The sequence below is a fragment of the Podarcis pityusensis genome, assembly GCF_964106645.2.
Source record: "Podarcis pityusensis genome assembly, chromosome: 6".
NCBI lineage: Eukaryota > Metazoa > Chordata > Lepidosauria > Squamata > Lacertidae > Podarcis > Podarcis pityusensis.
Window position 1 is genome coordinate 6,567,584 of NC_138030.1, and position 72,089 is coordinate 6,639,672.

General features: G+C 44.9%; 1 protein-coding gene across 2 annotated transcripts; it reads left to right on the plus strand.

Moving 5' to 3' along the window:
* Positions 1 to 5,526: 5,526 nt before the first annotated feature.
* On the plus strand, positions 5,527 to 36,133 carry OPRL1 (opioid related nociceptin receptor 1). 2 transcript variants are annotated; one of them, XM_081011483.1, is made up of 4 exons: positions 5,527 to 6,021; positions 6,550 to 6,802; positions 22,179 to 22,534; positions 31,075 to 36,133. In XM_081011483.1, the coding sequence occupies exons 2-4, from the start codon at positions 6,582 to 6,584 to the stop codon at positions 31,596 to 31,598; spliced, it is 1,101 nt and encodes a 366-aa protein (XP_080867609.1). In that variant the 5' UTR covers positions 5,527 to 6,021; positions 6,550 to 6,581; the 3' UTR covers positions 31,599 to 36,133. The 2 variants fall into 2 exon arrangements, with proteins under 2 accessions (XP_080867609.1, XP_080867610.1); XM_081011484.1 differs by having other exon boundaries at positions 6,550 to 6,787.
* The last annotated feature ends 35,956 nt before the right edge of the window (positions 36,134 to 72,089 follow it).

The window sequence follows — 72,089 nt, forward strand, 5'->3', positions numbered from 1 at the left end:
ACGTGCTTTTGAACTGCTAGGCGGGCAGGAGCAGGGACCGAGCAACGGGAGCTCACCCCGTCGCGGGGATTCGAACCGCCGACCTTCTGATTGGCACATCCTAGGCTCTGTGGTTTAACCCACAGCGCCACCCGCGTCCCGTGCAGTAGGTAGTTTTGCATTAAAATGAAGCAAATTTTCATCCATCGTCCCTCTCCTTTGGGTCAGGAAGCTCTTCGAATCTGGGGGAACTTATTGCAGATCCCAGCTAGTTGTACCTTGCACCCAGCCCCTTCTTTTCCACGACCCATTTGCAACCTCGTGTATCAGCGCAAGTCAGAACAGACAAGTGCCACAAAACAAATAGCCTCTGCAGCAGCGACTCTGCTGCATAAATTTGCATGCAATGAATATCCAAAAAGCTGGTGGTGTATGTCAGATCAGGAAGTGGCCAAGAAGTACAGAAATAACTATCAGTTAGCATTTTTCATCTTCTCCACTCAGCCTGTCACCATTATTGGTTCCCCCACCCTGCAATGCTCCTTTCTTTGCCCTGCCAATTGCTGTCCACATCCTTCTTGGAGATGCAGCCTGCCGATAACGGAAGTCTTAGCCAGCCTGCTTGTTACTTGACACATCGGCTTATGCAGAGCTTTGTGACACAACTCCAAGCTGAGAGCATTCAAAATAGGGCAGGGTGTGTGTGCTTTAGCATCATGAAACATTTCTTGGCTTTGCATGGTTATTTTTTTTGGGGGGGGGGATTTCAAGACCGCTTACTGTAAACCACACATTGGCACTGGGATGTGTGTGTGTGTGGACATACTAAATGGGTCCCCTCTGCTGATCTTAACACCTGACAGAGGGCTCATCCAGACTTAATTTTGAGCTGTGTTTCTAGGCCCAGGAATGCATTTTAAAGCTCCATTTCCAAGAACTGTTTCCCTCGCCCCAGTGCTTTCCCCATGAAAACCTGCTCTTTAGTTCCAAATCGGAGCAGACAGCAATCCACAGAAAACCCGAAGTGCCATTTGTTCCGATTCAGCATGAAAGAGCGAGTTTTCCAAGGGAAAGCAATGGAGAAAAAGGTAAGTGTGGATGAGCCCAGAATCTCTCTCTCTCTGTGTAACCTTCAAGTGTTTGCTCCTTTTTGCAGGGAGCTTCTCCTGAAGTATGATGTCATTCATGCATCATGGATGATGGGGGGAATTCACCCCTGAAAGCACATTCTTCAATTGACTCCCAAAACCGAGGGATGCCAACCAGATAAGAAAGGAAAAGGAACTTGAGATAGTAGCAGTCTCTCCCCACCCTAAATATAGGGTGTCTACCCCTTATGGGTGCATCTAAGGTCTAGGGAAAAAGCAGAGACATAACCTTGCCAACAAAGGTCCATATAGTTAAAGCCATGGTTTTCCCAGTAGTGACGTATGGAAGTGAGAGCTGGACCATAAAGAAGGCTGATTGCCGAAGAATTGATGCTTTTGAATTATGGTGCTGGAAGAGACTCTCAAGAGTCCCATGGACTGCAAGAAGATCAAACCTCTCCATTCTGAAGGAAATCAGCCCTGAGTGCTCACTGGAAGGACAGATCCTGAAGCTGAGGCTCCAATACTTTGGCCACCTCATGAGAAGAGAAGACTCCCTGGAAAAGACCCTGATGTTGGGAAAGATTGAGGGCACAAGGAGAAGGGGACGACAGAGGACGAGATGGTTGGACAGTGTTCTTGAAGCTACGAACATGAGTTTGACCAAATTGTGGGAGGCAGTTGAAGACAGGAGTGCCTGGCATGCTCTGGTCCATGGGGTCACGAAGAGTCGGACACGACTAAACGACTAAACAACAACAACAAGGTCTAGGGTCAAAGTGTGTGGGGACACCCCATACTTTGGACATCAAAGACAGTGCTTCATTTGTCTTGAAGGCCACAGAAGGTTTATCAGGCCTTGGAAGTACAGGTGCAGAGTACCCGCATGAGCTGAGAATCATGGAAATCTGATTTCGCTTAACTCGATCCCGCTACTCCTGATTATTTCCATAGCAGATTTCTGTTATGTATGTAGGAAGCACACCTGGTCATCCCTGATCGAAATAACATACACTTAGCCTAGTTAATGAGTTGTAGGGATGCCAAGCAACCAGAAAAACCTATTTCATCTGCTCTTGTCCTTTAATGCCAGTTGATGTACAGCCAAAATCAAGTAGGCATTATCTGCTAATGTCTTTGTCTGAAGGCACTGGAGCAGGGATCAGTAAAAGGGAGAGGGGAGTTCTGGTATTATAAAAAGTTGGACCACTGCCACTGGATATCAGGGGCAGGCCAGGGCATTCTGATGTTATAGCTGGGGAAGGGGGAGAGTGGAGTGGAAACAAACAGTCCAGCAGCAAATGTATCAGGTGGGATACAGAATAATAATAATAATGTATAATACTAATTTATTATTTATACCCCACCCATCTGGCTGGGTTTCCCCAGCCACTCTGGGCGGCTCCCAACAGAATATTAAAAACATGATAAAACATCAAACATTAAAAACTTCCCTAAGCGAGGCTGCCTTCAGATGTCTTCTAAAAGTCAGATCGTTGTTTATTTCCAGGACATCTAATGCGAGGGTGTTCCACAGGGTGGGTGCCACTACTGAGAAGGCCCTTTGCCTGGTTCACTGTAATCTCGCTTCTCGTGCAGTGAGGGAACTGCCAGAAGGCCCTCGGAGCTGGACCTCAGTGTTCGGGCTGAACGATGGGGGTGGAGACCCTCCTTCAGGTATACTGAAGAGGCATGGAATCAAGAAGGCACCTTTGGAAGCGGATGGTGGGATAAGTTGAAGATGAAGTGCTAGTCTCTCAGCAGGTGGTAAAGGTAAAGGTAAAGGTACTCCTGACCATTAAGTCCAGTCACGGATGACTCTGGGGTTGCACGCTCATCTTGTTCTATGGGCCGAGGGAGCCGGCTTTTGTCTGCAGACAGCTTCCGGGTCATGTGGCCACCATGACTAAGCCACTTCTGGCAAAACCAGAGCAGCACATGGAAATGCCGTTTACCTTCCCACTGGAGCGGTACCTCTTTATCTACTTGCACTGTCTGGGAAAGATACCCCAGAGAGCCTGGCAGTGTACAGGCCACACTGAGCTTGACAGATCCATGGCATGACTCAGTAGGAGGCAGCTACTTATGCGCATAGACAGCTCTCCTTCGTATGTGCATTTCCACCTGGTGGACCGAGGCATGCGCGTACACACAGAAGACACCCACGCATGTGCTTTTGAACTGTGCTTTTGAACTGCTAGGTGGGCATGAGCTGGGACCAAACAACGGGAGCTCACCCCATCGCGGGGATTCGAACCGCCGACCTTCTGATCGGCAAGCCCTAGGCTCTGTGGTTTAGACCACAGCGCCACCAGGAAGGGGAGGAGCAAGATGGCAGGGAAGTTGGTACAGTACAAACACATGGGTGGAGCCAGGGTAGGATTATCCAATAGGCAGACTACGGGTGCCAACTTGAATGAAATACGGTGGGTGCCCAGGTAAGCCCTGCCCCTATAAATCAATCACATGACACAGTGCACGCAAACCATTTGAATGGCAATGCCCGTCAACTTTGTGGGGACATGGCCCCCTCAAATATTTTATTGCAGGGGCTGGAGCTTCCATGGCCCCAAAGTAACTGTTAGGTGGATTTGCAGCTGTTTGACTAACCGAGTCTAAAGAGTGCTCACTAATGGTTTCTCATCATCCTGGAGAAATGTAGGGTTGCTGCAGAGTTCTGTCCTGGTTGCTCAATGCCTTTATAAACAACTTGGATGAAGGTACTGAGGGGATGCTCATCAAAATTTGCCGATGGCACCAAGTAGGGAGAGGCAGCCAAGGCCACGTAAGACAGAATTGGAATTTGGGTTGACCTTAACAGATTGGAGAACTGGGTCCAAACTAACAGGGTGAATTTCAATGGGGACAAATGTAAGGTTCTTCACCCCTGGGGTCCCTTCTGTAAAAATCTATGGTTCTATAGAAAGAGCTTACTGAGCCAAGCAGGTAATGTCACTGAAGACAGTGGAGGTTGCCCTCTTGCATCATGGGTTTGAGCCCTGGGAAAAGCCATAGCTCACTGACAGAGCATCTCCAGGTATGTCTGGGAAAGATACCCCAGAGATCCTGGCAGTGTACAGGCCACACTGAGCTTGCCAGATCTATGACATGACTCAGTAGGAGGCAGCTACCTATGCGTATAGACATCTCTCCTTCGTATGTGCATTTCCACCTGGTGGACTGAGGCATGCGCATACACACAGAAGACACCCACACGTAATGATCAGTGTGTAGCTGGTGCATAGCCTTCTGCACGCAGAGTTTTGTTCTGCTTAGAGTGACCCTTGTGATAGGGGATGGGAGAGAGCTCAGTGGGAAGGTGCATGAAGAACATTCCCAGGTTCTCCAGGTAGACCTGAGAAAGATGGACAGCACCCCCCAAAAAAAATCTGCTTCCAGTCATTCTGTGCTAAGTTGGGCAGTGTGGCACCAGGCAGCTGCCTCTTTTATTGCCGGACTGCACTCAGAAGGCTCAAATTCTGCTGTAGTTCTTCCAAAGTGGTGACTTTACTCTGTCTGGTCCAGACAACTGTAGCTTGGAGATCTGTGCCTTCCTGGGACACTCAGCTGAATACTGGATTACACAATGGACAGACATGCTTAAGGCTCCAGAAAAGCAGGGGCACCGCCAAAAGAGAGAGGGGTTTGGGGTTTTTTTTTGGGGGGGGGGGAGAATTTGACATTTGATATTTCAGGGAAAGCATCAAAGTAGTAATCATGGGGGAAATCAGGACTTCGTTAGGCTTCTTACACCCCAGTACATACTCTTCCCTGATTCTCCAGGTAATGTGGAGCAGTGGTTAGAGTGTTGGACTACAACCTGGGAGACCAGGGTTCAAATCCTCACTCAGCCATGATGCTCGTTGGGAGACATTGGACCAGTCACTGCCACTCAACCTAACCTACCTCACAGGGGGAGAACAATGCGAACCAACCTGAGCTCCTGGGATAGAAATGTAATAAAATGGCATATTTCTGTTCTCTTTTTATTACTTAACCCCACCTAAACCAGGGGTTCATCCTGCTGACGCAGATCAAAATAATGCAAGGGAATCAGATCTTGACGTGTGTTGCAATCTATCAATTTTATATTTCTTATTTTAAAAAAACAGTTTGTGGTTTAGTATTGTTCTTTTTTTAAAAAAAAAAAAATCACATCTTTTTTGGGTGTATGTGTGTGTGCTTAGGGCCTCTAAAGGTCTCCATTATCCAGCCCTGCCCTGAGGCACTGCCAAGCAGGTGTGCAGCAGGTTACCTGCACGACTTGGCAAAAGGAGATCACGTCCTCTGCCTCCACCATCGCTGCTCCCCCAACTTTGCTGGGCGAGACTGGTCCAGAGATACGACGGGTGATGCCACAGCAGCCGGGAGAGAAGAGGGGAAGGAGAAAGCAGCAGACAAATGCCCCCCCCCCCGCGCCCCGTTCCCCCTCCCACCCCCCACAGGTGTTTCACGCTTTGATCGAAGCCTCTCTCCTCCGATTCTCCTCTCTCCAACAGCAAGCCAGACAGGTCTGCGTTGGAACGAGTATCTCGCCCGCCCCAGTGGCTGGACCTGCCTTCCCTCCTGATGACTAGCAAAAGCAAGTCTGCTCTCTCTCCCCCGCCAGCTCCCTTCCTCCACTCCCACTTAGGTTAGAAACCTCGGAGTGTGTGTGTGTTGCGCTTCTTGGCATAACCCGCTCCCCTTCCCCACCCCCTCTCCAAGTTGGATTTTTCTTCCGCATCACATCCAGATCGCTGCTGAAGCCTCAGCTCCTCAGAGCCGTGGGGGGAAAGGCAGCCTGCGAGAAAGAGAGGAAGGAGAGAGAGAGGGAGTTCTCTCTTTTAGGTCGGCTTTGTCTCGCTCAACTCCCTTCTCGGGGACGTCATGCCTGGGCCACGGCGCTGCTGAAAAGCAAAGACCACCCATCCCCAAAGACCTGCGTTCCAGGAAAGAAGACGTGTTCCCCAAGGTAAGCGGGAAGGTGTCCTTTGCAGTTAACCTGCTGTTGGGTTCTTTTTTGCTTGGGGTTCGGGGGACCGGAGTTGATGCAGCTTTCGCAACAAAACCGTGCATGATGCTTTCCCCCAGATAATTGCTTTTAAGAAAAGTCTCCCTCCCCCTTTTCAGCCCTACAGCCTTGCATTCTGCGATCATTCACCTGCTAGCGTTGCGAGGTGCACTTCGATGGATTATTCCCTGCATGCACGGAAAAGGGGGGGGGGGTGTCTTGCCCGTCTGCAGCCTCTTTCTTTGTGCAAAGGGGCGTGCGGCGGCGGCTGTCTTAAATCCAGCTGCAAGTCCCTTTCAAAGTCTCCCTGGCAGACCTCCTTCTTCAAGCGGGTTCGAAAGGCGTGATGTGATTAGCACGCATGCAGCGCCTTTGCAGGGCTGCTGCATTCCTTCCTCACGCCAAAATAATCTTGCCCCCTGTGCCAGAAATCTGGGTTATCGCGATTAACCCTGTGTCGTCTCCTCCCTACCCTCTCTGCACCTCCAGAGCTTCGCTGCTCCCACCTTGCTGCATCCAGCATGGACCCCCTCCTCCACATCCAAGCGGAGGATGTCTACTATATGAGGAAGCTGGTCAACGACTCGTCCCTCTGGAACCTCAGCTTGGGCGAGTGGTTCCACAATGGGACAGCAGATGGCTTCCTGCCCATGGGCATCAAGGTCACAATTGTCATCGTCTACTCCATCGTCTGCATCGTGGGGCTGGTGGGGAACTGCTCCGTCATGTATGTGATCATCAGGTAAGCCAAGCAGGCAGGTGGGTTAACCCAGGAATGCGCAGCCTTCTGTGCAGAGAAAGGCTCTCTTTGACAGAGAGATCATCGCCGCTTACCTTTGAGGATCTCTTCTCTGGCCTTCGAGAAACGGCAATAAAGGCAAGGGTTTCTCTGAGCATGTGCTAGATTCCTTTCTCTCGCTGTCTCCTAGCAGAGAATGGAGGTTTTTCGAGGCCATCAACTTGAAGCAGTCGCTTTTATGAGGTGTGTGCAGACTGTCCAGAACCCACCCAGTAGCATCGCCTTATTCTAATCCTTGCAGCAACCCTGCAAAGTAGGCCAGCGTTATTAAATCCATATTGCAAATGGAGACTGACTGCATGAGAGAAGGGTGGCTTGCTGAAGCAAAGCCTCATAAGCAAATGGGTTCTTCATTTATTAGGGTGCTTGCCGTGGATTTGAACTGAGGACTAAGTCACAAGTGGCTTAGATCTGCAAAACAGGGCAGAAGGTCGAGGCAGGTTGGAGTAACTTTCTGGAAGGCCAATTTGTCTGCATTGGAATGGCTTGGAATGATCCAATCTGGGGTCCCCAATGGTGTGATCATTGTGGGGAGATGGGGTGCTTTGTTTGAACATGGGAAACTCGGGTACCAATCCCTGCTTAGGCATGTGCATCATAGGCTGGCCCTGGATATGATAGTGTTGTCTCAGGGCTCAACCACACTTCCACTTGCTCCAGAACCTGCCCCCCAGGAAAACTCCCTGTTTACTGCTGGATCAGAGCAAACACCCACCAGGTTTTCTCTGGATTGATGCTTGCTCTCATTTAATACTAAAGAGTGGGATTTCTAGGGGGTGGGTGGGGAACACAGTGGGGCAAAGGCAAAACCACTTGGACTTATGCCTAGAAAACCCAAGACAAGTGGAAAACTGCTTGGACCCATGTTTTCACATTGCCATCACTGCTACAATCATATACAAGAGAATGAACTTGGATTTGCTTTCTTATTCCATGTACACGGCTGCATTTTCAAATACTCTTGTTGCTATTTTCAATTATGTATTTTTAAGTACTATCAACATATGGTCACCCTCATGTAACAGGTTAGTTTTTTCTCCTTAATAATGATATGTTGCCACAACAGTGCACAGCCCATTACAAAAACCTTTAGGAAGAAAATTCTTAAATTAATTCCAGAACTGGAGTTTGCTGCAGGTGTCCATTCCATCATTTCATTTGCATCAAATTTTCATTACTGATGCAGTCATAAAACACTGCAAAAAAGAAAAGAAAAGGAACTCTTGATGCAACTATTCACACCGTTGCCTCAAAATTCTTGCTGTGGGGTGTTTGATATATATACAATGATGTCCTGTGCATGGGTAAAACACAGAGTGCAAAATGGAACATGATGCAAAGATATATACACAGTCAGTTCAAGACTGGGTTTTCTGTGGGGTGTTGGTGGTTGACAGTGGTTTTTTTTCCCATGTTGAGGACAGGGGAAGCATAAATGTACCGAAGGAACTGAAAATGCATTCTTTATTTGAGTTTTTTAATCACTGTTTATATGCCACCTGATTAAAAAATGGTCTCTGGGCAGCTTGCAAACCATAAAACATTACAATTCTAGATAACCCCAGTACAATAAAATAGTACGCAAATCCAGGGGAAACATTAAACGTAAACATTTTACAGCAAGGCGTAAGACGGTATAGAGAAATGCACAGCATCTTCGAAAGCAGGCACCAGATCTAAACGTCTGTGGATTTACAGGTTCACAATCCAAAAAGGCCACAAAGAAGGTGGCAGGAGAGACTCTTTGGGGAGGGCATCCTATAACCGAGGGGCCACCACTTAGGAGCCCTTTCTCCTGTAGACACCTGTTGTACCTCACTTGGTGGGGAGCCTGGAAAAGGGCCTTTGAAGTTAATCTCAGGATCCAGATAGCTACTTGTGGGAGGAGATGATCCTTCAGGTCACCTGGTCCCAAGTCATTTAGGGCTTTCCTTTGAATTAGGCCCAGAAGTGTGCTGGACGTCAGTGTGTATGTAAGTCATAGAATCAAAGAACTGAAGAGTTGGAAGGGACCACGAGGGTCTTTGAGTTTGACCTCCTGCAATGCAGGGATCTTTTGCCCAACGTGGGGCTCAACCCCACGACCCCACGACCCCACGACCCTGAGATTAAGAGTCTCATGGTCTGCTGACTGAGCTTTCTCAACAGAGTTACGAAGACAAGTTCAAAGTGTTACTGTTAGCAAAGAAAGTGCATAACCACTTCAGACCAGCTTGTTTGAAGGATCTCAACCACTTTTATCTGTGGAAGTGGCACTGTTTCAGGTGTTACTCTAGAACTCCCTGCTTATTGAATCAGGTGCGTGTACTCATTATACACTTTTCAGCACCTGCTGAAAAGGTTTTTGTTTAGGTAAGCCCATGGGTAGGCAAACTAAGGCCCGGGGGCCGGATCTGGCCCAATCACCTTCAAAATCCGGCCTGCAGACGGTCCAGGAATCATCGTGTTTTTACATGAGTAGAATGTGTGCTTTTATTTAAAATGCATCTCTGGGTTATTTGTGGGGCGTAGGAATTTGTTCATTCCCCCCCCCCCAAAAAATATAGTCTGGCCCCCCACAAGGTCTGAGGGACAGTGGACTGGCCCCCTGCAGAAAAAGTTTGATGACCCCTGGGTAAGCCTATATAATCATGTAGAAGTTGAAATTAAAACACTTAAAAAATAAGAATACCTATTGTTGACTTTAATTATCTTTTGGATGATTTAAAAATACCTAATAAAACAAATTCCTTCCAGTAGCACCTTAGAGACCAACTAAGTTTGTTATTGGTATGAGCTTTCATGTGCACACGAAAGCTCATACCAATAACAAACTTAGTTGGTCTCTAAGGTGCTACTGGAAGGAATTTGTTTTATTTTGTTTCGACTACAGCAGACCAACACGGCTACCTTCATGTATTTAAAATACCTGTTTTTAAACTGTGTTTTATTGATCATTTAATTTTTTTTATTTTGGTAAACTGCTTAGGAGTTTCATTACAATCCAGTAGTACATAAATTCTGTAAAATAATAATACGATCATGTCATCCATACCTTATTTACAGTTTTTCCCTTTCTATTTTAGGCTAACTGGATTTTCCAATTCAGTATTCAGTTTTTCTACACCTTGTGGAATTAGAATTTCATGAGTAGGAAAGGAAGCTTCATTTGCCCCACTGCCGCCCAGCTGACAGAGAAGAAGTAGGAAATAGAAGCACAGGCTCTGAGTGGTAGGGATGCCATATATCTAGATTTTTTTTGGCGTTTTGAGGTATTGCTGGGGGGGAAAAAAGCTCAACAATTTTTTGAAATATATATGGCAACTCTACTGAGAGGTCCTGGGTCACCTGCAAATGGACTCAACCCTAACTTAAATTCAGTCCACTAGGGCCACAACCATTGGGCAGTTAAGTTAGATGATTAAAATCATAGAATCATAGAATTTTAGAGTTGGAAGAGAACTCAAATGTCATCTTGAAAGATCTACATTGGCTCCCAGTACGTTTCCGAGCACAATTCAAAGTGTTGGTGCTGACCTTTAAAGCCCTAAATGGCCTTGGCCCAGTATACCTGAAGGAGCGTCTCCAACCCCATCGTTCTGCCCGGACGCTGAGGTCCAGCGCCGAGGGACTTCTGGCGGTTCCCTCATTGCGAGAAGCAAAGCTACAGGGAACCAGGCAGAGGGCCTTCTTGGTAGTGGCGCCCACCCTGTGGAACGCCCCCCCCATCAGATGTCAAAGCGATAAACAACTACATGACATTCAGAAGACATCTTAAGGCAGCCCTGTTCAGGGAAGTTTTTAATGTGTGACTTTTTAGTGTATTTTTGGTCTCTGTGGAAGCCGCCCAGAGTGGCTGGGAAAATCCAGCCAGATGGGCGGGGTACAAATAATAAATAATAATAATAATAATAATAATAATAATAATAATAATCTGGTCTAACCTCCTGCAATGCGAGAATCGCAGCTGAAGAATCCTTAACAGAAGGCCACCCAACCTTCAGTGAAGGAGAGTCCACCAAGGGAGTCTATTCCATTGGTTCTTACCAGAAAAAAAGTTCTTCCTAATATTTAGTTGGAATCCTTTCTTGTAATTTGAATCCATTAGTTTGGGTCCCGCCCTCTGGAGCAGCAGAAAACATACTTGTTCCATCTTCTTCATGGTTTTGAACCAGGTGCAATCAACATGCATGGACTCTCCTTAGCTAGAGCAGATCTTCTCCTCAGTTGTGTGGATGCTGGTGGGGCTGGGGAACAGGAACGTATCAGAGGGGGGCGTGAGCTGACCAGGCCATCCTAGGGACGTGTATGTCTGTCAACACTGGTTTCCTCTCCGGGATGCGGGTGGCGCTATGGTCTAAACCACTGAGCCTCTTGGGCTTGCTGATCAGAAGGTTGGCGGTTCGAATCCCCATGACAGGGTGAGCTCCTATTGCTCTGTCCCAGCTCCTGCTAACCTAGCAGTTCGAAAGCATGTCAAAGTACAAGTATATAAATAGGTACCGCTGTGGTGGGAAGGTAAACGGTGTTTCCATGCGCTCTGGCACTCGTCACAGTCCTCCGTGTGCCAGTAGTGGTTTAGTCCTCCTGGCCACATGACCCGGAAAACTGTCTGTGGACAAACGCCGGCTCCTTTGGCCTGAAAGTGAGATGAGCGCCGCAACCCCAGAGTCGCCTTTGCCTGAACTTAACCATCCAGGGTTCTTTTACCTTTACCTTTACTTCTCTCTGTTTCTCCTTTTTCCAATTAAATGCGGTTCTCCACATTTCTGCATCAGTTGTGATCATTATTTTTCAAACGCTTTTCTTGCAAAGCGGCTGATTAGGTTATTGATAATTTATCATGTATTTACAGTGGTACCTCGGGTTAAGTACTTAATTTGTTCCAGAGGGCTGTTCTTAACCTGAAACTGTTCTTAACCTGAAGCACCACTTTAGCTAATGGGGCCTCCTGCTGCTGCTGCGCCGCTGCTGCATGATTTCTGTTCTCATCCTGAAGCAAAGTTCTTAACCCAAGGTATTATTTCTGGGTTAACCTGAAGCGTATGTAACTCGAGGTACCACTGTATTTACTTGTTGAAATTCTCATTGCTGTTTTATGACGGCCAACGAATGGCAGAGTTGTCCTCTGAAGACCCTTTGCTGGAGAGTGTGGCTGGGGAGAAAGCTCTTGTGTTCAGGTCTTTTTTGTGCATTTCCCACAGATACCTGGTTGGCCACTGTGAGAACAGGGTGCTGGGCCAGGTGGCCCATTGGTCTGATGTAGCTGGAATTGTCTTCTAAGGTGGTGGGGGGGCTGGTTCTATAGGCATTGGAGAGGACAGTTGAGAAGTGATTCATAGAAAGAGGATTAGCACTTAAGACAGTGTTCCACTGTCAAATGTCTCTTACCGTCAGAAAGTTCCTCCAGATGTTTAGTCAGAAACACCTTTCTTGTAACTTGAAACCATTGGTTTGGGTTCTGTCAGGGAACTGACATCGGAGCTAGAGGCGGAGGGAAGGCTCTCAAATGATGCTGGAGAAGGGCCCAGCAGGGAGAGAGGCAGCTCCGCAGATGGGGAAGCAAATCAGCGCTACACCAGGGATAAGGAGGGGCAGATGGGGGAATCGGCGAGAGGGCTCCCAGACTCTTCACCGGACACCAGCGGGGAGAGCACTGGTCCCCCGCTACCCACGCCCACCCTGCGCAGAAGACTTCCACGCAGAGAGAGTAGGAGGAGACTGGGTGTCAAACAACTTTAATGTTGGAAAAGATTTAAGAAACGCCCACTGACGGATTCTGCTAGCGACTGAGGCAGCCACGAAGTGAAGGGCTGCCCAGACTGAAAGGTTTAACAAGGCAACAAAGCCAGGAGAGGCAGCAACTTACGCACGAGCAACCCATACTCATTATAGGTTCTAACCTTTGGAGCAGGAGAAACGAGCTTGCTCCATCTTCCATGTGACAGCCTTCTACATATTGGAAGATGGCTGTCATATCTCTTCTCCATCTCGTCTTTTCGAATGCTATTTTTTAAAAATTAAAGCTTTAAAAAAATGTAACAAAAAGTGATATACAAGAGTTAACATAAAAACTGAAAGAAAGAAAAGAAAGAAAAGAAAATACTTCCAATTGTCTGTCTATCAGCTTTCTGGACTTATGCAAACTCCTTGCTCCTTTTTTCAGTCTTCAAACCCAGATATCACAAGCTCATTATCCTTTTTTTGCACAAAAAGTCCATAAGCGGTTTCCAATCATTAATAAAAGTCAACAATGATTTTTCTCTAATTAAACACATCAATTTTGCTATCTCAGCCAAATCCATTAATTTCAAGAACCATTCTTCCACAGTAGTTATCAGATCTCCTCTCAGTCTCCTCTTTTCCAGCCTAAACAGACCCAGCTCCTTCAACCATTCCTCCTAAGTCTTGGTTTCCAGACCTTTGATCATCTTGGTTGCCCTCCTCCGCACACGTTCCAGCTTTTCAACATCCTTCTTAAATTGTGGTCCCCAGAACTGGACACAGTATTCCAGGTGTGGTCTGACCAAGGCAGAATAGAGTGGTACTGTTACATCCCTTGATCTTGAATACTATACTGCTGTTGATGCAGCCTAGAATAGCATTACAGTGGTACCTCGGGTTACATACGCTTCAGGTTACATACGCTTCAGGTTACAGACTCCGCTAACCCAGAAATAGTGCTTCAGGTTAAGAACTTTGCTTCAGGATGAGAACAGAAATCGTACTCCGGCGGCGCGGCAGCAGCAGGAGGCCCCATTAGCTAAAGTGGTGCTTCAGGTTAAGAACAGTTTCAGGTTAAGTATGGACCTCCAGAATGAATTAAGTACTTAACCCGAGGTACCACTGTAGCTTCTTTTTGCTCCTGCATCACATTGTTGACTCATGTTCAGCTTGTGGTCCACCAAGACCCCATGATCCTTTTCACATGTACTGCTAGTAAGCCTGGTGTCTTATATTTTTGCAGAACCTTACACTCGTCCCTATTGAAATTAATTTTGTTAGCTTGGGCCCAGTTCTCCAATCTGTTAAACTCGTCTTAAATCCCAATTCTATCTTCTGTGGCATTAGCTACCATGCACAGTTTGGTGTCCTGAGGTCACCCAGTGATCTTCATGGCCAAACTGGGTTTTGAACTCTGGTGTCCCATGTTGTCGTCCGATGCTCTAACCACTATCTATGCTAAACCAGTTCACTGCAGCGTTGGGTTCCATCAGTTCATTTGTGTCTTTCCTCCTCTCCTATCTTACCACCGTGCTTGCGTGCACTGACAAAACACTGCAAGAAAGGCAACCTTTGGTGCAATCAGTTGAATGAGTGATTACTAGGTCTGTGCACAGCTCCACTCCATCCATGCCATAGCCTCAATATGGTGCTCCTGAATCCGGCTAACTTTCTCTGGGACCACCCAGGGACCCCCTGACCCACCCTAGATTCAGCCCCAAAGCCATTTGGGAGGGGGTATTTTAGAGTTTTATAAAATAAAATAAAATAAAATAACAAAACAAAACAAAACAAAACAAAACAAAACAAAACAAAACCCAAAACCCATGTGGAACCCTAATCCTGCAGAAAGCCATCTAATTAGATTTTAATTTGATCCTGATTTGTTTTTAGGAGGTAATTTAATTATTGTTTCATTTTATACCAATGTTATATATTTGATGTTAGCCGCCCTGAGCCCGGTTTCAGCTGGGGAGGGCAGGATACAAATAAAAGTTTATTATTATTATTGTTATTATTATTATTTTTATTTATTATTAAAAGAAAATAAACATACAATCAGGACGAGTGAAGGAGACATTGCAAAATGTATTTGAAGGCAAATTGGCTGCAAGAGAAAAGTGCATTCAAATGCCGGCATATTTTTGAGAGTATTTCCCCCCCTTTCCAATCTCAAACTGATGCGGAGATGTAGGGAACTGAATATAAGATGGAGAAAATGCGAAACTGAAACTGACAGTTCTGCCCATTCCTTCATATTACTTCTTCTTCTTCTTTGGCTAAGAAGATGTCTATTTTTAATAGCCCAGTCAATCATCTGCACAATTCATACTTCTGAGAAGTAATTAAATGGAAGCACTCAGGGAGTCTTGATCCCTGCTCACTACCTGTTAATCTTCCTTTGGTAGCAGGCAGTTCTTTCAGTATTCTGTCTTTCCTTCTTCTCATCATTTAGCCTCCTGGGGGGGGGGGGGTTCTTAAAAATAAAAAAATATCCTGAGACTTGTCTGTAGTTATGCACTGTGGGGGGTTACATTCTCCAGGAACCTTACATGCTTTCTTAAACCGAGAGGGTAAATTTCAGATGTGTGTACGTGTGTGTGCATTTTATCTCCAAAACAACCCGTCCATCCATTCGTCTGCATTTCCAAATCTGTTGGCTTCGTTCTCCTCTCCCTGCCTTCCATTTAATATCCTTATTTGAGAGCAGCAATAAAAGCAGCTCGACGGCTGATGAATGCTCCTGCTGAGAAGCATTGCTCAAAATTATTCTGCAATGACGTGCTGGGTAGCTGTGTGATTGTTTGCGTCTCTCTCGCCACTCGCCTTTCTCAGCCCTGCGTGCGTTTAGAATCAAACGGAACACATTTGTGAAAGGTTTTCTCGCTTCGCCCTCCGTGGAGCTACTTAGGCTCATGTACGCCTGTTCCAACTTGAAGCACACCAGACTGAAAAACAATAGGGTAGCTTTAAATATCCAATGAGGGTCTCTCTAAGGTTTCTTCAGAGAACGGCAGTACCCCCAAGGCTTGTTGGACCTCTGTGCTAACCCTCCACACTAATTTCCCTGAATTTGCCAGGGCAAAGAAGAGGGACTGCAGCAGGGAGGATTGAAAAAGAGAGCAATGAGCCCCATCTTTAGAGCCTGGGTGCAATGGGAAGTGCGAGAAATGGAGTTTCCCATGCCTCCCAACCATAACTGTCAACTTTCCCCCTTTTTTAAGGGAAACTCCCTTATTCCAAATAGGATTCCTCGCAAGAAAAGGGAAAAGTTGACAGCTATGCTCCCAACAGAGGCGGATTTAGGGCAGCATGTCTGGATCCGTCGCACTGGGCATCAATTCTTTGGGGGCGCTGCAGGGTGTCGTAACTATGACATAGTGAATTGAATTGAACAGAAGGCGAGAGCCGGGGTGACTGTGATCAGATTCTGGCCAGGGTGCCACTGAAATTTGAAAGGCCAAAATCCTCCCCTGTTCCCAACCCTTTCATTGCAAAGTTCATTTATTTATTTTTTGCCTGCCCTTCACCCTAAGGTCCCAAGGTGGATTACAACATTAGAGCACAATACAGTGGTACCTCGGTTCTCAAACGCCTTGGTGCTCGAACAACTTGGAACCCAAACACTGCAAAACCGGAAGTAAGTGTTCCGGTTTGCGAACTTTTTTCAGAAGCTGAACATGCTCCGTTTTGAGTGTTACGCTTCCGATTTGAGTGCCCCACTTCTGTTTTGAGTGTTACGCTGAGGTCTGTCAGTTTTTGCTATTTACTTTGCTTTTTTTTGAGGCTTTTTTGTTTTGTTTTTGTGACTCTGTGGAACCCAGTTTAGCTACTGATTGATTGATTGTGTGATTGCAGTACGTTGTTTATTGCTTTCATTTCATGGATCAATGTTCTCGTTAGATAGTAAAATTCATGTTAAATTGCTGGAATGGATTAATCCCCTTTGCATTACTTTCTATGGGAAAGCGCGCCTTGGTTTTGGAACGCTTTGGTTTTGGAAAGGATTTCTGGAACAGATTAAGTTTGAGAACCAAAGCACCACTGTATTGAAACAGTTGAAAACAACCTAACAATCACAAAAGCAGGGTGGGTCCTATAAATATGTATCTACCCCACTGGGGTATCTCACTGAAATCTCACCAGAACCACTGTCTCCACTGCTTCATGGGCCCCACCACATGACACAGGCAAGGGAAGCATCCATTGGGATGAGGGTAAAGGTAAAGGTAAAGGTAAAGGTAAAGGGACCCCTGACCATTAGGTCCACTTGTGGCCGACTCTGGGGTTGTGGCGCTCATCTCGCTTTATTGGCTGAGGGAGCCGGCGTACAGCTTCCGGGTCCTGTAGCCAGCATGACTAAGCCGCTTCTGGCAAACTAGAGCAGCGCATGGTAACGCCATTTACCTTCTCGCCGGAGTGGTACCTATTTATCTACTTGCTCTTTGACGTGCTTTCGAACTACTAGGCTGGCAGGAGCAGGGACCGAGCAACGGGAGCTCACCCCGTTGCAGGGATTCGAACCGCTGACCTTCTGATCGGCAAGTCCTGGGCTCTGTGGTTTAACCCACCTTTCTATTTCATCTCAGGTGGCAAACTGGGACCTGCTGCCCCTGGTGTGGGGTTTCTGGTCTACAAAGTATTTAGTGTAATCATGATTGTGTTCATGCCCCACCAAGGCAGCAGAGAACACTGGGCCATGCCCTCGTTTCTCTTTAGGAAGAATGGTTTTCTTGCCTCCATATTAACTGACCTCCAAGGAAAACAGGCAGCGGAGGAGGGAAGTGGGCAGCAGGAAAACAGAGACAAATGAAGTTAATATTCTTCCAATAATCTGATCTCTAATGATGACCAAAAAGAAATTCGCTGCACATAGGAGGGATAAAATTAAATTAAATTTGAGTGCAAGGCAAGGCAAATACGTTATCAGAAGCCCATCAAAGTGCTCCCATGCCTTTCATTTTTCTTTGGATCTCACTCTTTATGCACAGACACATAGTTGCAACAGGCAACTGGAGCAAGTCAAATGCAAATGTAATTAGCACTGTGTCGATGTCTTCGTGCAGAGTAATCAAAAGCCGTGCTATATATAGGAGTATCGACAGGGCAGTGAAGCACACATCCACAAGTCAGGGAAGAGGCAAACTCCTTCTGCAAAAGATGTCCAACTGTGGATTCAGGTGGGAACGCCAGATTTAGGGTGGTACGGGCAGTTCCCCCACTCAGGGTGCTGAGCCAAGGGGGTGCAAAATTGAGCAGATCTATTCTCAAACGCACAACATGTGTTGGAACATTCTTAATGCAGCCTAAGCAGATTCTTCTAACCAGTGCTTTTTTTTCTAAAAAAAAATGTTTAGGGGTATTCTCATTTTGACTCAAGAAAATCACCATTTTATAGTTCAAATCGGGAAAAATAAATACAGTAACTGGACAAAAGTACAAAGATTCACAAAATGTTTGAGGGTATGTGTACCCCTGTATCCCCCCCAGAAAAAGCACGGCTTCTAACAATATCCTTTCACATTTATATTCAGTTTTTACATCTCTTTGCATTTCTTGCTATCAAAGCATATACTATAATTTCTACTGCATGAGCCACTTTTTGTTGTTGGTGGTGTTATGTATTTTTTGTTTCTATACTGTAAACCACCCTGTGGTCTTCAGATGAGGGGCTGTACATACATTTAATAAAAAATAATAAAACTACTCAGCAATTGTCTTAAAACTTCACAATCTCCTTCACCACCGGGGGGAGGGGGAATCCCTTCCATCCCGCTTTGCAATTTAGAGAGAGCTGCCTTATGACACCCAAACCGATGTTGAGACATGGTCAAACCATTTAGCTGTGTGAGCCATTACAGGTCAGCCTATCCAGCTTTCAAATATGTGTTGACGGCTGGTGATAAAATGAGAGAATCTAGATTAGCTTGCCCATATCTGGACGGACTGGTGCAAAAAGCCTCGCTTGTTTATTTAGATCAAGCACAGACAACGTGTTCTGCAATGAACGGCGCATCTAAAGAATATCAGAAGCAAGAGAGCCTGTGCTAATTGGCATATTTTAGTTGCATGTAGTTGGTTGGATGGTGTTCTCGAAGCTACCAGCATGAGTTTGACCAAAGTGCGGGAGGCAGTGGAAGACAGAAGTGCCTGCCGTGCTCTGGTCCATGGGGTCACGAAGAGTCGGACACAACTAAACGACTAAACAACAACAACAAGTTGCATGTAACCAACACAATTTGTATATCGGTTACATGGATAGGGTGACAGATGCTGGATAAAGTTGGACTTCTCAGTTCTTGGCCTCTGGGATTTTGCTGCAACAAGATTCAGTGCTGGTGCAGTGATTCTCATTTTTTTATTTTGCTGTCTGGTCACAGGGCTTACATGCAAAAGATGATGCAGAAGATGGCATTTCAGCAGGTGCAGGTTGTTATGAAACAACACTTGCTGAAATCCTTTTCTTCCACACAATGCTGACTTTTCCACACATACTCTGGCTTCGTGTCACACTTATACAGAGGCTATGCAAATGTCAGCATAATCAAGGATAATTATGCATCCTCATCATTAAGAGAGCAGTGGTGGGGAGTTCAGGTGCATGGCCTGGATCCCCAGTGAGCCATGCCATCAATGGGCCACCCCACTGAGCCACGTTCTTCTGCGGGCAGTCAGTTAGTGTGCCTGCTCACCTGGCAGTGGTGATGTGGTAGTTTGGCAATACCACTGATTCCAGCCCCAGGCAGCGTGCCTGACCTTACTGGCCCAACGGCTTCAAATATGCTGGACCTGATGTACATAGGGCTGGCGTAATTAAGAACCTGGGGATCCATTAGGAACATGGGGTACACCTAGCTCAGTTGTCAAGGAGCTGCCAGGCAAGCACAGGCCATCCACAGGGCAGGAAACAAGGCACAAAATTCAATTAGTTTCTATTCACAGAAAGTAACGACAGCAGAGTTCCTCTGGCTCATCTTATTCAACTGGAGACATTGCTGAGACTGACCACTGGGCCTGTCTTCCCCTTCTAGGCTCTCACTCTGGATCTGTCCCAAACAGAAAATGCTGCCTCAAGGGTGGGGTGGGGGGCTCCTCCTCTGGGCCTGTCTCGTAGTCTCGTAATCTGGTGAACTGGGTTCGCGTCTCCGCTCCTCCACATGTAGCTGCTGGGTGACCTTGGGCTAGTCACACTTCTTTGAAGTCTCTCAGCCTCACTCACCTCACAGAGTGTTTGTTGTGGGGGAGGGAAAAAAGGAGAATGTTAGCTGCTTTGAGACTCTTTTGGGTAGTGATAAAGCGGGATATCAAATCCAAACTCCTCCTCCTCCTCTTCTTCTTCTTCTGCTGCTGGTTAGCAATGGCAACCTCTGACTCTTCTCTTTCTGAGTCTGCACTCACACTGTGACTCTTTGCCTCTACACCTGTCCTGAAAGGGCCTCCTTCATCTGACCCACCTTGATCGCTCAACCCCCCAGCTTCTAGCACCTCCCAGCTCATCCTTTCCCCAGACTGCTCCCCAGTGTCCCACTGTCAGGAATGAGCCAGTTCCAAGTGAAGGTTTGAAGCCAACTGCAGAAAGCAGCCAGGAACAGAGAGACTTAGATGTTAGTCAGGCAAGGGAGAGCCGGCAGCTGCAGACTTCGGCTCTTCCTAACCTTGACGGGCAGGCTGATAAGGCAGGAGCTGAGAGCAGGCTAGAACACAGAAGAAGCTCACAGGAAGCACAAAAAGGCACAAATAGACTCAGCCTCTCAGAACAGGAAGAGGTTGGAGCTGACCCACTAAGTCCGAAGAGTTGGTGAATGGGAGGACTGCTAGATAGGAAGCAAAACAAGAGATGTAAAAGTCGTAAGTTCGGTGGACACCGGAAGGAGTCTTCAGAAGGGTCATCTTGAGTAATGATGCTGGAGGCTTTGTCGGAGCCATTTGGAGCTATCTGTTTGTTTTTGCAATAAATCCGCCTTTTTAATTGCCTACGCTTACTGTGTTATGAAGCTGGGAACCTGGACCCCTGACACCCACCACCACGACTCGGGGTCTAAGCCATCGTCTTCTGTGTCATCCATGGGGGGCTCTTGGGCAGGCGTTACCCAGTACTCTTCCTCATCCAGCCAGTCCCTAACATCAGTATTGCCTACCCTGATTGGCAGAAGCTCTCCAGGGTTTCTGGCAGAGCTTGTTCCTCACTTGATCTGGGGGTGCTGGGGATTGAACCCGGGACCTGCTGCATGCAAAGCAGATGCTGCACCACTGAGGTATGGCTTTCCCCCAAAATAAAATGGCAAAGCCAGCTGGTTTAGGCATGGAGCCTGCAGCTCCAGTCCCTGTTGGCTATTGCTTTAGCAGCAGCAATGGGACCCAATGGTGGAGGATTTGGTTCTGGCAGCAGGGGGGCACTTCCCGCAGTCTTCGTACGTCATGCGGTGGCGGCAGACCTGCCATGGTGACTCAGCCCAGTTGGCTCAACCCTGCCACACGAAATCTTCTTAATTGGAGTTGCTGGGGATTGGATTTGGAACCTTCTACGTGCAAAACATGTCCTCTGTCACTGAACTATATACATGCTCTTTTCTCTGGACCAACACATCTACCGAGCAAGTTTTTTTGCCTGATGACTCATGCAGTCCTCTGTGCTTAAATATATGGATGCAGTGATCGGCCCTTATTCTGGAGTCAATGAGCCCTTTCCCTTCACACATACACACACCTGGAAATATTTTTAGCTGTTTTCCCCAACAATAGTAAAGATTAACTTAATAGTAAATAACTGGCTGTGTGCTTGTATTATTTTAGCAACATGCACACCTAGATTCATCTGGTAGCTGCACGCCTAAACCGCCATCAGGAAGCTGAAGAGGAACGAGAGCATTTGCGATCGTAGACAGGACAGTGTAATCCTGAAATCGCTGCATCTTAAAATAAATATATGAATCTTTAAATACTGAAGCTTGAAAGACTTTTTCAGGTATCGCCGAACAATGGCAAATTAGCACAATTGTGGAGAATACCTAAAAGGAAAGTATAATACTTTAAAATCAGGACATGGACATGGTTAAGTATAATTATTTAATTGTACATTGAAATGGAAAATGGCTCTGCGTGTGTGAAAAGAACATGGAAATTTCCACTGGAGCTAAGTAAGATCTCTCTGGGTGTCTAATAGGTTGATAATGAACTGAGAATGTGTCTCTGCTGTTCTCCCAACCCTTCCTAGTTGGAATCTGTTTGCAACAATCTGAAACGGATTTTGCTTCCAACATTCCTAATTGTGGAGGCTGTTGGATTTTGAAAGGCGGGAGCTTAGCAAATTACTCTCCAGGTGGTGCAGTGGGTCAGTGTATCTGGCTGTTAACCAGAAGGTCAGTGGTTCAAAGCCTTGGGCCAGGATTCCTGCATTGCAGGGGGTTGGACTAGATGACTCTTGGGGTCCCTTCCAACTCTACAATTCCATGATTCTATGTATTGAACTTGGCCAATACATAATGCAATGGTTTTGCAATTCCTTGAAACAAGATTATTTTTTTAAAAAAAAGAAAGTAGAGTTTTAAAGTGTCGCACTGAAAATCAGACCCGTTCAGCTGTTTTTTTGTTGTCTTTTGTGTCTTCCTTGCACTAGGTTCACCAAGATGAAGACGGCGACCAACATCTACATCTTTAACCTGGCCCTGGCTGATACCTTGTGCCTGATAACTTTGCCTTTCCAAGGCACCGATACCTTCTTAGGTTCCTGGCCGTTTGGAAACGCTCTCTGCAAGATTGCCATCTCCATCGACTACTACAACATGTTCACCAGTACCTTCACGCTGACGATGATGAGCGTGGACCGATATATTGCCATCTGCCACCCCATCAAGGCCCTGGATATCCGCACACCCCACAAGGCGAAAGTCGTCAACGTCTGCATTTGGGCTTTGGCCTCTGTCTTTGGTATTCCTGTGATGGTGATGGGATCGACCGAGAATGAAAACGACGGTGAGTGAAATGAAATATGTTAAGAATGCAAGATGGGCTGTCTGTTTTAAAAGGTAATTGTTAAAATCTATGGGGTGGCGGGTGGCACTGTGGTCTAAACCACTGAGCCTCTTGGGCTTGCCGATTGGAAAGTTGGTGGTTCGAATCCCTTTGACGGGGTGAGCTCCCATTGTTCGGTCCCAGCTCCTGCCAATGAAAGCACGTCAAAGTGCAAGTAGATAAGTAGGTACCGCTCTAGCAGGAAGGTAAAAGGCATTTCCATGCGCTGCTCTGGTTTCGGTGTTCCATTGCACCAGAAGCGGCTTAGTCATGCTGGCTGCATGACCCGGAAACTTGTCTGTGGACAAATGCCGGCTCCCTTGGCCTGTAAAGCGAGATGAGCACCGCAACTCCAGAGTCGTCTGTGACTGGACTTAACTGCCAGGGGTCCTTTACCTTTACCTTTTTATTAAAATCTATAAACTTTCTTCTTCATTTAGGCTGCAACCTAAACACCACTTTCCCCAGGAGTAAGCCTCATTGGATTCAAGGGGACTTACGCATGAGTAGACATGGCTAGGATTGCACTGGTAGAAAAACAAGTTGGATTCAATCCAACTTTGGTTCATCAGTTTCAACAGCTCTACTCTGAGTAAAATGCAGTTGAATGCTCCCCAATGTTTTCCTAAAATGCATAACTGCCACATGGACCTTTAACTTATGCCAGCCTTTGCCAACGTGCTAAAAATATAGACCCAGCGTGCAGCAGGTTTGACAAAGGTACGTTTTCATGTTGGGGTCATTCGGAAATGCAAGGTGGTACAAACCACTCAATATTGGGCTGGGAAAAAAGACTAGAACATCATTTCCAGATGATCTGGACTACAATACCCATCATCCTTGACCATTGGCCATGTTGACTAGGCTGATGGGAATTAAAATCCAGAACATCCTGAAGGCACCAAATCACCAAAAACTGTTGGCAGCAAGGCCTTCAGCTGTGGTTCAAAGACTAATTCTCATTACCTGGATATTCCTTAATTTATTGGTGTTTGAGCTAAATGAATGACTTCCCACCCAAGGAATGAGAAATCTACCAGAAATAATAAAAGATGATGCACTCGTAGCTATATAGGTACTTTCTGGAGTGCTTTGAAGATAAGAAAATCACAAGAAAGGGCATTCCTTTCTTTCATTGTTTCCTCAACCTTCTGTGATTTTCAGCTTTGCTTTTCAGACTATACAAACAATTCAAATTCATCTATCTGTAGATAAATATTACTTTGTTGTAAAATGGTTCTGATGGGGTTGGCTGGTAAACTTAGGTGCAGCAATATATTTTTGTAGTGATTCACTATGTAGAATCAGCTGCCGGCAATATATATACCACTCACTATAGACACACACACACACACACACACACACGGCAAAATGCCTCCATCCAATTTTGCAATGCATATCACTCAGAAGGTGTGTGTATGTGTGCATTTGGATCAAAATGCCCCCTCCCCCATTTTGCAATCTTCAAAGGTGTGTGTGATGGTAGTGGGGCGTTTGGGCAATTTTTTGAGGGCCAACTCCTGCCACCCCACTGCCATACATACCGTATTTTTCGCCCTATAGGACGCACTTATCCCCCTCCAAAAATGAAGGGGAAATGTGTGTGCGTCCTATGGGGCGAGTGCAGGTTTTCGCTGAAGCCTGGAGAGCGAGAGGGGTCAGTGCGCACCAACCCCTCTCGCTCTCCAGGCTTCAGGAGAGCCCCACCGCCAGCCCCGCAAACTCGGGGGACAGCGGGAGGCGCAGCGCGCCTTTCCCACTGTCCCCCAACTTGGTTAGAAGGCTGGTGGAGGGCTTCCCCCTCCTCCAGCCCCGCAAGCTCCCAGAGCGATGCCAAAGCTGCACGCAGCTTCGGCATCACTCTGGGTCCCGTTCTGGGGGCTGGCGTCGGGGGAAGCCTGAGCTTCCCCTGCCCCAGCCCCGCGCCTGGGGGGGGGGAAAATAAATTTTTCCCCTTTATTCCCCCCCCCCCAAAATCTAGGTGCGTCCTATGGGACGGTGCGTCCTATAGGGCGAAAAATACGGTAAATATCATGGCCTCGATCTAAGGGGCATTTGGGGAAAATAAAAATCTCAGCTGCCAGCTGCCAGCCTTTGGCAAGAGTCCTGGCACAACTGCAAATCACATTGGACTTACAGAGATCGACTTAGTTGGGACTGAACCCTTGAATTCCACAGACCAAATCCAAAAAATTATGCTAACCTTTTCCTCTACTAGACTGCCCTCACTGATTCACAAGCTGAAATTCAGATTGTCAAGCAGAGGAGTTTTTCCAACCTGGGTATTTTGCAATTCTATTGTTGCACCCTTATGTAAGATGAGGACTGGTGCTTCAGAGGGGCCCACAAAACCAAAGCCTGGAACCCCAATGGAGGTAATGACATCACAAAAAAAACTTGACAGGTGGGGAGGAAACAGACATGCCTGAGTTGAATTCGCAGGATCATGCCCAGCATCAAAATAACCAAGTGAGCCAAAAGGAACAGCCGATTCCTCTAGACAACCATCTTCAGGAATCTGAGCACTCTGTAAATCCTTTGGAAGAGGATTTTCTCAGCTCCTTTAGGAATCTCCCTCAGGAAGACCACCAAACAGTCATCAAGAGGCTCGATCTTATGAGCCAGACGTTGAAAGAGATTAAAGAATCGGAGGCAGAGACTGACAATAGACCCAATGGCCACAACAGAATGATAACGATAGAACTGCAAATCAGGGAATGAAAGCAGTGTCAGGTAAACTTGGGGGAAGCCTTGCCACCCTCCAATTTTTGAAGCTGAAATGTCTTAGCAGAGAACTTCCACAGTCTTCCAATGTTATCATGCAGTGTTAGGGTTTTTGTTTGTTTTTGTTTGCATCAATTGAATTTTGGATCAATTCGCCCACTGTATAATTAATTTTGTGTTTTGTCTTAAATGGTGATGCTTAAAAGCAATGTCTAACAGGCTAGAAGGGAAAGGTCAGGAAAGACTATGGATGTCTAGGGATGAGCAACAACCACCCGCTCATCTAGGATGATGGATGAATCTGCCAATTTCATTTTCTCTCAGTTTATCATTTTCCCAGTCTTAAACCATTCCATTTCAGTTTGCATCTAGGGTGAGTTATCATGAAAATCCATCAGCATTTTCATGTGAATTTCTATGGATATACACCTTTTGTTTGCAAACACGTTTCCCTAGAAAGCATTTTTCTTCGTATTTTCCATAAATATAGGCACATTTCAGTTCATGTTATTCAGCTGGAGAACTGAATCCCATTATTTTGAAAAGGGCTAATTTTGAAAGATAAATGTGTTCCAGCTCATGTGTTTGTTTCGGGAACTGCAAAATAGGGGGCTTGGCATTCAAATGCAAACCGAACTGAATTTCTCCCCCACCTGGTACTTTCATCTCAATTTCCCAGGTACATTTCCATATATCAGCCTCCTCCAACTTGGTCCCTTCCAGATGTTTTGGACTACATCTCCCATCATCTCCAGCCACTGCAGCTGACGGGGACTGCTGGGACCTGTAGTCCTGAAATTCTGGAGGGCATCAGGTTGGGGGTGGCTGCCCCACACCTTGGCATTGTCTGGGGGGCATTTTGCTTGGAGATAGTAAAAATCCATTTCAGCTTTGCTTCAGATGCATGGAGCTGGAATCGTTTTTTAAATGCAGCAGTGGAAATCTCTATGCAAAGCACGGCATCTTCAGAAGAACCGCAAAGCAGAGCGCCGCGAAGTTATTAGTCCACCTGTCAGCAAATTTAGCAAAGAGACGTAACTCCAGCCCAGCCAGCCAGCACCCCCTCCCAATTCTGGGCATGACAACAAGTTACAAAACCAAAAGAATCGTCCGGGCTCACTAGTAAGACTCGAGGGGCCCATGTTTCCGTTCCTGACTGCTTGCCAAGTGTGAAATAACTCTGAGTAATCTTGAGCTTATATGGGCTTGGCTGGGGTTTTAATGCCACCCATGACATATCGCCTAAGCTCCCAGAACAATTTGGGGAATTAAGGTGGAAGGGAAGACTTAGAATCATAGAATCATAGAGTTGGAAGGGACCACAAGGGCCATCGAGTCCAACCCCCTGCCAAGCAGGAAACACCATCAGAGCACTCCTGACATATGGTTGTCAAGCCTCTGCTTAAAGACCTCCAAAGAAGGAGACTCCACCACACTCCTTGGCAGCAAATTCCACTGTCGAACAGCTCTTACTGTCAGGAAGTTCTTCCTAATGTTTAGGTGGAATCTTCTTTCTTGTAGTTTGGATCCATTGCTCCGTGTCCACTTCTCTGGAGCAGCAGAAAACAACCTTTCTCCCTCCTCTATGTGACATCCTTTTATATATTGAACATGGCTATCATATCACCCCTTAACCTCCTCTTCTCCAGGCTAAACATGCCCAGCTCCCTTAGCCGTTCCTCATAAGGCATCGTTTTCCAGGCCTTTGACCATTTTGTTGCCCTCCTCTGGACACGTTCCAGTTTGTCAGTGTCCTTCTTGAACTGTGGTGCCCAGAACTGGACACAGTACTCCAGGTGAGGTCTGACCAGAGCAGAATACAGTGGCACTATTACTTCCCTTGATCTAGATGCTATACTCCTATTGATGCAGCCCAGAATTGCATTGGCTTTTTTAGCTGCCACGTCACACTGTTGGCTCATGTCAAGTTTGTGGTCAACCAAGACTCCCTAGATCCTTTTCACATGTACTGCTCTCAAGCCAGGTGTCACCCATCTTGTTATAGTGCCTCTCATTCCCCCCCCCCCAAGTGCAATACTTTACATTTCTCCCTGTTAAAACTTGTTCAAGCGCTTATGAAGCCCAAAACATCAGATGTTCCACTTGCCTGTGGATTAGTCCTCTTGTGCTCATTGGCTAAATTTCATCCCTGGGTGTGCCTGTGTGTCTACCTAGCTCCCTAAAAATTATTGATAACATTCATATCAATGCCTTCTTTGCCTCAGTCTTCTCCAATAAAGAAAAAAACAATGCCCGACCTGAAGAATTTGGAGCAAATGATTCAGCAAAGGAAACACAGCCCAGAATAACTAAGGAGATAGTACAAGAATACTTGGCTAGTTTAGATGTATTCAAGTCTCCAGGGCCAGATGAACTGCATCCAAGAGTATTAAAAGAACTGGCAGATGTGATCTCAGAACCACTGGCAGTCATCTTTGAGAATTCCTGGAGAACAGGCGAAGTCCCGGCAGACTGGAGGAGGGCAAATGTTGTCCCCTATTTTCAAAAAGGGGAAAAAGAGAGGACCCAAATAATTACCGGCCCAGTCAGTCTGACATCAATACCAGGGAAGATTCTGGAGCAGATCATTAAGCAAACAGTCTGTGAGCACCTAGAAAGGAATGCTGTGATCACCAATAGTCAGCATGGATTTCTGAAAAATAAGTCATGTCAGACTAACCTGATCTCGTTTTTTGACAGAATTACAAGCCTGGTAGATGAAGGGAACACAGTGGATGTAGCCTACCTTGATTTCAGCAAGGCATTTGACAAGGTGCCCCATGATATTCTTGTAAAGAAGCTGGTAAAATGCGGTCTTGACTATGCTACCACTCAGTGGATTTGTAACTGGCTGACTGACCGAACCCAAAGGGTGCTCATCAATGGTTCCTCTTCATCCTGGAGAAGAGTGACTAGTGGGGTGCCACAGGGTTCTGTCTTGGGCCCGGTCTTATTCAACATCTTTATCAACGACTTGGTGATGGACTCAAGGGCATCCTGATCAAATTTGCAGATGACACCAAACTGGGAGGGGTGGCTAACACCCCAGAGGACAGGATGACACTTCAAAACGACCTTGACAGATTAGAGAACTGGGCCAAAACAAACAAGATGAATTTTAACAGGGAGAAATGTAAAGTATTGCACTTGGGCAAAAAAAAATGAGAGGCACAAAATACAAGATGGGGGACACCTGGCTTGAGAGCAGTACATGTGAAAAGGATCTAGGAGTCTTGGTTGACCACAAACTTGACATGAGCCAACAGTGTGACGTGGCAGCTAAAAAAGCCAATGCAATTCTGGGCTGCATCAATAGGAGTATAGCATCTAGATCAAGGGAAGTAATAGTGCCACTGTATTCTGCTCTGGTCAGACCTCACCTGGAGTACTGTGTCCAGTTCTGGGCACCACAGTTCAAGAAGGACACTGACAAACTGGAACGTGTCCAGAGGAGGGCAACAAAATGGTCAAAGGCCTGGAAACGATGCCTTATGAGGAACGGCTAAGGGAGCTGGGCATGTTTAGCCCGGAGAAGAGGAGGTTAAGGGGTGATATGATAGCCATGTTCAAATATAGAAAAGGATGTCACATAGAGGAGGGAGAAAGGTTGTTTTCTGCTGCTCCAGAGAAGTGGACACGGAGCAATGGATCCAAACTACAAGAAAGAAGATTCCACCTAAACATTAGGAAGAACTTTCTGACAGTAAGAGCTGTTCGACAGTGGAATTTGCTGCCAAGGAGTGTGGTGGAGTCTCCTTCTTTGAAGGTCTTTAAGCAGAGGCTTGACAACCATATGTCAGGAGTGCTCTGATGGTGTTTCCTGCTTGCCAGGGGGTTGGACTCGATGGCCCTTGTGGTCTCTTCCAACTCTATGATTCTATGATTCTATGATATCCTTCCACAGACATCTGAAGGCAGCCCTGCATCGGGGTGATTTTAATGTGTGGTGTTCAATTGTGTTGTTGTTGTTGTTGTTGTTGTTGTTGTTGTTGTTGTTGTTGTGTTTTTGTATACTGTACTGTGTTGGAAGCTGCCCAGAGTAACTGGGGCAACCCAGTCAGATGGGTGGGGTCTTATTATTATTATTGTTATTATTGCTATTGTTATTGTTATGTCCCAGCACACCTCCATGGAGCTCAGCGTGGAATATGTAGCTTTCTTTCCCTCTCCTCTTTTGTTCTCTCAACAACCCTGCGAAGTAAGTTAAAGTGAGAGAAAGTGGCTGGCCAAGAACAACTACAACACAGTGATTATCACGGCAACTGTTCCAGATTTGGTGGGTGTCAGCCATATTATGGGACTGTTGAGAGTCGCTTGGGGTTGGGGGAAGACAATAGTTCAAAGGAATGCATGCAGAAGGTCCCAGTTTCAATCCCCGGCATCTTCAGGTAGGACTGGAAGAGACTCCTGCCTGAAACCCTGGAGAACTGTCACCAGTCAGTGTGAGGAATACTGAGCTAGATGGACCAATGGCTTAACTTGGTATAAGGCAACTTCAAGGGGGAATTGGGGATTTTCAACACTGGTCTCCTATGTACAGGTCCAGCACTCTAACCATTGTACAACACTGGCTGTCAGGCATTAGAATAATAGAATTGTAGAGTTGGAAGGGATGCCAAGGGTCATCTAGTCCAACGCCCTGCAGTGCAGGAATAATAATAATAATAATAATAATAATAATAATAATAATAATAATTTATTTATACCCCACCCATCTGGCTGGGTTTCTCCAGCCACTCGGGGCGGCTTCCAACAGACTATTAAAATACAATAACCTATTAAACATTAAAAGATTCCCTAAATAGGGCTGCCTTCAGATGTCTTCTAAAACTCTTGTGGTTGTTTTTCTCTTTGACATCTGGTGGGAGGGCGTTCCACAGGGCGGGTGCCACTACCGAGAAGGCCCTCTGCCTGGTTCCCTGTAACTTGGCTTCTTGCAGACAGGGAAATGCCAGAAGGCCCTCGGCGCTGGACCTCAGTGTCTGGGCAGAACGATGGGGATGGAGACGCTCCTTCAGGTATACTGAACCAAGGCCGTTTAGGGCTTTAAAGGTCAGCACCAACACTTTGAATTGTGCTCGGAAATGTACTGGGAATCTCAGCTAAAGCATCTGTGACGGATGCCCATCCAACCTCTGCTTAAAAACCTCCAAGGAAGAAGAGTCCATTACCTTCTGAGGGAGTCTGTTTCACTGTTGAATAGCTCTTCCTGTCAGAAAGTTCTTCCTGATGTTTAGTCAGAATCTCCTTTCTGACTAAATCTATTGATTTGGGTGAATTCTCCAGAGCAGGAGGAAACAAGCTTGCTCCATCTTCCACGTGATAGCCCTTGAGGTATTTGAAGATGGCTATCATATCTCCTCTCAGTCTCCTCTTTTCCAGGCCAAACATACCCAACTCCCTCAACCATTCCTCATAAGGCTTGATCATCTTGGTCACCCTCCTCTGCACACATTCTAGCTTGTCAATATCCTTCTTAAATTGTGGTTTCCAAAAAATGGCCACAGGACTGCATGTATGGTCTGACCAAGGCAGAAGAGAGGTGTAATATTACTTCCCTTTATCTGGACAGACATCCTCACATTGAAAGCTGAGACCCCAAAGAACTCCTAGTAGATTCAGTTCTTTACACTCAGATGGTATCATTGCAGATTGTAATACTCTTCCACCCCAAGATTATAAATGCCCCTATTGTCACAGTGTGTTTTGAATCTCTCTCCCTATAACAAACTTTCTTTTCATGGCCAAACCCTTTCTTTCCTTTTTTGCCTCTGCAGAGATCGACTGCCTGATCAGACTCCCCGAACCTGTGAATTATTGGGATCCAATATTTGGGATCTGCATATTCCTCTTCTCCTTTATGATCCCCGTCATGGTGATCACCATTTGCTACAGCCTCATGATCAGGCGCCTGAAGAACGTCCGCGTTCTCTCCGGATCAAAGGAGAAGGACAGGAACCTCCGCCGCATCGCTCGTCTGGTCCTGGTGGTGGTGGCTGTTTTCATAATCTGCTGGACCCCTGTCCACATCTTTGTCCTGGTCCGCTGCCTTGGGGCCAAAGCTGACAACGAGTTCAAGCTGGCCATCTTGTACTTTTGCACCGCCCTGGGCTACACCAACAGCTGCCTGAACCCAGTGCTCTACGCTTTCTTGGACGAGAACTTTAAGACCTGCTTCAAGAAGTTCTGCTTCCCATCTGCCTTCAGAAAGGAGTTGCAGATGTCCAACCGCATGTGCAGTATTGCCAAGGATGTGGCTTATGCCTGCAAGAACTCAGATGGGACTAACAATCCCGCATGACTAGGCGTGGAAATCCCTATGGTACCTGTCAGCCAGCAAAGCCCGACGACCCCCACGTCGGAGTTGACTCAGATAACAGCTCTTTGAAGTCCAAGTGTTTTGGCCCACAGGCAGCCAGGAGGAGGAACGTATGAGAGCACCAATTTCACCATGATATAGAAAAGTGACCTCAGATTGACACTCTTCTTTCCCTCTAAAGGCTGCATTTGGTTATGCCTCTTGGATTCTGTAAGGCTACAGGTCCTGTAGACTTCGCTTGCTTGCACGCACACACAGAGAGAGACAATTTGTTTTGAAACGAAGGAGGCAATGCCGAAACGTGGGCAAGGAACATTTCACCACTATGTACAGCTTGAGTGACTTCAACAGATCATCAGGCAGGGAATCAATTGAGAAAGCGTTGCCTGGGGATTTCCTATGTGCTCTAAAAATCAAGCTTCATTGGAGCTACAGGCCAGAATGGCGTTGAGAGGGAACAATTTCCCCAAAATGTTCATGAGAACACGATGGTGCACCTTGCACCGTTCATTTCTGCCTCGAGCAAGGGAGATCCAGAAGGATCTCTTCATGCAGCCTTCAGTGGATGGGTGCATGGATACAGGATAAAGACCTACTTGGTGTTGGAGAATGCAATCTCTTTTGCGTTTGTTTGTTTTTAATATATATATAAAGTGCACCCTCGCTTCATCTGCAAAATCTCTCTAGTGAGCAACCTGAGAGGCTGCGATGATAAATATTAATCACTTTGATTAATGTACCCAGGGAGGTTTTTTCGCAATGCAGCAGTAACAGAAGCCACGGACGGGCATGGCTAGAATGAAATCAAGGGACATCATTGAGATGCAAAGCATCAGTTTGATCAGTGACGACTGAAGGGATGAAAAATGAAGAGATGAGCTCACTCCCCTCCCTACGACTGCTCCATGTACTCCCTGTACAATAAACTGCAGCAGCTGCTGTGCTTATGCCTAGTGAGTACCTAAGGACAAGCATACAGCCGAGGGCTGCTTAAATCTAATTATCCTTTCATATTGCAATGTGGATTCCAGGCAGGTTTCCTGATGGAAACCCGAGATGAAGCATTTAGTCAATTAAACCAATTCAAGTGTCTTAATGTGGAAAGAACAAATGTTTCAGGTTCATTATGGGCGTGAAAACAGGGAATCCAAAGTGCTGCGTTGTCGACTCATAGGAACTCGTGGCGACCACTGTCTTGGTGGATCACAGCCAAGTAACTGTTGAATGGCTTGGAAAGCCAGATCAATGCTATCAATGGCTACTAGCTATGATGGCTGTATTGCCAGTGGCAGAGGCAGCATGCCTCAAACTAACATTTGCTGGGAATCGCAAAAGGGAGAGTGCCATTGCACCTGTGGCCTGTTTGTGGACTTCCCATAGGCATCTAGTTGGCCACTGTGGGAAAAGAATATTGGATCTGATCCATAATGCTGCTTTCATTTCCCCCCAAGTAGATGGCTGGTGGTGGACTTGCCCAGTAATTTATCCCTAGTATTTGGTAGTCAGAGACATAATGGGTGGTTGATCAACCAGCTTTTATGCCGAGTAGATCTATTGAAATTAATGGACCTAATTTAGTCGTGTTCATTCATTTCAACTGGATTTACTCTGAGTAATTGCTGAGGTTGAATACCACCCTAGAGGTTCCCCCCATGCAAATATCTCAGTGGCTTCCTGTTAGAAAAAGGACCCATTCTGCAAAAGGAACAGTGAGGGAAGGAGTTTGCTTTCCCCCTGAAATGCTCAGGGAACAATCTGGCCGACAAAGAGCCACAAACGCTCTGCAGATATATATTGATTTAGCATTTGCAGAGGCTCCAAAGAACCTCAAGAACATTGTTTAGAACTAGAAAACAAAAGAGTTTCATATGACCCTCTTTATTCCCTTGACCTTTGGGGCAGGCTACATGCTACATGCAAAATCTCATGGTGGAGTTTTGTTGGGTTTTTTTTTTTGCCTGGAGAAAAGCAGGTTCGGAAGGAGGAAGCTTTGAGCAGAGACATGAGGAGGTGGGGTTGCACTTTGTGGAGGCCAGAACGAGGGAGAGCTGTCAGAAAGCGATAAACAACTGCTGAGCAGGAAGAGAGAGGAGAGCCCACCACCCTCACCAGGTGATGGCTTGCACAGGTGTGCTGCACCTGTGCAGATGTAGGCTGGTGCTGATGACGTCCTCCAGAAACTCACCTTTACCTGCTGGTGTGAGATGGCAGGCCCTGGGGAAATGCTAAAAAATAATAATAATGGAAGTACTTTTGGCTTGGAATTGGCTGATCAATGCTGAGAGATGGTAGGCTGCAGAATGGGAAATTGACAGAAATGTCTGCAGGATGTGAGAATTGGGGGGAGGGATAGGTATGGGTGTAGCTGTGTGGTTTGGGGAACAAATTTTGCATTTTTTGCTTGAAATTCGTCTTTCCTAGTAGCCCTATCGCACCAGCCTCCTCTGAGCCAACCCATGCCCTGGCTGACCCCAGCAGATGCCCATGCATTCCTGCTCAGCGGCAAGGCCGTCTGAAGCATATCCTGCGCCGTGGTGCAAAGATCCCTCCGGCGTGGTCCCAGAATTGCCCACCTTTTTTAGGGAGGACGGCGCTGCCGGCGACGCACCCAGCTTTGCGGGGCTGGAGGAGGCGGGTAGCAGCTGGAGGGCAGCTCCTCCGGCGGGGAAGAGGCAGAGGCTGGACGCAGCGGCTCCCGGCTCAGCTGGTTGCTTCGTGCCACGGTGGTCACGGTAGGCGGAGGCTCTGGGCGCGGCACTGCTCCAGCGCGGCATGGCGGAGGCGGGCGAGGATGGCAAGCTGATGCTGGCAGGCAGTGCATCCAGCCTCCGCCTCTTCCCTGGCACCCTCCAGAACTTGGCACCCTGGCGCCCTGCGCCACTAGCCTCTATGGTTAAGACGCCCCTGCTCAGCAGCCTCATACATTTACTGCCTTCTATCCAATCTCCGGACGCAGGTGGCACTGTGGGTTAAACCACAGAGCCTAGGACTTGCCGATCAGAAGGTCGGTGGTTCGAATCCCCGCGACGGGATGAGCTCCCGTTGTTCGGTCTCTGCTCCTGCCAACCTAGCAGTTCAAAAGCATGTCAAAGTGCAAGTAGATAAATAGGTACCACTCCAGTGGGAAGGTAAACGGCGTTTCCGTGTGCTGCTCTGGTTCACCAGAAGCGACTTAGTCATGCTGGCCACATGACCCGGAAGCTGTACGCCGGCTCCCTTGGCCAATAAAGCGAGATGAGCGCCGCAACCCCAGAGTCGGTCACGACTGGACCTAATGGTCAGGGGTCCCTTTACCTATCCAATCTCCACTGTGCTTGATCCTTCCCCCACCACCTGTTGTTCCATTCCAAAACACCCCACACCTGTTAATACCCCAGGGTGCTTCACTTTTTTTTTTGCAATGTGAAATACACGTAGAATTCTGTGGGGAGGGGAAATCAGCTCAGGGGGAGACTGAAGTGGAAAGCAGAAGGTAAGGAAAGGGTGAAGCTCTCCCCTCTTGCTTCTCTGCTCAGAGCTGTCCCCTCTCCTTGCTGCTTTGCTTTACCAAACCTGCCCATCAAGGCACCATTAACACATATAATGTATTGGGAAAGAAATGGAATCTTTCCTTGCTGTGCCTGAGAAAAACGATTTCTATTTTTATTCTTGCAAAAGCATAAAAAGGAGACATTGGACAAGCACTAACCCCACCAGAACCCTGCAGAAGTTGATCAGAACAGAAGGAAATGTGTGATGCTTTCCCTCTTACCATTGACTGTACAGACCCCTTGTGGAAATACTTCTTTGTAACCGGTTTGATGAGATGATGTATTTTTTCACGTGTTGGTCCGCTGGATGTTGGAACGCTTCCAATGTATGCTCTATATGCTGCTGTGCTTCTATGTTTTGTAGATTCTGGCTGCAGTTCTAACCCCACTTACCCGGGAGTAAGCCCTGCTGGAATCCACAGAGCTTACTTCAGAGTAGACACAGCTTAGGATTGCACTGTTTGTCTCTCACAGTGGGGTTTCAGAAACCCGGTGAGTAACTACTTGACATTCCTGCGAAATATGACTGGAGAAGCAGGAGGGCGAAGAGACTCCAGGAACTCATTTTTGGGGAATGGCTGGAAACAACTGTTTGGCAAACAGCCAGCAAGCTGCTCATATTTCTTGTCAATGTTTTAAAGCAAAAGGCGGGCGTAGCAAGCATGTTGCAATGAAGAGTGATTCCGATTCTGAATCTCCACCGGAGGGCAGACGCCGCAAATGATAACCGTGCATGCCGTAACCCCCAACCCCACCCCGACTAAGTTAGTTGATATTTCGGTCCTATTGAAACCAATTGGTCACCATTTATTTATTTATTTATTTATTTATTTATTTAGTTTCATAACGTTTTCACACTGCTTGCTTCTGTCAAACAGAAACAACAAAAACCTGAAACCCTGTAAGAAGTATTACAAAGAGAAGAAAGCAATGAAATTATCAGTAAAGACAGTTAAGAAAAAAACAAGTATTTGAAGCATTTTTATTTTTTAAAAAAAGGAAATAGGAAAAAAATCAGCACTAAACTAAAAACAGATTGAGAACACATACGTCAACATTCTGCATGCCTTGGCTTGGCTTGTGTAAACAGAAACATTCTTAGCGGACACCGAAAAGTGGTACAGTGATGGCGTCTGCCTGATGTCAACAGACAGGGAGTTTCAAAGTTCCAATGGGACTGAAGTTCAGCTACCTTAGTCTGGAATTTGAATCCAGCCTGATATCTGTATTTAAAAAAAAAAAAATATTATGTTTGTGTATCACTGTCGCACCAAGGACCTAAAGGATCAACATGATTAATTTCTTCTTCTTCTTCTTCTACTGCTACTACTATGCCTAAAACAACTAGGCATTCTACAAAGATTTAAAAAACAAAACTGGCTTTGCAGTCTAATCAGCATTTAGCATAGCTTGGGCTTTCATAACCGCCCTGTCTGGTAGCTTTGGCTGAGAGATGGTGGCTAGCTCCCGGGCATTTATTTAGCTTTGTGTTTGAGCCTTCATTTGAGCTCATCTCCCCGGGCCTATGCTTTAGGGCTACACCACATTGACTTATTATTATTAACTTTATCTCATTCATCTTCCTGAAAACCATGTGAACCAGGTCATTGATTCAGGTAATTCACAGGTATACTGCTTCAAGTCTAACACCCCCTTAGCATACTTAAAACTGCTGGTGCAAGTTAAAAAAATGGGTATATTACCAGGAGAATTCATGGATGCCAAGATCCAAGTTTGGGGCAAGTACTCTTTGGGTGAGAGAACCCCATCAGAGATTTAAAATCACGGCAATGTAAAGCATGGAAATATAGGCCCCTGTGAGTTCCCAAACTCCTCTCGTCCCTTGCCTTAGAAAAAGACCATGTTTTGTAAGTTTAAAATGGTTTACTTACAAACTCTCCAAAGGTCAAATTCATGTGCCCTTCCATACAGCATTCAGAAAAAGTTTCATGGGCAGTAAAATGTGGCTCCATTACAGTGGTGAAAGTCTCCAAATTATTGGTATAGAAACTCAAGAGTGGCTTTTAAGAGCCATGTGGTCTGAGCTGCAGCAACCTGCTCAGCCTTCCTCACAAGTTGAGCTCCTCTAGTAGACTAGGAAAGAATAATTACCTAGTTCCTCCCAAGACTTCCTTCCTGGTAGGGTTCACATGCTGGAATGAAAAGAACAAAAGCTTGATAACCCTTCTTCCTCAGGTGAGGAGGAGTGACCCAGATAAGCCTGGCAGGACAGCTTTCTCTATGGTCTTAACCCCTTCATGCGTTAATTAGATTTAAGCGTGTTGGTTATATGAGGTTGGTTATCCCATAAAAACATTGAAAATAAATAGGCAAAACCTCTCCAGCTCACTGGTAACTCCTCACTTGCTTTAAAGTTCTCTGGACTTGTACACTGAAGTTTGCATTAAGTGTTTGATCTGTCAGAGGAAGACATAATTAATGCTTGCAGAATCACCCACCAGCCAAGGTTAGAGATATTTTCCTAAGAACCTGACAGTTTTCTGCTGGGCTGGTGGGCGGAAAGATGGGCATCTAATCTTGCTCCATTAAGAACACCATTTCACAGCAATGGCAACAAATTCTAACTGTCTTTCAAGCAGACAGAGCAAAGACCCATCAAAATTATCCACCCACGAGCACACTTGGTAGATTATTTAAAAAAATACTATAATTATATCAATCAGGTTGTTACCCACCAGCCTAGCACTGCCTTGAGGAATTTTAAATGTAAGTAGGATCTGCAACAAAATTTTACAGTGTACCAATTTGGTGTTCCAGCCATGGTCTCCAGGATACTTAAACCCATTCCCCTTCTCCCCTCCATTTTCTAATATACCCAGCAATCCATCAGTATTCTATGGGCACTCTCTGATCCCACTGGGATGCCCATCCCCTTTTAGGGTTTTGTTTCCACTGGATGCTTTGCGCTTTGGGGAGTCTGATAAACCTGTTTCTACCTCCCTTGTGCATGTGGGTACTGGCTGTTTTGGCTACATAAGCATTCACAGGCACACACATGCAAATATATATCCTCTCTTCATTATTTATTGCCAAAACATCTATAGCTCCATAGTCATAAGCTGAAATAAATCACTGATTATAACAGAAGAAAGCAATATGCAAATTTTAAATTCCCGTGTACAGATCTAGGCTGCTTCCAGAATGTTGCTAATTTGCGGGTGGGATTCAGTCACCTACCAGCCAATTAAATAGGCTTTGGTGGGTTTGCGCAACAAATCCACATTTTGCAGGAAGGAAAGTGATGGGGAAATGCAAAGGAAAGTATGGTAGAATAATTGCTTGGTGCAAACGGATCAGAACAATTGGCTCAATATAAACAGTAGTTGTCGGGGAACTGAAAATAAATCAAAATGAAAGCTCAGTAAAAGGGTCATCCAGAAGCAACCCTGAGCATTCTCATTTTCAATATGATTCCTGTGCACTGTTCTAATTAGCATTCTCATTTTCAGTATGAAGGTCAAAGGAATTGAGATTGGAGGCTGAGATTGGAGGTCATGTCTGAGAGAACAAGGCTGCTTAGGAGCAGGGATTTTCAACCTGTCTCTAGCAGCAAAGCAAACCTGTAATGTATGAACACAATGAAAGGGGCTAGCTAGGTGCTGGCAGGGAGAACGTTTAATGTTAACTCTGGAGGTGCAACATAATCGAAATGGTGGCTGCTGTAGGTCCCAGCCAGCCCTTACAAGATATCCTCAAGAACTGCTTCCCCAAACAGAAATAACCAATGGGAAACTTGGGGAATGTACATTCACGATCCCTTCAGTCTCAGTATTCCTGGTAGACTGCACTGAAGTCTTTTGTGCTGAGAATTACCAGCCCAAGGATTAAATAAATCCCTCCTCCTAATAGCAAACTCAGGGGTGAGTGTTGATGGGAATGGAGCCACAATGTGTCCACTTGGGGAAGAGTTGTGGCTCAGAGGTAGAGCATCTGCCTTGCATGCAGGAAGTCGCAGGTTCAGTCCCTAATGGAACCTCCAGGTAGGGCTGGGAGAGAAGTCTACCTGAAACCACAGAGAGCTGCTGCCAGTCAGTGTAGGCAAGGCTGAACTAGATGGCTCCACTGTCTGACTTGATAGAAGGTGGTTTCCTACCAGCATGCTCAGAGGGAGCTTGAGGCTCCCAGAAGTACAAATAAAAGTTTATATAAAAAAAGAATCAAGGTGACAAAAGATAAATAAACCCCCAAAGAACTCAAGAGGTTTTTTCATTATCTCCCCCTCTCTGGAACAGAGTACAGTCATACCTCGGGTTAGATGTGCTTCAGGTTGAGCGTTTTCAAGTTACGCTCCGCGGCGACCTGGAAGTAACGGAGCGCGTTACTTCCAGGTTTCGCCACTCGCACATGCGCAGACGCTCAAAATGACGTCACACACATGTGCGGAAGCGGCAAAACGTGACCCATGCACGCGCAGACATGCAGTCGCGTCTTACGTTTTACTCAGGATGCGAACGGGGCTCCAGAACGGATCCTGTTCGCATCCAGAGGTACCACTGTATCCAGGAAATGACACAGCTGCTGGCTAGATGTCTGAACAGGAGCAGTTTTGCTAGAACGCAAAGATACACTGGATCATTTTATTGCAGGTCCTGCACGTAATGAATTAATCAATTTGATTGCCCTCCTTGTATGCCCAGTGCTTTACGGACAGCCCCCCCCCGATTAGGCACTCAAGTCCTTCGATTTGTGTAGGAGAAAAGTAACAGTCGTACAGTGGTACCTCGCAAGACGAATGCCTCGCAAGATGGAAAACTCGCAAAACGAAAGGGTTTTTGGTTTTTTGAGTTGCTTCGCAAGACGATTTTCCCTATGGGCTTGCTTCGCAAGACGGAAACGTCTTGCAAGTTTGTTTCCTTTTTCTTAACACCGTTAATACAGTTGCGACTTGACTTCGAGGAGCAACTCATAGCACGCGGTGTGGTAGCCTTTTTTGAGGTTTTTGAAGACTTTGGTGATTTTTGAAGCTTTTCCAAAACTTTTCCGACACCGTGCTTCGCAAGACGAAAAAAACCGGGACGCCGCGGCCACGGGAAGGAGCGCGAGGCAACTCGTCTGAGGAGCCTCGAACAGCGTGGGGGTCTTAGAGGGGTCACGAAGGCTCCGTGAACCCCTAAACCACAGGTGGAATATCCTGTTGGCCATAACACCCAGCAAGGCTGCGTGTGCTCGCCTGTGTTGCCGGCGTTTAACAAGGCTGGAGCCGCAGCGAGAAGGGGAAATATCAGACTCCATGCTGTGAAGCCTCAGGCTCCGAGTGAAAGCGGCGGACCTCCGACAACAGAGGAAAAGCTGGGAAATAGTTCTAAAGCTTTGATGAAAGCAGAGGAGGGAGAACACTGGAAAACAAACAATCAATCAAAGTAAAAGCAAAAGGAATGTTGAATGAAGTACCCAGCGGAGAAGTAATTAAAGACAAAAGAAGGAGGAATTCACCACTGGCGGTAAGAATGATAAAGGAGTAAAGCGAAAAGCTGGCAGACGTGAATGAAAGAGCAAGAAAGTAACCGCTAGCGAGGGGAAGGAATATCCTCGGTAATAAAGTACATTTTACAAAGTACAAAGTACAAAGAGTTGGAAGCAAGATAATATTGAGTTTTCTTTTTTTTGATTGAGAGACTCTTTACCGGGTTTGAGAGGAGGAAAGGAGGTTTCTGGGGCATTTGGTTGATGCTTTAACTGACAGGTTTTTTGAGGACGTTATTGTTAACAACAACTTTTTTTGTTTGAAGTGGGTGGAAGAAAGCCTGGGTCTTCCCCAGACCTTAATGCTGGTTTTATGTTAGTGACTTCCCTATGGGTATAAAAAAGGGAGGAGGAAGCCATTTCGAGACTTATCTTGGCTTTGTTACCTGCCATTTCATCTTGTCCTTGATCTACTACGCCTCTGCATGTATTTGAGATTTAAAGGGACATGTGCCAAAAGCCAAATAGGAGAATTTAAACCAGCATAAAGAACACTTCCTGAAGAACCTCCAAGTCTCCAGTAAAGGAAAATTTTTGGTGACGCCAGACCTCTATTATACCACCCTCTAAGAGGACAAAGACTGTAAAAGGTAAAGACTGTAAAACTTTGTGTATAGCCTGATGTGTGATGACTAATATCTGTTATTATACCCCAACGCCAGACCCAGTAACTTATTAACCTATTAGAGACTATCGGTGATCCTGTGCCTCATCCCTTTTTGAACAACATTAGTGTGGTGGACCCCAAGACCTTTCAAGCCTACAAAATGACAAACGGTGCAAAAAAAGGCGTGGCAACACCAGCGGAAAGGAGGTCGTCGAGGCAAGAGGATGCTAAGGAAAGTAAAGAAATTAAAGACTATAGCAGTCTGATGGCCGAAATAAGGAAAGAATTCAAAAATAATGAACAATATATTGAGAGAAAATTACTTGAGGTACAGGACACTTTGGATAAGAAATTGGAGGGAGTGGTGGGGGAATTGACAGGAAAAGTTAAAGATTTATCAGTAAGAACTAAGGTTTTGGAAGATTCAATGAAAAAGGTGCAAAAAGATACGAAAACTAGTAAGAAGGAGGTGGATAGAATTAGAGTAGAAGTTAAAGAGATAGAAAGAGTGCAGGAAGAGTTGTTGGACAATATGGCTATGACGCAAATGAGACAAAATCAAACCAACCTAAAACTGAGGGGTGTACCAGAGACCCCAAATGAGAATATTAGATCTAAAATGATAAAAGAGCTGGCAACTTGGTTAAATAAGAGCGAGGAGGAGATAAACTGTCATTTAGTAAATGTTTTTCGAATAAGACCAAAATTAGACAGAGCCAGAAAGAAAAAGTTGCCAGGTGAGGTAATTGTCATGTTCAACACTTTGGAAATAAGAAATGAAATACTGCAACAGAACCACATAAAAAGGTTATATATTGGAGGAAGCCCAATTATTATCTTTAGAGAAATTCCTTCGAGATTTCTTCGAAGGAGAGAGCCATACAAAAAATTAACAAACCAATTGAAGAAGAATGGGATATTGTATAGATGGGAGTTTCCCGAAGGCGTTTCATTCTACTTTAAGGAAAAAAGGTTTAAATTAAGCACCAGTATTGAACTCCAAAAATTTGCGAGGAGATACGAGAAGGACCTGGGAAAAGTTGAAGGGGAGGTGGAAAGGGAGGAACGACAGAGAGACGAGGAGGGTGAAGGGAGTGAAGAAGAAGAAAAAGAGGCGAGCTTAACAGGAGAAGGAGAAGAACAAGAGGAGGAAAGCAAGGAACAGTAGTCCCTATTTAATCTAGTTAAATTAGCTAGAATAGTTTAATAGATGGCTTTAAAAACAATAACCTGGAATGTAAAAGGTTTGAATAATAAAAATAAGAGGAACCAGATTGCACATGTATTGTTGAAAAAGAATTGGGATTTAATTTGTCTTCAAGAAACGCATGTTATAGGAAAACACAAGAGAGTATTAAGTAATAAGAGATTGGGACTGGACTTTGTGACCTCCGACAAGGTTAAGAAAAGAGGGGTAGTAATTTATATAAAGGAAAAATATGACCCGCAATTACTGTACAAAGATGAACATGGGAGAATAGTGGTGGTACAGATGGTGTTTCATGGAGAAAAAATAGTTGTGGTTGGAATATACGCCCCGAATGAGAAAAAATCAGCTTTCTTTTTGGAATTAGATAATATACTAATGGAATGGATGGACCAGAAAATGATATTGATGGGAGATTTTAATGGGGTGGTGACGCCGAATATGGATAGATTAACAAAAAGACAAGATGGGAAAGAAGGTAAACTACCACGATCTTTCTTCGACATGGTAAATAATTTGGGATTGACGGATGTCTGGAGGTTTAAAAACCCTACTGCAAAACAATTCACTTTTTTTTCAAATCCGAATCAGAGCTGGGGGAGGATAGACAGTATTTGGGTCTCGAGGGAATTGGTACAGAACTTAATTAAGTCTGAAATTTGGCCCCGAACTTTATCTGATCATAGTGCGGTTTCCATGGAGTTAAAAGGTAGAGAGGTTAAAACAGCCAGATGGAGAATGAATGAATATTTATTTAATGATCAAAGGATAGTAAATAAGGCTATAGAAACAATTGAAGAATACTTTAGGTGGAATTTAAATGGAGAAACTTCCATAGAGACGGTGTGGGACGCAGGAAAAGCGGTCATGAGGGGTTTTTTGATTCAGAAAAATACCCAATTAAGAAAAGAAAAAGAAAAAAAGAAAGAGCAGATTTTAACACAGATTATGGAAAATGAAAGAAAATTAACTGTTAACCCTAGTGAAGAAAGTTTAAAACAGAACTTAAAAATACTACAAGCTAAATTTGCTACAATAATTAACCAAGAGATAGAGTGGAAAATTAAGAGGATGAATCAAAAGAACTTTGAGTCCGCAAATAAGATAGGGAAATATCTAGCGTGGCAGTTGAGAGAAAGGAAGAAGTTGAGTACGATCAGTAAAATAAAAGAAGGAGATATGATTATGGAAGAACCAAAAGAAATAAAAAGAATATTCCAAAGATATTATAAGGATTTGTACAAAAGAGGAGAGGAAACAGAACAAGAAATAGATCAATTTCTGCAAAAACACCATCTGGAACAAATTGTAGAAGATGAAAGAGCAGCACTAGAGGAGAAAATAACACAGGAAGAGATAAAAAAGGCTATTAAAAAGATGAAAGCTGAGAAGGCGCCGGGACCGGACGGCCTTCCGGCCAAATATTATAAAATATTAATTAACCAAATATCACCAGTGCTGGGAGAGGTTATGAACAATATATTGAGAGAAGGAAAGATACCTAATACCTGGAAGGAAGCCTATGTTACATTGATCCCTAAAAAAGAGGTGGACACTATGGAAGTAAAGAACTATAGGCCAATCTCATTATTAAATAATGATTATAAGCTATTTGCAGACATAATGGCGGAAAGATTAAAGAAGGTCTTGATTAATAAAATTCATGGTGATCAAACAGGATTTCTCCCAGGGAGACAATTACGGGATAATGTAAGGAATTTGATTGACATTATTGAATACCTGGACATGAAAATAGACAGAAAAGCCGCACTGGTTTTCATAGACGCCGAAAAGGCATTTGACAATGTTTCCTGGAACTTCCTAAAGAAGGTTTTGGAAAGGATGGGAATTGGCGAAAAATTTAGAAGAGGCATAGAAGCAATATACAAAGAACAGAAAGCAAAGCTGGTGATAAATAATAATACAACAGAATATTTTAACATTTATAAAGGGACCAGACAAGGTTGCCCCCTGTCCCCCTTATTATTTATTGTAATTTTGGAAGTACTTAATAAGAGACTGAGGGAAGCAACAGAAGTGAAAGGAATTAGAGTAGGAAAGAAGGAATTCAAAATTAAAGCCTTTGCCGACGATATTGTTCTGACTTTGGAAGATCCACAAGATAGTGTAAAAGAAGCATTACAAAAAATTGAGGAATTTGGAGAGGTGGCAGGTTTTAAGGTAAACAAGAATAAAACTAAAATGCTGGTTAAAAATCTAACTAAGGAAGAAACGAAAGATCTAGAACAAAAAGTGGAAATCATGGTGGTGAAAAAAGTGAAATATTTGGGAGTGTGGATCACGGCAAAAAACATAAACCTATATAAAGATAATTACGAAGTTACATGGAAAAAAATAAAGAAAGATCTGGAAATATGGGGGAGGATGAAATTTTCCTTTTTAGGGAAGATAGCAGTGGTTAAAATGAACGTTTTGCCGAGGATGTTGTTTTTATTTCAAACTCTTCCAGTTATTAAAGGTTTAAAACAATGTAAAGAATGGCAGAGAACCCTGATGAAATTCATCTGGCAGGGGAAAAGACCAAGGATTAAACTGAAAATACTAACTGATAAAAAGGAAAGAGGAGGTTTTGCTCTCCCAGATCTGAGCCTATATTATGAAGCAGCGTGCCTACTGTGGCTAAAAGATTGGATAAAATTGGAGAACAGAGACCTACTAGATTTAGAAGGTTTCAATAATCGGTATGGGTGGCACGCATATCTCTGGTACGAGAAGGTGAAAGTCCATAGGGCTTTCTTAAACCATATTTTCAGGGGACCAATATATCAGGTCTGGGAAAGAAATAAGAACCTTCTCGAAAGAAAAACACCATGGTGGATTTCACCAGTAGAGGTCTTAACAATAAAAAAAAACAACATGGAAGGGAAGACAGCCACCTACGAAGATTTGGTAAGAAAATCAGAACAAGGGCTTAAACTTAAACCGTATGAGGAAATAAAGGATCAATTCACCGGTTGGCTACAATATCATCAGGTGAATGATATGTTAAAACAAGATAAAAGAAAAATGGGCTTTGAGGACAAGAAATCAAAATTCAATATAGAAATAATAGAAGGTAAAAACAAAACATTGTCTAAATTATACGACATATTACTGGAATGGCATACAAAAGACGAGGAAGTCAAAGAGGCAATGATTAAATGGGCAATTGACTTCGGTTATAACATCGAGTTTGAAAAGTGGTTGAAATTGTGGAATAGAGATATTAAATTTACGGCCTGTACGAGTTTGAGAGAAAATGTTTGGAAAATGCTCTATAGATGGTATCTTACGCCGGCAAAATTGGCTAAAATCTATAGATCAGAAAATAAGACATGCTGGAAATGTGGTGAAGTGGAGGGAGACCTCTACCATATGTGGTGGCAATGCAACAAGGTGAAGGTTTTTTGGGAAGCAATTTATAATGAACTTAAAAAAGTTTTTAAATATACTTTTCCCAAGAGACCTGAGGCCTTTTTGCTGGGAATAATGGGTAAGGAAATAAAAAATGAAGATAAAAAAATATTTCTCTATGCCACCACAGCCGCAAGAATTATGCTGGCACAAAACTGGAAAATAGAAACTATTCCTAACATAAGTGACTGGCAGGTCAAAATGATCAACTATGCCGAGCTAGATAGATTAACAGGCAGAATACGAGACCAAGACGACCAGAAATTTCAAAAAAATTGGAGTAAATTTTGGAATTATATTGGAACGGATATATAGGAGGAACTGGCGGTATTAGAAAAACTTTATCAGCTAATAACTATAAACTTTAATAAACTAATTACGCAATCCGAGATTTATTTGATACTTACCAAAAGGGTGAAGGGAAGTCAAAGGCTAAGGAGAGCCTAATGGTTATATTATTATTTTTTGTATGATTGTATGTTTCCTTTTTGTAGAGTATGAAAATAGGATGAATAATTTATGTTAAAATGTTTATTTTTGTATTTGTTAGTTCTTTTTTTCTTTTTCTTTTTTTTTGTACAAATTCTGAATAAAAATTTACTTGCCAAAGAAAGTCTCCAAATTATTGGTATAGAAACTCAAGAGTGGCTTTTAAGAGCCATGTGGTCTGAGCTGCAGCAACCTGCTCAGCCTTCCTCACAAGTTGAGCTCCTCTAGTAGACTAGGAAAGAATAATTACCTAGTTCCTCCCAAGACTTCCTTCCTGGTAGGGTTCACATGCTGGAATGAAAAGAACAAAAGCTTGATAACCCTTCTTCCTCAGGTGAGGAGGAGTGACCCAGATAAGCCTGGCAGGACAGCTTTCTCTATGGTCTTAACCCCTTCATGCGTTAATTAGATTTAAGCGTGTTGGTTATATGAGGTTGGTTATCCCATAAAAACATTGAAAATAAATAGGCAAAACCTCTCCAGCTCACTGGTAACTCCTCACTTGCTTTAAAGTTCTCTGGACTTGTACACTGAAGTTTGCATTAAGTGTTTGATCTGTCAGAGGAAGACATAATTAATGCTTGCAGAATCACCCACCAGCCAAGGTTAGAGATATTTTCCTAAGAACCTGACAGTTTTCTGCTGGGCTGGTGGGCGGAAAGATGGGCATCTAATCTTGCTCCATTAAGAACACCATTTCACAGCAATGGCAACAAATTCTAACTGTCTTTCAAGCAGACAGAGCAAAGACCCATCAAAATTATCCACCCACGAGCACACTTGGTAGATTATTTAAAAAAATACTATAATTATATCAATCAGGTTGTTACCCACCAGCCTAGCACTGCCTTGAGGAATTTTAAATGTAAGTAGGATCTGCAACAAAATTTTACAGTGTACCAATTTGGTGTTCCAGCCATGGTCTCCAGGATACTTAAACCCATTCCCCTTCTCCCCTCCATTTTCTAATATACCCAGCAATCCATCAGTATTCTATGGGCACTCTCTGATCCCACTGGGATGCCCATCCCCTTTTAGGGTTTTGTTTCCACTGGATGCTTTGCGCTTTGGGGAGTCTGATAAACCTGTTTCTACCTCCCTTGTGCATGTGGGTACTGGCTGTTTTGGCTACATAAGCATTCACAGGCACACACATGCAAATATATATCCTCTCTTCATTATTTATTGCCAAAACATCTATAGCTCCATAGTCATAAGCTGAAATAAATCACTGATTATAACAGAAGAAAGCAATATGCAAATTTTAAATTCCCGTGTACAGATCTAGGCTGCTTCCAGAATGTTGCTAATTTGCGGGTGGGATTCAGTCACCTACCAGCCAATTAAATAGGCTTTGGTGGGTTTGCGCAACAAATCCACATTTTGCAGGAAGGAAAGTGATGGGGAAATGCAAAGGAAAGTATGGTAGAATAATTGCTTGGTGCAAACGGATCAGAACAATTGGCTCAATATAAACAGTAGTTGTCGGGGAACTGAAAATAAATCAAAATGAAAGCTCAGTAAAAGGGTCATCCAGAAGCAACCCTGAGCATTCTCATTTTCAATATGATTCCTGTGCACTGTTCTAATTAGCATTCTCATTTTCAGTATGAAGGTCAAAGGAATTGAGATTGGAGGCTGAGATTGGAGGTCATGTCTGAGAGAACAAGGCTGCTTAGGAGCAGGGATTTTCAACCTGTCTCTAGCAGCAAAGCAAACCTGTAATGTATGAACACAATGAAAGGGGCTAGCTAGGTGCTGGCAGGGAGAACGTTTAATGTTAACTCTGGAGGTGCAACATAATCGAAATGGTGGCTGCTGTAGGTCCCAGCCAGCCCTTACAAGATATCCTCAAGAACTGCTTCCCCAAACAGAAATAACCAATGGGAAACTTGGGGAATGTACATTCACGATCCCTTCAGTCTCAGTATTCCTGGTAGACTGCACTGAAGTCTTTTGTGCTGAGAATTACCAGCCCAAGGATTAAATAAATCCCTCCTCCTAATAGCAAACTCAGGGGTGAGTGTTGATGGGAATGGAGCCACAATGTGTCCACTTGGGGAAGAGTTGTGGCTCAGAGGTAGAGCATCTGCCTTGCATGCAGGAAGTCGCAGGTTCAGTCCCTAATGGAACCTCCAGGTAGGGCTGGGAGAGAAGTCTACCTGAAACCACAGAGAGCTGCTGCCAGTCAGTGTAGGCAAGGCTGAACTAGATGGCTCCACTGTCTGACTTGATAGAAGGTGGTTTCCTACCAGCATGCTCAGAGGGAGCTTGAGGCTCCCAGAAGTACAAATAAAAGTTTATATAAAAAAAGAATCAAGGTGACAAAAGATAAATAAACCCCCAAAGAACTCAAGAGGTTTTTTCATTATCTCCCCCTCTCTGGAACAGAGTACAGTCATACCTCGGGTTAGATGTGCTTCAGGTTGAGCGTTTTCAAGTTACGCTCCGCGGCGACCTGGAAGTAACGGAGCGCGTTACTTCCAGGTTTCGCCACTCGCACATGCGCAGACGCTCAAAATGACGTCACACACATGTGCGGAAGCGGCAAAACGTGACCCATGCACGCGCAGACATGCAGTCGCGTCTTACGTTTTACTCAGGATGCGAACGGGGCTCCAGAACGGATCCTGTTCGCATCCAGAGGTACCACTGTATCCAGGAAATGACACAGCTGCTGGCTAGATGTCTGAACAGGAGCAGTTTTGCTAGAACGCAAAGATACACTGGATCATTTTATTGCAGGTCCTGCACGTAATGAATTAATCAATTTGATTGCCCTCCTTGTATGCCCAGTGCTTTACGGACAGCCCCCCCCCGATTAGGCACTCAAGTCCTTCGATTTGTGTAGGAGAAAAGTAACAGTCGTACAGTGGTACCTCGCAAGACGAATGCCTCGCAAGATGGAAAACTCGCAAAACGAAAGGGTTTTTGGTTTTTTGAGTTGCTTCGCAAGACGATTTTCCCTATGGGCTTGCTTCGCAAGACGGAAACGTCTTGCAAGTTTGTTTCCTTTTTCTTAACACCGTTAATACAGTTGCGACTTGACTTCGAGGAGCAACTCATAGCACGCGGTGTGGTAGCCTTTTTTGAGGTTTTTGAAGACTTTGGTGATTTTTGAAGCTTTTCCAAAACTTTTCCGACACCGTGCTTCGCAAGACGAAAAAAACCGCAAGACGAAAAAACTCGCGGAACGAATTAATTTCGTCTTGCGAGGCACCACTGTATTATCCACCACCACAAAAAAACCAGTGTGCTTGGTTTTGTCATTTCCATAAAGCACCTCTGATTGTTCCCCTGCTTTTGGCTACCCTCGGTAAAATCCCACCTGTTTTCCATGCGAGTTCTGGCAATTGGAAGGAAATGTGCAGGGGTGAAAACTGCCAAAGGGCAGCTTTTAATGGCTCCGGGGATCTGTGCAGTCCTTTAGCCTCAGGAGCAAAGAGAGAGCCAGGGTTGGTCTAGCGGTCAGAGCGTTGGACTACGACTTGGGAGACCAGGGTCGGCCATGAAGCTCACTGGCCGACATAAGGGGCCATTCACTGCCTCTCAGCCTAGCCTACTCACAGGGATATTGTGAGGACAAAATGGGTAGGAGAAGTATGAATGCCACCTCCAGTTCTTTGGAGGAAAATGTGGGATGGAAATGCAATAGATGGATGGATGGATAAAGGCAGGGTATCTCTGAGCCTTGTGAGCAAAGGGGGCATGGAATGCTCAGAAAACTTCCCCCATCTGACGGAGCTAAGGCAGACATACTTCTGCGTGGTCCCTGTAAGCTGTGCCCCTTGCCAATATGATCAGTCCATATAACCCCAGACCATGAAATTAACAAAACTGGCAACCCCTAGTGACTGAATTGATGTGAGAATAGAGTAGGGCTGTTTCGAGCTTAGATTTTAAAATCCGGCTGATTCATTCAATCATGCAAACATTGATGTGTGTGTTCTCCTGAGGACTTGAAAGTACTTAAGTCTGACTGATCGTGGTCAACATTTCTCACAAGTTAAAATTTTTGGAGCAAGTTTGAGAATTATGCCTGCCTGTTTCAAAATCTGCTCAATTTGAATTATATATATATATATATATATTATTTTCCCCACCATCCAGCAAATTCTAGGTAGGGAAATCTGATTGTACTCCCCTCTGCTCCATATTTTCCAGGTCGACTAAAGACATCTATGCTTGAAACCAGCTTTTCTGTTCTGTTTCAAGCATTTATATAGCTGTTTCAGGCTTTCAGAGGGTTGGGCTGGATACAATGTTAGGTTTTTTTGGACAATGAAGATCCAGGTTGTCCGGTTCTTTTTTCGGCCTGTGAAACTCACTTGTTGAGCTTGGAGTGGTCCCCATCTCTCAGCCTCACCTACTTTGCAGGGGTGTTGTGAAAGTAATCTCACATGCTCTTCCCTGAGCCCTTTGAGAAGAACAGGGTGCAAATCTGGTACAAATGAAAAAATAATAATAATTAATGTATATTTGCTTAATACACTTATCATGGAACTCAAGGTGGCATACATTGTGATTCCAGACCAGACCAAGACCTGCTTAGCTTTAGCGAGGTGGCGGCAATATGTATCCCTGGACCACATTTAGGAAAGCTGAAATTCAAAACTAAACAAAGGCAGAGGGCATTTGGGGGGGGGGGTGTTTAACTACGACGCTCCAACATTTAAGCATTCCATTTTAATCTCAGTCTGTAAACCTCTGCCAAGCTGGTGTCCTTCCAGATGTTCTGGACTACAACTCCCATCATCCCCAGTAAACCTCAGTAGCACTTGTTATTCACAGAGAACATGCCCAGATTTATGATTCCTGAAGAAGATCCTCTTTTAATTTAAAGAAGAATTAAGAATATAGCTTTATTGCTCTGTGCCTATGGAATTATATGGACCGTGATTGGCTGACTGGCTGGTTGAAATGCAGTCTTCTTAATTATCTGCAGAATTATCTGCAGAACTATCTTAATTGTCTGCTGTTGATATGAGTGAGCTTTGTAACTATTGCTGTGCAAATGACCATTTTTCTAGGCAGCTACGTGTGCTTGAAGAGAAACTAATAAAACAACCCAGCACTTGGAAATCTGTGGCAGTGATTATCATCATCATCATCATCATCATCATCATCATCCGGCTATCAAAGCCATGATGGAGAGGTTCCCATGCCATTATGCCTCTGAATACCTGTTGCTAGAAACCCCAAGTGGGGAGGGTTTTTGGTTGGCCACCGGGAGAAAAGTAGAAGACCAGTCAAAGTGGGGTCCCAAATCTCATTGTGGGAAAGGGGCATACACAACCTTAATTGAGATTCATTTCTGCAAACAACATTTTATAGGTAAACCATTCAACACATACATACATGCAGTGCCAGACTGACGTATAAGCTAAACAAGCTATAGCTTAGGGCCCCACTCTCTTGGGCGCCCCCCAAAAAAAATTAAAGGAAAAGAAAACCTGGATGTACATTTCCAAAATATAAGATAAAAAACAAATAAAACAAAACCTACATACAGCAACAGTGTTTGTGTTGTATAGGCTCCTGTGATGTAAGTAATGGGCCCCGCCTGCTAGCCTGCTCCCTAAAAGATCACTGGTTTGCTCATTTCTCTATCAATTACTTTGATGAAGTACATATTTTGTTATGTGCAAATGGCTTTAGATACCTATTAGCTCCATAAATTACTGTAATTTTTGCTCTATAAGACTCACCTTTTCCCTCCTAAAAAGTAAGGGGAAATGTGTGTGTGTCTTATGGAGCGAATGCAGGCTGCGCAGCTATCCCAGAAGCCAGAACAGCAAGAGGGATTTTTGCTTTCACTGCGCAGCGATCCCTCTTGCTGTTCTGGCTTCTGAGATTCAGAATATTTTTTTTCTTGTTTTCCTCCTCCAAAAACTGGGTGCGTCTTGTGGTCTGGTGCGTCTTATAGAGCGAAAAATACGGTACCATATAGCATATATTCAACATAAAAAACAGTGACAATTTGTTGTTGTTAAAGGACAGCTGGACATATAAAGGGCCCCATTCCCTTCAGTAGCTTAGGGCCTCATCAAACCTAAATCCAGCCCTGCATACATGATACACTTGGTCAAAGCAAGCTGCTGCTTCTTTAAATTTTCAGCTCCACCAAACAAAGCACAAAGCCTGGGTGGCAACATGATTCCTGTACTTCCATGTGTATTATCAAACGGCGAGCTTTATATGAAAGCCAGCACCTCCCAGGGTTTTAGTAGAGCCTATTTGTCTCTCATTTTGAATAGCCTATAATCTTGCCTTTTCAAGCATATTTTCTTTGGCAAAATGCATAGCGGATTGAGAGAGATAATCACCTTCCCTTGGGGATTAAGAGGAAAAGAAGGTGAACGACCTGACCCCGAGGGTTTGGCCATTCCGCCGCATATCTGTGTTGAAGAAAAAACACAGATGCTCAGCTTTATTCATGATATTTAGGGCCTGTACATACCGCAGCTTCATGCGGATTGTGAACCCCTTGTGCCTCCTTCAACGGTGGCTTTGCTCTGCAATGTTTCCACTGTCATGGGGGCTGCCTCCATTAAGGGAGGTGGGACCGGAAGCCAAAACGTAATTAACTAACTGTATTATTTGCATAAGTACAAAAGAGCCGAACTGCATAGCCCCATGTAACCTCTCTCATTACACAGAGAGTTGGCCTTATTAATTAGCAACCAGCATTTTCCGCAGTTAATTACAAAACGCACACACACCGGTGTGCATGATTAAATCCTTCTCTGTCTGTATTTTAGGTATCCTTGCCCAAGTTGTTGGAAACTGTTACGGAAAAATCTAGGTGTGAGGCTGCTCAGTCACCCAGCTTGTCGGGCAGAGTCCCCAGGTCCCTGCGGAATAAAGGAAGGAGTTCAGCCACCGGAGCAAATAGCTGTAGACCAAAGTTTATTGCGCAACAGGTTCAAAGAGGAATTTTGAACCCCGAGGATGGGGTGATAAGGACTTTTAAAGCTTTCCCACCATATCCCAGAATACAGTTCGTACAGCATCATTGCTACATCACTTACATGTCACAAAAGGGGAGGGTTACACATGATTAGCATAGACAGATGTGTCAGGGCAATACACAAGTATAAGATTAGAATAAACATATATGTCTTAAGTACCCACCGCCCAAAAGTAAAATAGAACTTCCTTTGCATGTCTGGAGCCTGAGACAAGTCAGGTGATGAGATTTGGCTTCCCTTGACTAACAATGAGCCCAGCAATTGTCACCTCTGGGAACTTCCTGGAGTCCTTTTTCAAGGAGAAAATAGTTTTGGAATGGAGGAAACTGGCAAAGGAGTTGATTTTATATTATTTTTAAAGCCAGGTAACTTCTTTGAGCTGTCAAGTTGAAAGGGTACATTCAAGCATAATATTTGTAACATTTAACAACTTTAAAGATGTGCCCCCCCCCCCCGTAATTTCCATAACAGGAATTAACTTGAGATGTAATAAAACAGCAGTGAGTTGGGCTGGTCTTGCCTTTACAAACATTCATCCTGCAGTGATTAACAGTCAAAACATTTGCCCCTGCTAGTGTTCCCAGGGCTGATGATAAAACATGAGACATACTCTAGATTTTAAAGTCTCAGATTTGCCTAAAGTGGCATCCTCAAGGAAGCACAGCAGCTAAGTTTCCATTATAAGGCAATTGCAGCTGGGAAATGCTGTTCTTCTTATTGATGTGCAAAGGAGATTCTCGGATAAGGAACATTACACTAGAACAGGGGTCAGCAAACTTTTTCAGCAAGGGGCAGGTCCACTGTCCCTCAGACCTTGTTGGGGGGGTGGACTATATTTTTTTGGGGGGGGGGTGATGCAAGAGCACCATGAGCCCCGGTGGCTGCTTATCTGTGTCTTACGAGCTACAGGGGCTGGAGGCGGAGGCAGCAGAGGAGGGATGATGGGCGGCACGTGAAAGGTCTCTGGACAGGGGCTGCTTAAAATGGCAGCCGCTCAAGTGCTGCTGCTGCTGTTGGCACCAACAAAGCCCAGAACCCTTCCTCCTCTAGGCAGGGCGGGGAGAAGACAGGAGGAGGGAGGGAGGAGGTGTGGGAGGGAGAGGGAGAGAGAGGGAAAGAATGTGCATGCTGGCGATCCACGCGGCGATTCCCGGACCGCCCGCGGGCCGGATCCAGAAGGCAGTTGGGCCTGATACAGCTTGTGGACCTTAGTTTGCTGACCCATGCACTAGAACAGGGATGTCCAACACATTGATTGTGATCTACTGGTCAATCCCTGCAAGGTTTTGCTCGATCGCTGGCCCCCTTCCGTCCCCGCCCCCTCTCCCTGCGCCGGCCTCTATTGTTACAGAAGGGAAGCCGGAGTTTAGAAACGGAGGCTGTTATCTGTCAAGTGATCGTAAGGTTAGTGGCTGCTTCTGTTCTGTCCCCCCCCCCCAAAAAGCTCAATTTTGACAATTTTGAAATGGGAATCAGATCCCATTTCCAGTGTCTTCTGTTAAGGGATTTCAGGTCTCAGGACTGGGAAAGACTCTCGTCTGAGATCATGGAGAACAACTTCCAATCTGAGTAGACATTTCAGCACCGGGTAAAGATGTTTTGCTTTGGCCTGGGAAATTCAGTATGTAATGTCAGTTGCAGGGGGTTGGACTAAATTGTCATTATACTTTTCAACCAATGTCAGCGACTGGGCTCAATAACTGGTTCTGCCCCGACTGGGCTAGGCGACTGGAGCACTTTCAGAGACCTTCCAATCCTGGAGTCCAACTGGACACACAACTGTGCATTGTGAGCACCAGACTCAGCAGAGTATAAACAACGCGGAAGCTAGCTGTGAAGCATAACGCCTTTCTAATAGCTACTACAAACTAAAGAACTACTGGCTTGCAGGAGTGTTACAGCTCCCACTCTGCCATCTAGTCACTACATAGATAAGACTCTCTCCACACACAGAGTCAGGCAGTCAGTCAGGAGCAGGAGAGTAAAAAAGCAGTTTCCGCCCCCTCCTTTCTCAAAACATCAGACCAGGAGATTCTCGCAATGGGGTGTGTGTGTGTGAAAATATCAACATAAATGACCCACAGGGTCCCTTCCAACTCTACAATTCTATTATTCTAGTTCAGCGTGTTCTGTTAAAATTTAAGTTCCTGTTTTCACTGCTGCTTGAAAGCAGAATTTGAAGGGTAAGTTTGGGGATCAAAGAGCAAGGCAGCAAACAAATATCCTGTGGTACAGAGCTGTGTTTCTGCATTGCTCTTTGATTCCCCCTCCCCATAAATATATATATGTTTCAGCCTTTGGTGTATCAAAACAACTTCTTCACCACCTGATTGCTTGCATTTAAAGGATGGGGACTGGTTGACTTTTGGCAATGGCTGCCAAATCAATTTCATTTTAGTATACATAACAGATTTATTTCTGCAGATTACTCTGCTTTTCCCAGGACAGAAGTAAATTTAATGCAGAAAGTGGGAGGGAGGAGAGAGAATATTTAAATTTATGCAGTACGACAGGCCTCTTGGTGAGCATTTTGAATTCCAAGAGGCTTCTGATTCCGGACAAAGTCTTCTCTTGCATAAAATGGCAACTGAATCATGCGATGTGGTTGGCTGATGGAGGGGAGATTATGGGAGATGTTTCCTGCATGCCTTTGAAATACAAATCTGCCCAGCAAGGGATGCCTTAGCAACAAAGACTTAAGCGATGAAGCATTCTTAGCAATGGTGTTTGTTAAGTTGTGGGTGAACATATCAGACGACACAGCGATTCTTCAAACAGCTCCTGTTTATTCACAGGCCAGAACAAAACTGAACTGAAGGGTTCAGCCAGCCGGCTTATATAGAACTCCACTAGAACGCAACAGTAACCACTTTCTGTAACTAGCCAATCACTGAACGTCACTTTCAATCCCTTATTTGCGTATGTGGACCTGAGTGAAAACTATCTACAGTATCCCCCTGCTGGCCCAGGGTGAGAACTTCAGTACATAAGTGTTGCCTTTCACGTGCTGCGGTCTTAGTGCTGCTGTGTCAAGGCGAGAATCGTGCTCAGGTCATCAATAACTCACAAGGTGCCAGTGAAGTTAACTCTTTAGTCAAAGAAACAAAACAGTAGGTCTTGTCCCACTGCTCTCCAAGCTTCATCCTCTCCAGAGGCCTCACCAAGTAACCTAAGACTTCTTTGCCTTGTCTATCTTTGCTCTGCGCTCTTCATATCTCTTTGGGAGACCAGGAGGAAGGGGAGCTGGTCACAGCAGGAGGGGGAGACTCCCTGGCTTCTTCAGCAACCTGCCTCATCTCTGCCTCTTGACTCATCTCCTCTCCAGCCTCTGCTTCTGCCCCTGAGTCTGGACTGCTTTCTGCCACAGCCTCTCCCTGCTCACTAAACCTTGTTCCCTCTTCAGCAATCAGGCATTTTCTAGTGTGCAATTGTTCACGATCAGTTTCAGCTGCATTTATTTTGTATCACATCATCTTCTTGTGCTTATGTCAGGTTTTCAATTTTTTCTTCAATTTTTTCCCTACGCGGCCTCAAGACTGATGGTGACATAAAAATATCTTAATAAAGAAAAAACATAAATTGTAAGAAAGCTCTCTGTTGTGGCTGTTATAATCATAAGAACAGGTCCAGATTAGGGAAGATCTGTTTGGTGGCAGCAAACCTCCATCCTTTGCATACACAATAACATTTTGCACACCCGGAAAAATTTACTAGGGAATTTCAGTGAGGTAGAAATTCTACAAAACCAATAATCAGCATAGCCATTGTCATGTATGCAAGAGTGTGACCTGACCACAAAACTGGTAAGAACCAGTTAAGAGAAAACCTAATGCTGACTGTTGGAGTGAAAAACAACTCTGGGTAAGTCGATATATAATATCTCCAGTAGCACCTTAGAGACCAACTAAGTTTGTTCTGGGTATAAGCTTTCGTGTGCATGCACACTTCTTCAGATACCATGCACTTCTTTGTGCATGGACACGGAAGCTTATACCCAGAACAAACTTAGCTGGTCTCTAAGGTGCTACTGGACAAATTTATTATTATTATTATTATTATTATTATTATTATTATTATTTTGACAGCGTCAGACCAACATGGCTATTCACCTGAATCTAGAACTCTGGGTTAGGTGCAAGGAGGTCTTCCCATCCCATAATGCATTACTGAATAAAGTATGACTAATTGGGAATCTGGTTCGAGTCTCTGTATTGAACCCACCAAGGGAATTTTCTTCTACAACAGAAAAGTTTTCTTCCCCTACAACTCTGAACTTTGAGGTAAGGTGATAAAAGCTTTCTGGGAAATGATATCTAATGAGCTGGAGGAAAAAATGTTGAAAATAACCTTTTCTAAGAAACCAGAAGCTTTTCTTTTCAGGAATTCTAGGTGGAGAGATCTCGAAGGGCCAGAAGAAATTGTTCATGTATGTGACCACAGCTGCCCAAAGTTTGTTAGCTCAGAGATGGAAAGAATATATAGTTGCGACCAAGGAAGAGTGGCAGATAAAATTAATGAACTATACTGAATTGGCAAAACTTACAGGAAGAATCAAGAGCCAGGAAGAACCAAATTTTAATAAAGGATGGGGAAAGTTTGTAGTGCATTTGAAAAATTATTTTAAACAACTACATTCATTAGTAGCTTTGACCTGTAGTAAGAATTTAAATTATGGCTTGATTAAGGATTTACAATAATTGGAGTTAGTGAGGAAATGCAGAATGAAAATTATAACATAAGGATCCACAAAGGGGGGTGGGAGGCGGAGAGGAAAGACAATGGGGATAGGATGTTTGTATTTTGTATTTGTTGTTGTTTGTAAAATTTAAAATGCATTTTTTTTTTTAAAAAAAGAAACAACAACACAAATCCTCTGAACTTTGAGCTGACATACTCTTGTCATGATCCTAAGGCTGGTGGAGGCCGCTAATGGAGGTTGGGAAAATCTGGTACTTGATAAACTGCTAGAATAGTTTTTTTATCAAATAATAATATATTATTATTATTATTGTTATTATTGTTATTATTGTTATTATTGTTATTATTGTTATTATTGTTATTATTGTTATTATTGTTATTTATACCCCGCCCATCTGGCTGGGTTTCCCAATTCTAGGCGGCTCCCAACAAGTGGTTTATAAATTTACAAATTTTCTAAATAGAATGAATGAATGAATGAATGAATACTATCTGATTTGTTTTTATCTCCAAGTTGCTATGTTGCAAGGAAATTTCAAAGAGGCAAGAGCTCTTTCCAAAACCCTAGCGAGCTAATAAACACTAAATTCCAGAGTGCATTTTTGAGAGTGGTATTTTCCCCCAAGGCCTTTACATGCCCCAAATTCTGAAGTTTAAAAGATGTTCAAAGACGTTCACAGACATCTTTGATCTTTTCCTCTTCAGGCTTGGAGCAAACGCTGGAAAGATGCAGGCTTGATTTTCATCCATCTTGAAATGTGGATTTACAATTAAGATCAACTTCTCCTTTGCCCTTCAGGTTGGGAAAGATGGGGGAGGGGAGCAGTGAAATAGCTTTCACCTTCTCATAAACATTCATTAATGCAGGTTCCAATAGAAACCTTGTTTCTCACCCAAAAGAAATAGGGCTTATCGGCAGGTCCAACTAACAATGTTGCACAGGGAGAAAGTGTTTGGTTATAGCAACCTTGCATCCCTCTGGCCAATAGAGGCCAGTGTTGGCACTAACAGATAGTCGGGGAAAATACACTTTGTGGTTTCCTGTTGTTGTTGTTTAGTCGTTTAGTCGTCCGACTCTTCGTGATGCCATGGACCAGAGCACTCCAGGCACTCCTGTCTTCCACTGCCTCCCACAGTTTGGTCAAACTCATGTTGGTAGCCTTGAGAACACTGTCCAACCATCTCGTCCTCTGTTGTCCCCTTCTCCTTGTGCCCTCAATCTTTCCCAACATCAGGGTCTTTTCCAGGGAGTCTTCTCTTCTCATGAGGTGGCCAAAGTCTTGGAGCCTCAGCTTCAGGATCTGTCCTTCCAGTGAGCACTCAGGGCTGATTTCCTTCAGAATGGAGAGGTTTGATCTTCTTGAAGGCCATGGGACTCTCAAGAGTCTCCACCAGCACCATAGTTCAAAAGCATCCATTCTTCGGCGATCAGCCTTCTTTATGGTCCAGCTCTCACTTCCATACATCACTACTGGGAAAACCATAGCTTTGATTATGCAAACCTTTGTCGGCAAGGTGATCTCTCTGCTTTTTAAGATGCTGTCTAGGTTTGTCATTGTGTGGTTTCCTACGAAACATCTAAGCCCCACACAGTAGGGCCCAAGTTCAATTCTTGGTGTCTCCAGATAGGGATGGGAGAGACTCCTTGCTTGAAACCCTGGAGTGCCGCTGCCAGTCAGTGCAGACAAGCCAATGGTCTGGCTCAGCAGAAGGCTGCTTCCCAGGTTCTGGGAATGAGTGAATGAAGGGAAACAGTCAATGCTGCGTTTGTTGCAATGCATACACAAGCCCTCCTCTATTCATAGCTGTCAAACATCCCTTATTTGGCAGGTCAGTCCCTTATCCCAGCGCCATGTCCCTGTCAGCATCGCCCTTGAGCCAGTGTCTCCAACTGGACTCATCCACTCAGCCCCGACTGGGCCAGGCGAGCTGGGTAGCACTTCCAGAGACCACCTTCTGCACAGGAACAGGTCAAAGTGCTGTGGACTCACAGCTTAGAGTTGTGAGCACTGGATTCACTTCCACAAGAAGACAGTCGTTGCACAGCAGAGTATAGCAGAGCATAAACCACTCGGAGAACAGTTCTGTAGAATAACTACTTTTATTCTATCTACAACTATCATACACAACTATATACAGAGCTAAATGAGGTCTAAACGAAAAGCTGAACTGCACTGAGTGTCTGCAGCTGCTCTTAACAGCAACCTTATCTATACACACAATCTCTCTCTAACACTCAGTCTCTCTCTCTCCGACACTTTGATGTGAGGCTGGAGCGGAATAAGTAGAGAGCAGAAATCGCCCCTCCTCTCTGAAGAATCAGCAGAGAACATCAGCAGATTCTTGGATATGGGAGGGGTGAAATCTCCTCAGTCCTGCTGCTGTCCCTTATTGATGAGGCTTCGTTTGGCTGCTGGCTGGGCTTTCTGCCTTTGGCTCAGAGGGGCTCAGAAGTTTAACATACCTGTGCCCAGAAAATCCCTTATTTTGGCTGCTGATCCCTTATTTTTGAGGCTGCTGGTCCCTTATTTTCAAATCTGTAAGTTGACAGCTATGTCCTCTATTTCTCCTCCCAATTAAAAAAAAAGCCAAATGATTAATTTAAAAAACAGATATTTATTGTAAAAAGAGAGTCGCGTTGCTTGCTCACTCTCTGGCTCTCTAGCAAGGTAACAAAACAAAGGCCACACTGCACTAAACAAAATGAATAATATTCCCTTCGTGAGCTGGCTAATGAGAAGAATGAAACGCAAAATGCAAGTAGCTGAGGGGGTGAGATTCTCCGAACATCTCATTGTTGAGTTTATCAACCCAGACTCCCCCCCCCCCCCGATTCCTAGCTCACTCTTTAATCTCAGCGAAAAGTGAACCTCACAAACACCCCAATTCCACTCAAAAGGCAGACAATTCTTGCATGTCATATGCATGATTATATGTATAATGTTAAAATATCCAGATTTCCTTAATGAACCAGTACCTAAATAGAGTGTTCATATAACTCTACAAAAATGTGCATGCATTGATTTAAAATTATGACACAGAAACACAGCATGTATTATAGGTATCATTCTATGTCAGGAGCTGGAGTCAGGCATAGGTAAAGGTAAAGGGACCCCTGACCATTAGGTCCAGTCGTGGCTGACTCTGGGGTTGTGGCGCCAGAGAGAGCCAGTGTGGTGTAGTGGTTAAGAGCGGTAGTCTCGTAATCTGGGGAACCGGGTTCGAGTCTCCACTCCTCCACATGCAGCTGCTGGGTGACCTTGGGCCAGTCACACTTCTTTGAAGTCTCTCAGCCCCACTCACCTCACAGAGTGTTTGTTGTGGGGGAGGAAGGGAAAGGAGAATGTTAGCCGCTTTGAGACTCCTTAAAGGGAGTGAAAGGCGGGATATCAAATCCAAACTCTTCTTCTTCTTCTTCTCTCGCTTTATTGGCCGAGGGAGCCGGCGTACAGCTTCCAGGTCATGTGGCCAGCATGACTAAGCCGCTTCTGGCGAACCAGAGCAGCGCATGGAAATGCCATTTACCTTCTCGCTGGAGTGGTACCTATTTATCTACTTGCACTTTGAGGTGCTTTCGAACTGCTAGGTTGGCAGGAGTAGGGACCGAGCAACAGGAGCTCACCCCGTCACGGGATTCGAACTGCCAACCTTCTGATTGGCAAGTGCTAGGCTCTGTGGTTTAACCCACAGTGCCACCCGCGTCCCTGGAGTCAGGCATAGGTCAGCAATAAAACCACCAGCTCCTTCATCTAGTCCCTCATTGCTCTGCTCTCTTCATTCCTCTACTTGTTCTGGGAGACCGGGGGAGAGGAGCTGGTCGCAGCAGGAGGGGGATATTCCCTGGATTCTTCAGCATCCTGTCTCATCTCTATCTCCTGACCTTTCTCCTCTCCTGCCTCTGGGTCGAGACTACCCTCTGGCATAGCCTCTTCCTGTTCCCTAAACCCTATTACCTTTTCAGCTTCTGGCACTTCCTCCTCCATGTCTGCTCCCTCTTCTCCCTTTGCCCACTCAATGTATGTCATCCCACCACCACCAGTCCCCTGGCTCTGAGCCTTCTTCCCTTGGGGATTGGGTTCCCCAGCTCCCACTATTCCTCTGCAGCCAGCCGATCCATGACAAGGGAGAGAAAGAGAGAGAGAGAGAGAGAGTTGGGCTTTCATTTTTTTTTAAAAAAGATGACAATGCACAAGCGGCTTTGGCATAAGCTTGATTGGATCAGAACCACCAGATTCTGTGCATACAGGGGTTCAAACTCTTTATCTGAAGGCATGCCTGGTTTTAATACAGTGGACGCTCGAGTTACGAACGTGATCCATGTGGGATGCACGTTCGCAACCCGCAGCGTTCGCAACCCGCAGCGGTGCGTCTGCGGGTTGCGATTCGGTGCTTCTGTGCATGCGCAAAGCACGGTTTAGCGCTTCTGCACAGGCGTAGCCGCTGAAACCTGGAAGTAATCCATTCCGGTACTTCCGGGTTTTGGTGGGTCCGTAAGCCAAAAAAACGCAATGAAGCGTCTGTAACCCGAGGTATGACTGTAATCATTTTAACCGTGTGATATAGTTCACTCTGTTTTATGTATTTTGGTTTTTTAGTGGCTTCAGCTACACACAAATAAGTAATATTCATACTCATGTGTATACAAACAGCCATAGAAATAAGCAAATGTGCAAGCCACTTGCACAGCTACTGATCAGAGTTTGCAGCCATTGATTCAGACTGACACCCCTCTGCAACACATACACACACACACACACACCTGTTCAAGCAACTATTGTAAATCTTTAGCTAATTACTCTATAACACCTATAGCCACATTAGAAGCTATCGTTATTCCCTTAAAAAAAATAAAAATACTATTACCCAAGGTAGCATTTGAAAACTGGGATAAGAGCACTCTCTGGTGTACAAAGAAGGTCATCACAACACATTTGGGCTATGCTACCTACAGTACATGAAAAAGTTGCAGTTGTTCTTTGCCCTAAGAGAAGTGCTCCTGTTCACGGTTCCAAATTAAGTTCTATGCTCTGCGAAGAACCTTTGCAGAAGGTTCTTAAAACATTAAGGGGAAACAAAAACACCACTTGCACTGACATTCCTTCCTGAAACGATCCTTTCAGTTATTTACTTATTTATCTATACCCTACCTTTCCTCCAAACAGCTCAAGGTGGTTATACGGTTTTCGGGCTCCCTGTTTAATCCTCACTACAACCCTGTGAGGTAGGCTGAGAGACAGAAACTAGTTCAAGGTCACCCAGTGAGCTTCATGCCTGAGTGGGAATTTGAACGCTGATTTCCCAGCTCCTAGCACCCTAAACCATGGGTAGGCAAACTAAGGCCAGGGGGCCAGATCTGGCCAGATCGCCTTCTCAATCCAGCCCGTGGACAGTCTGGGAATCAGCATGTTTTTACGTGAGTAGAATGTGTCCTTTTATCTAAAATGCATCTCTGGGTTATTTGTGGGGCATAGGAATTTGTTCATTATTTTTTTCAAAATATAGTCCGGCCCCCCACAAGGTCTGAGGGACAGTGGACCGGCCTCCTGCTGTAAATGTTTGCTGACCCCTGCCCTAAACAATGCCATTTTATCTTCAACCAAGGCCTACTCAGAGTTGACACACTAAAATTAATGAAACTATGTTAGTCATGCCAATTCATTTCAGTGGGTCTACTTTGAGTAGAACTAGCATTGAATGCAACCCAATGCTTATTAACCTTCACCTTTACGCATTTCATAAAATGTGCTTTGGTGTGACATCTGTGCCCTCAAATTGCTTTCCAAGAGCAGGATTTGCCTACCTAGCCCCGTCACCAGAAGTCTACGCAAGGACTTCTGCTCTTGCAACAGATCTCCCTCCCTCTTCTTTCCCTGTGCTCCCCAAAATTGGCTGGGAGAACCCCAAAACAAGGCGGGAGGGAGGAGGCATCGTTTTGTCTCGCAAGAACTTTGCTCCCCACCAGTGCTTTTTTCTAATTTTTTTTTTAATTAGGAATATTCTCATTTTCCTACTCATATTGAAATACAGCCCCTAAATGAGGCCACCTTAGATTCACAAAATATGTGTATGTGTATTCTTGTGTACCCCCGGAAAAAGGCACTCTTCCCCATCATCATCTATGTGTGTCTGGCGTTGTGGGGGACTTAATCTGAAATACAGAATCCCTTTTGCCCTGTACTCTGAGTCCAATTCCTCCTTCCTCCCTTCCCCAACAATGACCCTGTTGAGGCACAAAGCCCCCAGGTCTTCCTAAGGGGGCCCAGAGCCATGGTGTGCTTGCTCAGCCTTCTTCCATCAATTAAGGCAACCCTAGGTGGTGCTGGAAGGTTTTGCTCTAAGACCGGGTGGCCGACAAAAAACCCAACATGCATCATCAACATTCAATAAAACTGCAAAAGGTGATGGAGTTTTGCATAAAAACATTGTACAGTGGTACCTCGGGTTAAGAACTTAATTCATTCCGGAGGTCCGTTCTTAAGCTGAAACTGTTCTTAACCTGAAGCACCACTTTAGCTAATGGGGCCTCCCGCTGCCGCCACACCGCTGGAACACGATTTCTGTTCTCATCCTGAAGCAAAGTTCTTAACCCAAGGTACTATTTCTGGGTTAGCGGAGTCTGTAACCTGAAGTGTATGTAACCTGAGGTACCACTGCATACTAATTCATATGAATGCAACAATTGAGAAATTGTTGCTCTAAAGGGAAACACAATTGATCTCGCCATAGTGGGAAAGACTCGGAGTTGGTGATAGATTTGCCTGCTCAACTTTCCTGGACAACTTCAAGCCTTCCTCCTTCCCTATCTTGGGTTCTAAGACATGGACTGGACAGCCCTTCAGACAGAGGTCACTTTCAAATGGAGGTCTATTCTCTGACAGTCATTCAGGTAGAGGACCACCCTCCGTAAAGTAGGATGAATGCCCCGCCCTCAGGATGAATGGTCTTTTGCTGTCCTCCTCCCTCCCTCCATCAATTTCATTGGAGTCATCACTTCTTAGGAATGTAGCACTCCGCTCTGAGCACAATTCAAAGTGCTGACCTTTAAAGCCCTAAATGGCTTTGGCCCTGTATACCTGAATGAGCATCTCTACCCTCATTGTTGAGCCCAGACACTGAGGTCCTCTTCCGAGGGTCTTCTGGCAGTTCCCTCACTGTGAGAAGTGAAGCTATGGGGAATCAGACAGAGGGCCTTCTCGGTAGTGGCACCCTCCCTGTGGAATGCCCTCCCATCAGATGTCAAGGAAATAAACAACTACCTGACTTTTAGAAGACATCTGAAGGCAGCCCTGTTTAGGGAAGCTTTTAATATTTGATGAATTATTCCATTTTAATGTTTTGCTGGAAGCCACCTAGAGTGGCTGAGGAAACCCAGCCAGATGGGTGGAGTATTATTATTATTATTATTATTATTATTAATATGTATGCATCTGATGCAGCAATATTCCATTTTCAAGATGAATTTGCTTGCCATGCCTACAACCTTAGGCAGTTTTTACCCTCCTGGCGCTGTTTTCTTTCTCTTTTCCTTAATCTCCCAAAGCCCTTTCTTCTCAAAACACTTTTTTTATATATAAACAAAGGCAGGATTCATTAGCTAGAATTCATTTCTTCTTCCTTTGCAGATTAAAGCACCTCCCTTGAACAGCTTTCAATGCCTGCTAAATGCATGAAAATAGGCCTTTTGGTAGGATTGTAAATGAAATCCGCTATGTGGGATTTCTCAAACCTATGGGTAGAGTGGCTGGTCTAGAATCTTGCAGGGACATGTTGTGTGCAGGAAGGCAAAAGGCAGCAGTTATATAGCACTGGTTAGAAGCTCCTACTGGCTTCTTATGACACCTGGTATCTTCTGAGATAGGATGCTAGAAGCTGCTGCAGGCTTCTCAGTGGAGATCTAATACTGGCTACGATTGACACAATGAATGAGAAAGGGGTAGCCAGTAGGCTCCACCCAGCTGTTGTGAACTATCCAGTATATCTACACTACATGTTTATTATTATTGTTTTGTTTTTGGTGAACTGATATCCTGCCCTTCCTCCTCCAGGAGCCCCGGGCGGCAAACAGACATACATAAAAACAAAATCATAGTAGAAATAGATTAAGACATTCTAAAAAGAATTATAATTAAAAAGGATACTTTCCCAATTGTACATAGCTTTCCTCATAGTATCCTGGGAACTGCAGTCTGTTAAGGGTTCAGAGAATTGCTGTTTTGCAAGTGGGAAACTACAGTTCTTGTGATTCTTAAGGGAAAGTGGTGTGCGTTGAATGTGCATTGGATGGGCTTTAAAGATATGGAACTGCCTTATATCTCCCATCAGCCCAACAGCCAGCGATTAGAGAGGCATATCACAGTATCACAGAACTGGAGAGTTAGAATCATAGAATCATAGAACTGGAAGGGATCCGAGGGTCATTTAGTCCAACCCCCTGCAATGCAGGAATCTGAGCTAAAGCATCCATGACAGATGGTCATCCAACCTCTGTGTTATGTACTAACCTTGGATCCTAGAACAATAGGCAAGTAGGATCCTAGAATGCAATAACTGATTGGCTTGCAGGAGTAGACCAATCAGGCTCCAGGAAGAAGTTAATCAGCCTATTAGGCTGGTAGGATCGTAGAATGCAACAACTGATTGGCCTGCAGGAAAAGACCAATCAGGCTCCGGGAGGGAAGTAGAATCAGCCAATCAGATGGGACTCACTGTGTAAATAATGTATATAAAAGCCTGAGGTTTGGGGGGCAATTCAGTCACTTTTTTACAAGCTGCAATAAAGAGCATGAAATCACTACAGGACTCCAAGTATATTTCACTCTGCTTAATAGCCTCCAAGGAAGGAGAGTCCACAACCTCCCAAGGGAGACCATTTCACTGTCGAACAGCTCTTACTGTCAGAAAGTTCTTCCTGATGTTTAGTCAGAATCTCCTTTCTTGTAACTTGGGTTCGAGTCCTACCCTCCAGAGCAGGGGAAAACAAGCTTAGGAAGAGCTTTGTTTAAAGGCAGATTTGGTGGCAGTGATGGGTGATGCAAGGGTTATGCCACCGACCACGCGGCCACATCATTGACACACCCAAACATCCAAATCTCCAATTTAGATTTGATGTAATGCTATGCAAACTCTCTGGCTCAAGGCAGCTAAGCGACATGCTTGGTAAGCCTGGCACATGCTCAAGCTCTGATGATTTATGGACTGTCAGTGCTACTCGGTTATTCTCCAACTATGTGAGAGTATGCAATGGGTGTTTGATAATGAAGACATGGTTCTGTAGCTTACGTGGTTTGGAGCTTTGCTTGCTATAGAAGGTGTTCCACAGGGCATGACACGCGGCATCTGCGGCAAACACTGAGGGGAATATCACCTCTCAAGTCTCCTCTTTTTCAGGCTAAATATACGAAGCTCCTTCAACCTTTCCTCATAAGGCTTGGTTTCCAGATCCTTGATATGGTTAGTCAAACTTACATCTCAGTGGAACTTAAGTCCCTTTTAAGAAAAAAATGTAATGACTTAAGTCTCATTCATTTCATTTGAAATGGTACAACTAATTTTGTTTGGATCCAAGCCATCGGTCAGTCATCTGATATCACTATGACATCAAGTGATTGACAGGTGGGGTGCCCCACTCACCTGTGAAAGTTGGCACATGGGGGGGTGGGAACAGTTAGCTATCCAGCCTGGGGGCCAAAAACATTCCCTAGACAAGGCCGTCCAGACTTTCAAACCGCCCAAAGTTCAGCCAAAATTGCAGGGAGAAAGGAGTTGAAATATCATTTGTTTGAGAATATATATATATATATATATATATCGAGAGAGAAAGAGAGAGAGAGAGATGCGGGTGGCACTGTGAGTTAAACCACAGAGCCTAGGTCTTGCCGATCAGAAGGTCGGCGGTTCGAATCCCCGTGACGGGGTGAGCTCCCGTTGCTCGGTCCCAGCTCCTGCCAACCTAGCAGTTCAAAAGCACATCACAATGCAAGTAGATAAATAGGTACCACTCCGGCGGGAAGGTAAATGGCGTTTCTGTGCACTGCTCTGGTTCACCAGAAGCGGCTTAGTCATGCTGGCCACATGACCCGGAAGCTGTACGCCGGCTCCCTCGGCCAATAAAGCGAGATGAGCGCCACAACCCCAGAGTCGGCCGCAACTGGACCTAATGGTCAGGGGTCCCTTTACCTTTACACACACGCACACGCACGCACACACACACATATCCAGCTGGTATCCACCAACCTCTTCCCCCATTCCTTGCTCCAAGTGGGATAGTGTCCAGTTGATTGCAGTAAGCAAGCCAAGCTCTAGGAAGTTTTATCCCTTCTCAAATGTGTCCCTCTGTCTCCAGAAATAGGCTGCAGAGTGAGAACACAGTGACTGTGATAAAAGAAAGCCAGTGTGTTATAGCGGTCAGGGTGTCAGGCTAGGGTTCAAATGCCACTTGGCCATGAAGCTCAGCCTAGGCTGTCTCTCAGCCTATCCTACCTCACAGGGTTTTTGTGGAGATTCAGTGAGGAGGGTGGAGAACCACGTGTACAGGCCTGAGCTTCTTGGAGAAAACAGTGGGCTATAAATGCAGGAGATATGCAAGAAATAAATAAAATGTGGATTGCCTGAAGCTCGGCTCTGCCCTCGCCGGTCTTGGAAGGATCCTTTAAAAAAGTCCCATATGACCAGAGAATTTGCTATGGTTTTCCCAGTAGTGATGTATGGAAGTGAGAGCTGGACCATAAAGAAGGCTGATCGCCGAAGAATTGATGCTTTTGAATTCTGGTGCTGGAGGAGACTCTTGAGAGTCCCATGGACTGCAAGAAGATCAGACGTATCCATTCTGAAGGAAATCAGCCCTGAGTGCTCACTGGAAGGACAGATCCTGAAGCTGAGGCTCCAATACTTTGGCCACCTCATGAGAAGAGAAGACTCCCTGGAAAAACCCCTGATGTTGGGAAAGATGGAGGGCACAAGGAGAAGGGGACGACAGAGGACGAGATGGTTGGACAGTGTTCTCAAAGCTACCAGCATGAGTTTGACCAAACTGCGGGAGGCAGTGGAAGACAGGAGTGCCTGGCGTGCTCTGGTCCATGGGGTCACGAAGTGGCGGACACAACTAAACGACTAAACAACAACAATTGGGGGATATAGGAAGCCCAAACACATATTTTCTAGATGTCCCTTTTACAATGAGGCATGTAGAGAAACCATTGACCCCCTGCTGGTGAGGCTTGCTGACCTCACGGTAAAGCAAAAATCCGGTCTTCTCCTGTTAGGCAAAGACCACAAGACGTCTTGGATTGTACCCAGATTCTGCGCACAGATCTGTAGGCGCTGACCACCCCCCAATTCAATCTAGTTTGTTAAGAAAAATCCCAAACTCGGATCCACGGGTGACTCTGGGTCATTTCTCTAAGGTAGTCTATCTTAAAGTTTTTATGTGTTTATATGCCTATCGCATTTTAAAACTTAAAATCCATTGTTTTAAATGTTTGTTTTGCTATTAGGATTGTAGATCCATTTGTCTTTCACAAGCTGGTCTCTGACCGTAATAAATTTCATGTTCATGTTCAATAAAGTGTGGAATTGTGGGGATGGGGCATTTTGTTCTAGTTCTAGAAGCAATAAATCTGTTAACAAGGCAGATAGGAGCACAATAGCAGCTCCCTCTTAGAAATCAAAGAGACTTCCCATAGAAACCATTTGCCAGTATCCTTGGGGTTCTGGGATGAGAAACAGAACCATCACATGAATCACTGGCCATAGAGTTGATTTGCATTTACCTACCTTTGTAGTAAAAGGGACGCAGGTGGTGCTGTGGGTTAAACCACAGAGCCTAGGACTTGACGATCAGAAGGTCAGTGGTTCGAATCCCTGCGATGGGGTGAACTCCTGTTGCTCGGTCCCTGCTCCTGCCAACCTAGCAGTTCAAAAGCACGTCAAAGTGCAAGTAGATAAATAGGTACCACTCCAGCGGAAAGGTAAATGGCGTTTCTGTGCACTGCTCTGGTTTGCCAGAAGCAGCTTAGTCATGCTGGCCTCATGACCCGGAAGCTGTACGCCAGCTCCCTCGGCCAATAAAGCGAGATGAGCGCCACAACCCCAGAGTCGGTCATGACTGGACCTAATGGTCAGGGGTCCCTTTACCTTTACCTTAGAAATCAAAGAGACCTCCCATAGGAACCATTTGCCAGTGTCCTTGGGGTTCTATGCTGTATCCTTGGGATTCTGGGATGAGAAACAGAACCATTGCATGAATCACTGGCCATAGAGTTTATTTGCATTTACTTACCTTTGTAGTAAGGGGAAGGGAATTTTCTTCTTTTTGTTATTATGGTTGGTATCCTCATCTTAAAAAAATAATAATTGCAAAAAAGGAAGACAGCCTGCACTTGAGATACTTTCTCAGTGCAATTAGTTCTATTTATCCCTCCACCGCCATCCTTGCCTGTGGTTGTCATCACAAAGGACCCAAAGGGCCTGCTAATGTGTCCAAATGGCTTTGGCACGTCATTCAAGAGAGGAGTTAAGCTCGGAGATTAATGACTCTAAACAACGAGGACTGCATTGAGTCGCCTAATAAATTCGTCTTGGCAAAATCTCGACCATGTGCACATTGATTTTTACCTTGCTGTAGGCTCCCTAGTCAGAACTTTGGACATCTAATACCTTATTGATTCATCTTTAGGCTGGCTTCCATCAATTACAGTCCCATATTAATAACGCTTAAATTGCAATGCACAGGGTTTGTTTATGAAATGAATGCCAGTGCTGGAAATGGAGGTGGAAGGGAAGGCTTTTTTGAACTCTTTCCAAAGTGTGGATCAGGGCTGGAGAACCTCCACATGTTGCTGGACATCAGAGAATAAGAAGAATCTGCAGGATCAGGCCAAAGGCCCATCTACTCCACTATCCTGTTCTCACAGTGGCCGCTCAGATGCCTGCAGAAGGCCTAAACACCAGATTCAAGAATAAGAGCCCTCTCTCCTCCTGTGGCTTCCAGCTGTGGAGGCAGAACGTAGCCATCACGGGTAGGACCCATTGATTGCAGGGGTGTAGCATTGATTGCAGGGGTGTCCTAGCTACTTCTACTTGTCCTAGCTACTTCTCCTAGCTGGTGCCATCCAATGTGCAGACCCAGATCCCACCATCTGCCACCAGGATTCACCCCCTTTCATGATTTCATTGATATCTCCAAACAAAGATTGTCCAGCAAGGCAACTGAGGTCGAATATTTTCACAGGGGTTTTGAGACACAGGCTGTGAGACTTCTTAAATTCCCCAGAGAGCTGCCATCAATCTCTTTGCATGTTTGAAACAAGGTCAGAGAAGCAGACAACATGTAGCATGGAAAATGCAATTTGTTTGGCAGCGATGCAATCACACTCACACAGAACGCCAAGTTCCCTGCGAGAGTCCCCGAGTGCCAAATACTTTTACACATGATTTATTTTGGAGACAGAAGGGTGTTGTTGTTTTTTAAGCGCTTATTAAAAAATAAAGGGAAAGAAATATTCATGGCCTTCAGAACTGTACCAAGGCGCAGATTCAGTGAAGTGCTTTGAGGACTCTGTGCCCTGATGCTGGATGTTTGATAAACCCCTTTTGTGCTGTGTTCAAATGTGTGAATCATGCCATCACGGCAAAGGGAGCAGAGGAAAGGAACAAAAATAGGATTCATTTAAGAGGCAGAACAAACTGCTATTTCCCAAATGGAAAGGGAAGGGGAAATATGACTCAGAGCGCCTGTTTTCTGTGATGCCTTCCCTTCCTGATCTCAGATTTTAGGCATTTTATTAAATGTCCACAAACACTCTGACTTCTCGAGGGGAAGCAGTTCCAGGAAATGAAAGGTGGAAGAACAGTCTCTCATCAGAGTCTAGAGACAGGTAGAGTTGGGTGTCAGGAAGGTGGAACAAGACATGGTTTCTTGGCAGGCATTTAGGTCAGACTGCATTTCCATCTAGCTCACCGCTGCCTAGTCTGACTGGAGTAACAAATGTAAATTTTATATTCATATATTGGCTAGTTTCCACCCACACCCACCCACTCCTCTCCAACCAGGCATGCAAGAAGAATTATTAGCAC

Bases quoted from the DNA above. Each gene is read 5' to 3' on its own strand.
- OPRL1 (XM_081011483.1), top strand. From the start codon at position 6,582: ATGGACCCCCTCCTCCACATCCAAGCGGAGGATGTCTACTATATGAGG. The intron at 6,803-22,178 runs GTAAGCCAAGCA...TCCTTGCACTAG, and splicing joins GTCATGTATGTGATCATCAG to GTTCACCAAGATGAAGACGG. The intron at 22,535-31,074 runs GTGAGTGAAATG...TTGCCTCTGCAG, and splicing joins GACCGAGAATGAAAACGACG to AGATCGACTGCCTGATCAGA.